The sequence below is a fragment of the Sturnira hondurensis genome, unplaced genomic scaffold, assembly GCF_014824575.4.
Source record: "Sturnira hondurensis isolate 20B ecotype Veracruz unplaced genomic scaffold, ASM1482457v3 Scaffold0021354, whole genome shotgun sequence".
Classification (NCBI taxonomy): domain Eukaryota; kingdom Metazoa; phylum Chordata; class Mammalia; order Chiroptera; family Phyllostomidae; genus Sturnira; species Sturnira hondurensis.
In genome coordinates this window covers 35,603,998-35,676,086 of record NW_028093985.1, presented here as the reverse complement: position 1 = coordinate 35,676,086, position 72,089 = coordinate 35,603,998, and the positions used below count along the sequence as shown (strand labels likewise).

At 39.5% G+C, this 72,089-nt stretch overlaps 1 protein-coding gene across 1 annotated transcript; it reads right to left on the bottom strand.

Moving 5' to 3' along the window:
- Nucleotides 1-16,806: 16,806 nt before the first annotated feature.
- Nucleotides 16,807-70,718, bottom strand: LVRN (laeverin). Its single transcript, XM_037032277.1, has 20 exons — nucleotides 69,558-70,718; nucleotides 56,278-56,420; nucleotides 53,726-53,865; nucleotides 50,233-50,359; nucleotides 46,552-46,706; nucleotides 44,894-45,007; nucleotides 40,882-41,025; nucleotides 40,276-40,341; nucleotides 40,119-40,184; nucleotides 39,529-39,701; nucleotides 37,579-37,655; nucleotides 37,119-37,258; nucleotides 34,952-35,007; nucleotides 31,971-32,124; nucleotides 29,988-30,082; nucleotides 27,442-27,549; nucleotides 26,677-26,844; nucleotides 26,107-26,244; nucleotides 21,132-21,207; nucleotides 16,807-17,571 (listed from the first exon to the last, which is right to left on the bottom strand). The coding sequence occupies exons 1-20, from the start codon at nucleotides 70,253-70,255 to the stop codon at nucleotides 17,431-17,433; spliced, it is 2,979 nt and encodes a 992-aa protein (XP_036888172.1). The 5' UTR covers nucleotides 70,256-70,718; the 3' UTR covers nucleotides 16,807-17,430.
- Nucleotides 70,719-72,089: the final 1,371 nt, after the last annotated feature.

The window sequence follows — 72,089 nt, the reverse complement described above, 5'->3', positions numbered from 1 at the left end:
AACTTATGGGCCAACCCAAGCTGTTAACAGTGGCTTTTCCAAAGGAATGGCTGTTTGGATCATGCTTCAGAAATGCCTCTCAAATAAGCAACAGCTGGTTTTAGCAAGCTCCCAGCCCATGAACATTTTGATAAGTGGCCCCAGGCCTGGCATTGGCAACAGCCAGCCTATGTTCACAGCTTGGCTTCTCCTGAAAATCTCCATCCAAAACAACTGGCAGCCATCTGCTGGTTGCTTTATAGCTCATGTAGATGAAGTTCCCAGGCAGAACACAGGTGGAGGCTTACTGTGGCCTGCACCACCTTAGAAACCCCAGAGCTTAGGCACTCAGTGGACAGCTGCAGACCACATCAGAGCAACACTTCTTGTAGCAATATTTTCCTGATATGTCTCCTAAGTCAAGAGAAACAAAAGAAAAAATAAAGAAATGAGACTACATAAAAAGTTTTTGAACAGCAAAGGAATCCACCAACAAAATGAAAAAACAAGACTTCTGCCAAGATGGAGGCATAGGTGGAAACACTGTGCCTTCTCCCACAACCAAGTTTGAATACAACAAAGGTTTGGTAAACAAAGACGCAGCCAAAGAACAGAAAATTGAACTATATAGAAGTCCAACAACACGAACGGTTCAGCGGGACCGTAAGAGGGGCGGAGCCAACAGTGGAGCAGGGTCGGGCAGGAAAGATCCCCCGACCCAGGCTCGCAGGCAGCCGGAGTAGCAGCAGATGGCAGCGCGACCCAGTGAGGGGGAGGGGCAGGCTGAGGGCGGTCACACATTCCTGCGCAGATAGACCAGCAGAGGAGTGGGCAGTGAGGCAGACCACACAGGCCCCAGCAGACAAGCCCAGTGAGTGTGCAAAGCGGTGGGCTGACCCCAGTCGCACAGTCATGTGCAGTGGGACGGATGCACAGCCCGGGTGGCGGGAGGCGGCAGACCAGACCACCATGGCTTTCCTTTGACTCCACCCCCACATACAGCGTCACAACCCAGCGACTGAGTTGCTAGTGACTGAGTTGCCCCGCCCTGGTGAACAGCTAGGATTCCACTCCTCATACGTAACAGGCATGAACAGTCCAAAATATGGCTCAAGAAGAACTCAAAACCCCAGAGCCGATAACTCTAAGCGAAAAAGAAATAGTGAACCTCTCAGATGCACAGTTCAAAATACTGGTGATCAGGATGCTCACAGAACTGGTTGATTTTAGTCACAAATTAGAGGAACATATGAAGGCTAAACTCATTGAAAGGGAAGTGCACAGGAAACCAGTAGTGATGGAAAGGAAACTGGGACTCAAATCAAGGGGGTGGACCAGAAGGAAGAACGAAACATCCCACCAGAAAAGAGTGAAGAAGTAAGAGTTCAAAAAAATGAGGAGAGGCTTAGGAACCTCCAGGACATCTTTAAATGTTACAACATCTGAATTATAGGGGTACCAGAAGGGGAAAAGAAACAGCCATGAGTGGAAAACTTATTTGAACAAATAATAAAGGAGAACTTCCCCAGTCTGGCAAAGGAAATAGACTTCCAGGAAATCCAGGAAGCTCAGAGAGTGCCAAAGAAGTTGGACCCAAGAAGGAACACACCAAGGCACATCATAATTACATTAGCCAAGACTAAAATGAAGGAGAGAATCCTAGAAGCGGCAAGGGATAAGGGGACAGTCACCTAAAAAGGAGTTCCCATCAGACTGTCAGTGGATTTCTCAAAAGAGACCTCACAGGCAAGAAGGAGCTGGAAAGAAGTATTCCAAGTCATGAAAGGCAAAGATCTACATCCAAGATTGCTCTATCCAGCAAAGCTTTCATTTAGAATGGAAGGACAGATAAAGTGCTTCTCAGATAAGGTCAAGTTCAAGGAGTTCATCATCACCAAGCCCTTATTATATGAAATGTTAAAGGGACTTATATAAGAAAAAGAAGATGAAAAATATGAACAGTGAAAGGACAGCAAACTCACAGTTATCAACAACCACACCTAAAACAAAAGCAAACCAAGAAGACAGCTAGATCAGGAGTGGAACCATAGAAATGAAGAACACATGGAGGGTTAGCAACAGGGGAGTGGGAGGAGGAGAAGGGGGGAGAAGGTACAGAAAATAGCATAGACAGTAGGTAGAAAACAGTTGGGGGGAGGGCAAGAATAGTAGGGGAAATATAGAATCTAAAGAACTTGAGACACGTGGTCATAAACTAAAGGTGGGGAATGGTGGGGGGGATGTGCAGGGTGGAGGGGAATGAAGGGGAGAATAGAACAACTGTAATGACATAATCAATAAAATATATTTTAAAAAAACAAAATGAAAAAACAACCCACTGAATGAGAGAACATATTTTCCAATAATTCATCTGACAAGAGATTAATATCCAAAATTTATTAAAAACTTATAAAACTCAACACTGAAAAACAGTCTAATTAATAAATGGGCAAGGGATCTGAACTGACACTTTCCCAAGGAAAACATACATGTGGCCAATAGACATACGAAAAGATGTTCAATATCACTAATCATCAGAGAAATGCAAATTAAAAGTACCATAGGAAAACTACAGTGGGATATAGAAAGGCTATCGCATATAAAGAAAGGCTATATGTGATAGCCTTTCTCACATCTGTCAGAATGGCTATCGTCAATAAATCAACAAACAAGTGCTGGTGAGGATGTGAAGAAGGGGAAGAATGCTGTTGCACTGTTGGTGGTAATGCAGACTGGTGCAGCCACTGAGGAAATCAGTATGGAGTTATCTCAAAAAAATTAAAAATGGAACAGGCTTATGACTCAGTGATTCCACTTCTGGGAATTTATCCGAAGAACACCAAAACATAATCATGAACAACACAGAATCAAAAGCATAGACTGAGTGCTATCAGAGGGGAGGGAATTGGGGGACTGGATGAAAAAAGGTGAAGGGATTAAGCAAAAAATTATAGATAGATAGATAGATAGATAGATATAAATGATATAGATAGACATATATGCACACACGTGTATATATACGCACACACAGACACAGATAGCCAGTGTGGTGATAGCCAGTGTGTATGGGGATTGAGGTAAATTGAGGTGGGCTAAGGTGGTATAAATGGGGATGGAAAGAAGACTCTGTTTGGGGTGAGGGCTCATGATACAATGTGCAGATGGTTGTTGAGTTGTACACTTAACCTTTATGGTTTTGTGAACCAATGTTACCCCAATAAATTCAACAGTGCACTGTTGGTGGGAATGCAGACTGATGCAGCCACTGGGGAAAACAGTAGGGAATTTTCTCAAAAAAACCTAAAGCTGGAAATGCCTTTTGATCCAGCAATTCCACTGCTGGGACCATACTCTACGAATCCCAATTCACCAATTCAAAAGAACCCGTGCACCCCAATGTTCACAGCAGCATTATTTACAGTAGCCAAGTGCTAGAAACATCCTAAGTGCCCATCAGTCAATAAGTGAATCAAAAAACTGTGATACATTTACACAATGGAATATTACACAAGAGAAAGAAAAAAGTAACTCCTACCTTCCATGGATGGGACGGGAGAGCATTATGCTAAGTGAAATAAGCCAGTTGATGAAAGACAAATACCATATGATCTCACTTATAAGTAGAACCTAATCGACAAACTAAACAAATGAGCAAAATATAACCAGAGACACTGAAATAAAGAACAAACTGACAGTGACCAGAGAGGAGCGGGGAGGGGGATAATGGGGGAAAGAAGGGAAAGGGGCAAGCAAAAGAACACGAACAGAGGATTCACGGGCATGGACAAGGGGGGGCGATTGGCTATGCGAGTTGGGGTGGGCTGGGGTGAGCAATGGGGAAAATGCAGGTCAACTGTGAATGAACAACAATAAATTTAAAAAATAAATTACCTGAAATGGGAAAAATGAATAAAACTTTGTAATTGAAAAACATTAATACATATTTTAAAGATACCTCTGAGAATAAATGTACAGTTCCCTCATAATACATACAAAGTAAATATGCCTGACAGATGGTGCAAATACCCTAATTCAGAATTAAAACAGGTTTCAAAAGAATAACCTTTAGTACTTTAAGAATGCCATGTGAAGGGTATGCTTTTAAGTGACTAAGGATCCATCAAAATGGACATTTGCCCCAGAAATTTCACATCTGTTAAATAAAATTGGTTTGCCCTCTTCTATAGTCAAAGGTGAGTTACTTGAGAAGTAAGTAAGGGGCCTTTGAAGAATGGATGTGTGGGACCTACAGAGGCTGCAGAGTAAGACGATCTGTGTAGAAGAATTTTGAAGATCGGAGAGGTACTGGTTAATGTGATATTATATCAGGAAAGGGCTTTGGAGATGGTCCATCAGTTTGCAAACACTGTTTTTTACATTATTCTAACAAAAATCCCAATATATGAAAGCAACAAAACTGGAGCCAATCTAACTGAAGTGGGGGTTTGGACCAGAGCCACGCTAGGCCTTCTCTTTACCCAAAGTCTACACTCCTACTTCCTTGGTGGCTGACAGAATCAACACCTATGGAATCCATAAAATACTTCTCAAAAGCCCCAGAGAAAACCTCTAGTGCACTGTAATGCTTTTACTTTACTACACTTTACTACTGCTGAGAAAGATGCTGAGAGATGAAGAGCTTCCTTTTTGAAATGGTGAACTACATAAAAAGCAAATAAAAATAGTTAATTGATTTTAAAACAATTCACTGAAACTATTCCAATGCATCAATAAATTCAACACCAAGTTGACATTTAGAGCATTTAGAATTTATACTGAATTAAGTTTCTGATCTTTTAAACTTTGGGTTCATTTCAATCCTTTTTATGTATATGGTTTATGAAAAACTCTAAGAACTCAGCAGTTAACTAAAGCTAGCTTTCATAAGTAGTGTAAGTATATTCTTGGGTTATATTTATATCAATAACTTCTACTTGTATCAATAAAATAGCCTTAGACGGTAGTGCCTATATAGTCTATAATTTTTAAATGCAATTATAAATTATACAAATGATGATTTGATAGCAGGAAGCTAGTTAATTTTACAGTCCCTTAAAAATCTGTCTAAATACTGTTTGCAAAGTACACACAACAATCTATTTAAATAAATTTACCTCAAGTTTCTTTGCAATACAAGTTCAAATTTAAGTCTGGGTTAAAAGTTATTCTTAGAAGGAGCTCCTACCCTTTGCATGGATGGAACTGAAGAGCATTATGCTAAGCGAAATAAGCCAGGCAGTGAGGGACAAATACCATATGATCTTACCTTTAACTGGAACCTAATCAACAAAAGAAAAAAGCAAACAAAATACAACCAGAAACATTGAAATTAAGAACAATCTAACAATAACCAGAAGGGAGGGAGGAGGGGACAGTGGGGAAAAGGGTTTTCAGGAACTACTGCAAAGGACACATGGACAAAACCAAGGGGGGAGGGCGGCTGGAATTGAGGGAGGTGGGTTTGGCTGGGGTGGGGGGAAAGTGCAGACAGCTGTAACTGAACAACAATAAAGTAATTTAAAAAAATAAGTAAATAAAAATCTTTGAAAAAAGCATTCTTAGAAAATTTTGTTTTGAATGTTTACGTCTACACGATGTACCGCCTGTTATTTCCAAGGCCTGCTTACGTGACACCTGATATTTCTGGTTCACCGATGTGTAGATGAAGCTTCTCAGCATACGACAGTATCACAACCATGTGCCAATTTAACAGGTAAGAGAAATAGGCAAAGTAAATCGGGATTCGGCAGTAAACAGGTGGGCTCTTAACTCTGGCTTCTGCCTCGGCCCTAAGCTTCTTGTTTCTCCACGTGTTGAAATCAGAACAATTATACTGACCTGAGCTGGTTATTAAGCCAGTCTCTGGATTCCAAATGCATCTTTTTACTTGGCACTACGTCCTGTAAGGACTGGGTCGCTGCCAACCACATTTCCGCTTTAGCAACAGGGCGCGCCGAGGGGCAACGGAAAACTGGAGGAGGGAGAAGGGGCTGGCTCCTTCGTACTTGCTTCCGGTTTCTACCACCACCACCTCACCAGTGACCCTTATCGCTGACTTGTGGCTGCGAGATTCCAATCCTCAGATTCCCCGCTACTGCGCCCCCAACCTCCCAGGCCCAGCCTAGTGTCCCTTCCCAGATCCTAGCGCAGAGCCAGAGCCACCTCCTCAGATGTCCGGTCCAGCACCAAGAAGCAGTTATCTGAGTTCCTGGAACATCTGCACCAGTCAAGCCATTCCCCTCCTCAAGATCTGCCCAAGCCCTTTCTCTGAGCTTTTGAGGCAGCAGCACCAGCTTCTAGATTTTAAATAACTCCATCCCTTCCCTTTGTTGACCCTGCCCTAGGAGTGCTAGCTATTTCTTACAGTTCCTATCTTGGTGTTTGCTCAGTGTTACTCTTTTGCCTTTTTCAGTTCCTTATATACCGATGCTTTATAATAAGTTCTCTTAGTTAAAAAAAAAAACAAAAATCTGGTCTGATTACTGTTTTCCTGACTGGCCCCTGACTGATTTCAGCTGACTCCCAAGAAGCAGAATCTCAAGGTGAGACTCTGATCGAACCCTGTCCTTGGACACAGCACTGACCCCTGGGTAATCAGGTAATCACCTGTGGTTGATTGCAATGAGGTGCCTACCTACCTAAGCAAGTGGCTTCTGGGACCCACTGGCTGTTGTGTTTAACCACTGTGACTGCAAGGATATGGAATGGGATAATTACAAGAAAAAAATAATCATCTCAGTGATAAAGAACCCAAGAACTTCACAGGCAGTTCTAAGATAATCTCTTAATTCTGGTAGCTACCCTGTAGAATGTGTCATCACAATGTAAGTTGAATTCACAACATTGCTAAATCTCTACAGTGAGCGTTAGGGCATTGGTTGGAAAGGAATGAGGCCCTGAGATTTGGAATGAGGACATCAGGGTGGACTAGACAAAACAGAAAGTCTTGAGCTGCCCAGTCCAAGCTTCCACATTCTAGTAACTCCAGCCTTTGCCCTTTATTCTCCAGCCCTAAGCGAGAGAACTATTTTCTGTACTCTAATTTAGGGGTCTTCTCTTGCACGTTCACTTCTCTGATAGCTGTTAAACAAATCCCTAACATTAAAATCTGTTTGGTAAAACAAACAAATAAACAAACAAAAATCATCTGGTTTCTGTTTTTCTGACTGGATCCTAAAGGATACACTGCCTTATTTTCAGGATGAGATAAAGTGACACATAGATCAGTACATCCTACATAGAGGACACTCAACACATAGTACCCGTTTCCTGCTGACCACATCTCTATTATGCTACTTTGAGTTAGGTAGGTCATAACTTCTCTCTGAACTTGAACGTCAAACTTAGGAAGAAATAATTACTCTCATCCTCCTTACTTCTCACAGGGGCTCATAAATACTTGAGCCACCATCTTGTGATAGCAATTAGGAAGGCCTGGTGCTCACTATTGGTGAGTCCAAAAAACAATGCCTGAGCCCTGGCTGGTGTGGCTCAGTGGATTGAGCACGGGCCTGTGAAGCAGGGGGTCGCTGGTTCGATTCCTGGTCAGGGCGCATGCCTGGGTTGCAGGCCAGGTCCCAAGTAGGGGACGCACGAGAGGCAACCACACATTGATGTTTCTTTTCTTTTCTTTTTTTTAAATATTTTATTTATTCATCTTTAGAGGGGAAGGGAAGGAGAGAGGAAGGAAACATCAATGTATGGTTGCTTCTGGTGCATCCCCTGCAGGGAACTGACCCCTGCTGGAAACTGGCCTGCAACCCAAGCATGTGCCCTGACTGGGAATCGAACCTGTGATCATCTGGTTCGCAGGCCCATGCTCAATCCACTGAGCTACACCAGCCAGGGCCCACACATTGATGTTTCTCTCCCACTCTTTCTCCTTCCCTTCCCCTCTCTCTAAAAATAAATAAATAAATAAAATGTTTTTAAAAAACCCCACTGCCTGAAAGAAAACATACTTATTTTCTGTTACAGGATATTCTTAGGACATTATTCTAAATGGGGCCTGAGACCCCTGGCATTACAAAGAATTATTCAAGTTCATAGGAACTGATGGGACTAACAGATTGTGTTGATCCCAACTAAAATGTACTGAGTCAGGGGCCATTCTAAATAACAGAGTAGTCACTACACTGAGGATAGAAATAAAGAAACTCCTGTGAACCCTCTGCTTTACTCCTCTGATATGTATCTATGAACCCCTAAGGTCCAGGATTCATCAAAAAGTCATCAAAATAGCCCACTTTCGGCAGTGCAGCATTGTATGTGAGAGAAAGCAAAGAGAAAGGATGCCTTTGATTTGTCCTAGTTAATATTCTGCTATTCTTTTCCATGGAAATCAAGAAAATCAGCAGGCAGTTCAGCCTAGAACAGGCAGGTGTTTATACACACATTATTTATGTACACACACATACGTATACTGGGTTATATATATACATACATATATATATATGTGGTCTTTTCTCACAAAATAAACTTTCAGCAAACAAGTTAAATATAAATATATAGAATTATTTATATTTACACTTAACTTATTTATATTTATATTTAAATATAAATAAGTTAAAATATATTTTTAAGAATATAGCATGCATAGAAAAAGTTCCTATGAAAATACTGATATTTATTTTACAAAATAGAACAGAAATATCAAGCTGGATTTTTAGAGGTATTTTATACCTCTAAATCCCATTTAGGATTTTGAAGTCACATTATAGCACCCAAGTCAAAATAATTTGCATTCATCTAGTTGATTTTTCTCCAATGAAAGAAGTAATGAAAGGACTGGCATATGTATCTAGCAAAGAGTTTTTATTAAATCAAAATAATAGTACTTAGAATATGTAACTATATAGCAAGTATTGTATACTGTACAACTTCTAGACTTGTATACCATTTATTACTTATTGAAGGAAGTGGCAGTGTATTATTTAGGCATTACTCAGTATAGTTTAAGTCAAGTTGTTGCCACAGTGACTTTTCAAGGTTATATTCATCCATGTATATATATAGGTTTTTTTCAAAAGACTGACTTCAGCACTGGCTGGTATGACTCACTGGATTGAATGCTGGCCTACAAACCAAATGGTTGCTGGTTTGATTCCCAGTTAGGGCACATGCCTGGGTTGTGGGCCAGGTCCCACTTGGGGGTGCATGAGGCAACCACAAATTGATGTTTCTCTCCCTCTCTTTTTCCCTTCCTTTCCCTCTGTCTAAAAATTAAAAAATAGAATATTTAAAAAAAATTTTAAAAGACTGACTTCAGTTTTAGGTTTTAATAACTTCCGAAACATAAATGCCACAAACTTACAAACAAATTTCTAATAAGACTTCTGGCCACGGTGGAGGTGTAGGTAGACACACTGTGCCTCCTCACACAACTAAAAGAAGGACAACAACAAATTTAAAAACAAAAAGCAACCAGAACTGACGGAAAATTAAACTGTATGGAATTAAACAACAACAACTAAGGAATTAAAGAAGAAACATTCATCCAGACCAATAGGAGGGACAGAGATAGGCAGCTGGGCAGAGAGGGCTCATGACAAGCCAGCGGCTGGTGGGCAAGGCAGTGGCTGGTGAAGTGGGCAGTCCCATATTCACATGCAGATAAACTGGGAGGAACCAATGGGGAGTGAGACAGACCATGCAGCCCAGGGCTCCAGCTTGGGGATATAAAGCCTCAAACCTCTCATTGAAAATACCTGTGGGGGTTGAGGCATCAGTGGAAGAAACTCCCAGCCCCACAGGAATGTTGATTGGAGAAACACACAGGCTCCTAGAATGTACACGAGCCCACCCATACAGGAATCAGCATCAGAAGGGCCCAATTTGCTTGTGGGAAGTGGGGGAAGTGACTGAAATCCAGCAGAGAGCAGAGCAAGTGCCATCATTCCCCCTCAAACCCCTCCCTCACAAACAGTGCCACAGCGCAATGATGTGGGTTGCCCCACCCTGGTGAACACCTAAGGTTCAACTCCTTAGTACACAACAGGTGCGCCAAGACAAAAAAAAAAAAGGCCCAAATGAAACAACAAATCAAAGCTCCAGGAAAAATCCAATTAAGCAATGAAGAGACAGCCAACTTATCAGATGCACAGATCAAAACACTGGTAATCAGAATGCACACAGAATTGGTTGAGTATGGTTGCAAGTTAGAGGAAAAAATAAAGGCTATGGTAAGTGAAATTTGGGAAAATGTACAGGGAACCAAGAGTGAAGGGGGAAAAAAATGGGACTCAAATCAATGGTGTGGACCAGAAGGAAGAAAGAAACATTCAACCAGAACAGAATGAAGAAACAAGAATTAAAAAAAAATGAGGACAGGCTTAGGAACCTCTGGGACAACTATGAATGTTCCAACATCCGAATCATAGGAGTTTCAGGAGAAGAGGAAGAGCAAGACATTAAAAACTTATTTTAACAAATAATGAGGGAGAACTTCCCCAATCTGGCAAAAGAAATAGAATTCCAGGAAGTCCAGGAAGCTCAGAGAGTCTCAGACAAGTTAGACCCAAGGAAGCACACACCAAGGAACATCATAGTTACATTGCCCAAGATTAAAGAGGAGAGAATCAGAAAAGCAGCAAGAGAAAAGGAGACAGTCACCTAAAAGGAGTTCCCATCAGACTGTCAGCTGATTTCTCAAAAGAGACCTTGCAGACAAGAAGGTGCTGGAAAGAAGTATTCCAAGTCATGAAAGGCAAAGATCTACATCCAAGATTGCTCTATCCAGCAAAGCTTTCATTTATAATGGAAGGGCAGATAAAGTGCTTCCCAGATAAGGTCAAGTTAAAGGAGTTCATCATCACCAAGCCCTTATTATATGAAATGTTAAAGGGACTTATCTAAGAAAAAGAAGATAAAAGTATGAACAGTAAAATGGCAACAAACTCACAGTTATTAACAATTGAACCAAAACCAAAAACAAAAACTCAGCAAACAACTAGACCAGGAACAGATTCATAGAAATGGAGATCACGTGGAGGTTTATCAGTGGGGGAGTTGGTGGGGAGAAAGGGGGAAAAGATACAGAGAATAAGAAGCATAAATTGGTAGGTAGAAGATAGGGTGAGGTTAAGAATAGTGTAGGAAATATAGAAGCCAAAGAAATTATATATATAACCCATGGACATGAATTAAAGAGGAGGAATGCAGGTGGGGGGGCATGTGCAGGGCAGAGGGGAATAGAGGAGAGAAATGGGACAACTTTAATAGCAAAATCAATAAAATATATTAAAAAAATAAAAACCTCTGAGCAGGCCAAACAAAAACAAGCAAACAAACAAACAAAAATTTCCAATAAACTTTACTTGAAAGTTTAATGATTTACATTTTAAATTTATGTAGCTTTCTTAATTTTGAAAAAATAAATGTTTATTTTAATTTTTTAGTCCCTTTGGTTTAAGATGGAAAATAGTGGCTAAGACAAAAAGCTTCGGCACAGCTAAAGAAAACATAAACAAAATGAAAAGGGAACCAACCATAAAAGAAAATATATTTGCCAGTGATACTTTGAAGGGTTTGATCACCAAAATATATAAAGAACTCACATGACTTCACTCCAGGAAGACAAACAACACAATTAAAAAATGGGCAAAGAACTTGAACAAACACTTCTCCAAGGAGGACATACAGAGGGCCCAGAGACAGACATATGAAAGGATGTTCAGCATCACTAGCCATCAGAGAGATGCAAATTAAAACCACAATGAGATATCACTTTAAACTGGTCAGAATGACCATCATAAACAAATCAAAAAACAGCAAGTGCTGGGGAGGTTCTGGAGAAAATGGAACTCTAGGGCACTGGTGGTGGGAATGTAGACTGGTGCAGCCACTGGGGAAAACATTATAGAATTTCCTCAGAAAACTAAAAGCGGAACTGCCTATTGACCCAGTAATTCCACTGCTGGGATTATACCCTAAGGATGCTGGATCACCAATTCAAAAGAACCTATGTACCCTTATGTTCATAGCAGCACAATTTACAATAGCCAAGTGCTGGAAACAACCTAAGTGCCCAGCAGTAAACGAATGGATTAAAATACTATGGTATATTTACACTACACAGCAGAAAGAAAGGAGCTCCTACCCTTTGCAATAGCATGGATGGAACTAGAGGGCATTATGCTAAGTGAAACAAGCCAGGGGTGAGAGACAAATGCCATAATATGATCTCACCTATAAGTGGAACCTAATCAACAAAATGAACAAACAAGCAAAATATAACCAGAGACATTGAAATAAAGAACAGACTAACAGTAACCAGAGGGGAGGGGAGAAGGGATAACAGGGTGAAAAGGGGAAAGGGTCATCAAGGAACATGTATAAAGGACACATGGACAAAGCCAAAGCAGGTAGGATCAAGGGTGGGCTGTGGGGATGGGTGGGGCAGAGGGGCAAATGGTGAGGGGGAAATGGAGACAACTGTACTTGAATAATAAAAAAATAAGAATAAATTAATTCATTTGGAACAACCTGTGTTTTCACTCTGTGCTTATTGAAATAGTTTATTGATAACTTCAGGACAGTGGATTTGGCCATTGCCAAAGTTTGAAAGAAAAAAAGATTTGAAAGAAAAATGCTTTGCAGTAAATAAAAAAAATATTTATTTTAATATATTTAATTACAAATTTATAAAGAAATTATATTTACAGTAAAATATTTTTTCTATATCATTAATATTAAGTCATTGCACATGGTGCCCCATTCACCCCTTGATGTGTATTTCCTAAAATGGAATTTTTTCCTATGTGCAAAACAACCATCAAAGTCAGAAATTTAACACCGATAAATTTCTAGTACGTAATTCTCAAACTCCATTTGAATTTTTCCAATTGTCCCAATAGTGTCCTTTATAGCAAAAGAATCCAGTTCAGAATTGTTACATTTTGTTGTCACCTATCTTTAATCGCCTTTAGTCTAAAACAAGCCTCCATCTTTCCTTGATTTTCATGACTTTGACACTTTTGAAGAGTATATTCTGGCATGTAATTCAATTTAAGTTTGTCTGATGCTTTCTCATGATTAGATTCATGTTATGCAGATTTGTCAGGGATATAACAAAAATGATGCTGTATTTTTGTCATTTCATTTTATAAAATGGAACAAATTTTTTATTTATTTCACTGTGATAATATTCACATTGAACTATTGATTAAGGTGATGTCTGCCCAGTTTTCCACTGTAAATTATTTTCCCTTTGCAATTTATCAATATTTTGAGGAAAGTTACATTGCAATTATGTATATATTCCTTTTCTCAGCAAAATTTCAATTTATTCATTACTTAGACATATAAGTATAGACTCATGAATCCATATTTTATTCCATTACTGTCTTTATTTATTACAATACTCAAAGTTTCCTGGATTTGACTAATGGGGTCTCCTTTAAGCTGGCTTTTGTGCCCTTTGATATGTCCCCATCACTCTTTGAGCAATCCCTTATCTTTTACAAAAAGATGTTCCATCTCAAAGTGTCCCTTTCCTGTCCCAGCCCTGAAATCATCCATTTTCCCAAGAGACCCTGTTTCTTTTAATTTTTTTAATTTTTATTTTTTAGGTTTTATTTATTTACTTTTAGAGAGATGGGAAGGGAGAGAGAAAGAGAGGGAGAGAAACATTGATGTGAGAGAGAAACATTCATCAGTTGCCTCTTGCACATGCCCGGACCAGGGACCAAACCCACAATCCAGGCAAATGCCGGACTGGGAATCAAACCAGCAACCATTCACTTTGTGGGATGACATCCAACCAAATGAGCCAGACTGGTCAGGTTAAAACCCTGGTTCTTTTAGCAGAACATGGCATTCAGCAGCCAGGATCCGGATACTAACTGTGCTCATTGCTATTAGCATGTGTCTGCTCTCAGCCTCTCTCGGTTGAAAAGGTAGGGTCTATATCTAATATATATCTATATCTATCTATCTATATATATATATATATATATACCCATATATATATAGTTATTACTACATATGTATATAAACAGCAAGATATGCCTACAAACACATTTACATCCGTATGTGTAACCTATCCCTATATTGAGAGGTATGAGATCTGTTCCCATCAATACTTTCAATTCTAATCTGAAAATAAAGGATTCATTCTAGTGTTTTTCCTCCTGAATATCTGCTTCTCTCTTCTTCAACAGGAAGAAACCTGGATCCTATTGCCACTTACGTATTTTCTTATTTGACTCATAACTCTGTGGTATCCAAGCTCCTATTCCTGTCTCTCCCCCACCCATGTGGATTCCCTCCTCAGGCCCTGATACTTCATGCTGGGCCACACACCCCTGGCCTAGATCTCCTCTTCCTCCACCAGGACTTGGACTCCCCATTCTCACCCTGATTGGGCTTTGACTGCTCGTGCTGGTGGCTCCCCTGCGTGGGTGTCCTTCTTACCCTGTTTGGCTCCTACCCTTCATGTCGTAAGCCCCTTCTCTGTACTGTGTGTCACACAACTCACCCTTCTTGGGCTCTGCCATACTACGCCAAGCTGCTCCCACCATGTGGACTCCCTCTTTGCCTCACACGAGCTCTTCCACTTCACTCCTGGCCACGGGCCAGCACTGCTCCCTCTTGACTCCCACTGGTATCGAATCTGACCTTGCTCTGCCTCACGTTTAGGACTGACCACTTTGTGAAAAGAACAGAAGGGTCCAAATAACTCCTAAATATGTGTATTATGAAGATTATCTTTGCTGAATTTTGTTCAATTAGAAGATCAAACTGGAGATAATACATGTATGGTTTCAAATGCTGCTGACCATGCTACACAACTGTGTTCCGGGTAGGGGAGAGGCAGTTATATTTTGTGGTGAAGCCCCTTTAGACTCGGCTTTGGACAAATTAATCCTGCTAAAGTTTGGCTGGAACAAAGACAGCATTTACTGAGGTGAACAGGAAAAGTAATCAAGTAGAGCTCCCTTTTCGATCTCACCTTATTTTCTTCTTCATCTATTCCTCAGAATAATTTGCTGTACAGATTGGCCACAGGGTTCTAAATTACAGAGGACCTCGAGTCTTCAAGACTAAAGCATTTGTTCTTTCACTTAAAGTCAACAGTGTTAAGTTACTGAATATGTCTGAGCAAAAAAGAAGCATTGAATTGTGAGGAAAACTTTAATTTCTAATTACCAAATTGAAAAAACCATGAGTACATCATACATCTTGTTAACTTTTCTTAGAATGAACTACTGTTGAGAAATGAACTAAAGAGAAGTTGTTTTATATAGTAGGGGTGCCAATAATAAGCTGGCTTATTAGTGAATAACGTATTTACACCATTTAGATAAATCTGCCTCATCATCACTCTCTGACTTATGGCTATCGCAGTAATAAGTCAGTAATTACTTCCTTTTATATCAAGTATAAGGTACAATATAATAAATGTGATTCTTGTCTGGAGTAACTGGCTTTATCCAAGCCAGAAAAAATGTGCATTATTCAAAACTTCTTTTCATATTTAGAGGAAGGACTATTAACCAAATATTTGAGCATTTGATTTTGGACAAACATTTTCAGCACTGTTTAATTACTATAAAACTAGGATAGAACGGGGCTTTAATCTTCAAATGATGGTCTGGGGATCCCCGCCAATGCATGTACTTCTCGGGAGGTTCAGGCAGTGCGTGGCATCACCCAACAGCAGGTTTCAGAGCCTGCTGGGGCCCCAGGTGTCAGCCTCCAACTGCCTTTGGGGGAATGAGAACACAGCAGGGTGGGAAGACCAAGGACAGAAGACAGGCACACCAGGCAGAGGTCCCTGGAAACAGAGAAGGAAGACAGCAGCACCCAAAGGAGAAAGGGAGGAGGTGGAAGTGAAGGAGAGGAAGAGGAGAAAGAAAAGCATTTGAGAGGACATGTGACAAGGTTATCAAAAGATGAGATTGATGATCAGAGGAAATACAGGAAATATAGACAGAATGTTTAAGAAAACATAGGAAGATATCTCATGCACAACAATTTGAAGACAAGGGGATATTTGTCTGCTTACATTTTAAATTTCTAAATTTAAAGGAAAAGCATTCTGACCTGTGCCCACGGTCAAATCTGAGTGGATTGCTTTGGCTGGTCCTCCTGGCCAAGTCTCATAGACTACCACGCCCACTCAGGGAACATCTTCTTGTGAAGTGAATATGCAAGTAAACTTTTGTAGTGCATTTTAATTTGTGGTTCCATTAAATTATATAAGAAATAGGGGGGGAAACCCTTATATCCCATTGTCTTGAGCTCATATAACATATTTAAAGGCCTTTAATTGATGTATTCCTTAGTCTTTACATTATCACTCTGAGGTAGATGGGAAATCTGTAGTTTAATCCCCGTTCTACAAAAACCAAATCAAACTTAAAACAAGGAATTAAATCATATATACACAAACTCTAGAGTAGAATGATTTGCCTCAGCTGTCCTGATTGAATCAGATGTGAGGAGACTAAGCTAATTCCTTATGTTGTGACTGATGAAAGTTTAAAGTTATCCGAACTACAAAGTAAGTTCAATTTGGCCAAATGCAACCACATTTCAAACTTAATCCCCTGAGTGCAAAACCGGAAAGATTAGGCCTTTTACTTCTAGTTTCCTTTATTTGACCATCTCCTTTTATGCTGAACATTAGCCCATAACTGCTGTTGTCTGTTGACATCATTATTTTTGCTCATCAACTTTGGCTAAAAGAGTGTCCATTCCCACAGGCAAAGAGTCTAGAGCTGCAAGGCAGAGCCCTCCTCTCCAGTCTGGCTTCCACAACAGCAAGTCTGAAGGCATTTCTTGGATCCTGCATTCCTGGGTCTTGTTGTGACATCATAAATTCAGTAGCCAGTAAAGTGTGGCACAAAACCTTACACACTCTGGGGAGAGAGAAGGGGGCAGTAGACACACTTCTTGCCTTCAGGCCACTTTGCATGGCTGATAAAATTGGTTCCTTCTTTTTAAAACTTGCTCTTCTTCAGCTCTTCTGCAGGAATATTACTCTTCCGGTTTCCATTTCTTTATGCCGATGTGTTATTTTCTCATTATTATTTTTAATATTGAACTAAATAAACTGTAGAGTATTGCAAATCAGTACTTCCTCAAAAAAGAATGTGCTCATTTAGCCCATGATTTACTATTCCACTGGCCTTCACAACAGAATAAGCAAGACGAGACTTTCTAAGGTAAAATTTTTGCAAGTTATTTAAAGTAAATTCTGTGGTTTAATAGCCCAACTTGAAGTGAAATCTCCCACATAAATACAGCAGTGTTGGCAAAATCTTCAGCAATCATGGAGCCCTAGAGCCAGCATGACAACATGGGAGGAACAGGATGCTGAGTCATAAATGTGACTGAAGTACAAATAACAAAACATGTGGCTTTCTAGTCTCACACAGTGCTGGAAGACAAAACTGTCAACAAACTACCTTATAATGTGCAAGAGAAATGCCAAAAGAGGCCACTAAATTATGTGTTTTTCCGTAGCCATGCAGCTATCCTGGCACTTTGGTTTTTGTTTTTCAGATTTTCGTTCTTTATTGTCTGTAATTTGGCATGAATTGTGAGCTTCTGGGGCTCCTCCAACATGGGACTGAAAAACTGCTGCAGCTGAAAGGACAAAGAGATGGTCAGGCAATCTAACTTCTCAATTAGACAAAACAAGACAGAGTTCATGCTAAGTTGCAACATGCTTTTGCAAAAGGCTGATGACAGCTGGAACGGGTAGAAATCTGTCAAGACCACCTACCCTGAAGAATCAGATGTAGACTGAAAGCTCCATGAAGTGGGGCTTCCATCTATTTTATTCACTGTTCTATTCCCCAAGCACCTAGTAGGTGCCCAGCAAAGATTTACTGAATGCATATTGGATATCCAACAAGATTTGTGGACAGAGATCCAGTGAGATCTTTTCCCATTTCAAAAGAAACTTTGCAACTTTCAAAGCTCAAAACTGGCACGCAACATCTGTGTCTTCGCAGATATTAACCTTTATTTAAGAATATTTAGATAGTAGATTTGTCCATTGGCTAAATTCCTTCATTGGGTCAAGCATTCAGCTATAGGAACATATGCAGTATTACATACAAGCCAGACCTCAATCGACTTATTAGTTATATTCCAAGTCTATTTCTCCGTCAGTGAACTCAGAACATGAGAGATGACAGCATACCATGCCAGCTCACAAAGTATCACTTAGACCCTAATGCACTTGAATTGACTAGTAACAGGGCTATCAAGGCTACTTACACTGTAAAACAAGAAGAAGGTTCTAGGAAAAAGTAGATTAAGGAACCAGAAAAACCTCCTACCATCTCCCACACCTGTCCACACCTGCCAAGCAGTGGGAGCCACATGCCCACAGCCCCACGTGATTGTGTGCCTGCAGTGGGTGGGAGGGGACTGAGGGTCTGTGGTGTTCTAGGTGTAGTTTCCTGTGCCCTTGAGAGCACAAGTGAGACCAGGCTCCAGCAGGGCAGAGTGTAAGGAACAGAGCGAAAGCAGCAAAGGGTGTACAGAAACTGTACTGGTGGAGAAGAGAAGAAGGGACTTGTGAGACTTTCTTTTCATCCTCTTATTAGTAATTATTTTTGATATTATCATGTGAATTAACACATTATAGTAGGACTGTTGGGCATTAAAAGGTTTTTGACAATGATTTTCATAATAGCTAACTTGTTTTTTAAATTGCAAAAATTTAATCACTGCTAAATCCACTTTTGCATTTTTTTATAAACTATCAGTGCCTATAGGCCTTTTGAACTTTGAAAACTGCTCAATTTACACAACCTTCATTCATTCATTAAACAACAAAACTGCCTTCTGTGGAAACAAAGACAAACGGATACACTTTAGAAGCCACCCACGCAACTCAGTCTTGATTCCAGGAGCTTCCCTTCCAGCATTGCTGGGTGTGCCCGGCACTCTCTTGTGCAGGAAGTCCCCATAAATCAGGTGCTGACAGCTCAGCCTCAGGCTAGCTCAGCTGAAACAAAAATAATTCCTCCAGGAATTAGAAGTTCATCCTCTCTTTCATTATAACAACTACATAACTCACTGCTTCTCTTTTTCTTGCTCTGGATCAAATTTCTGGCCTTTACAACCCACGCATTTATTTGTTTACTTGCTGGGGCAGGGGAGTTGAATTTCCTTTCTTATTTACACAAACCCTTTCTATTTTTATTAATATAGTTTCAGGTCGTGGTTAACTTGTACTCTTGCATTTTTAAAAAAATATGTAATCAGCTTTAATGCAATAAACTTTATGCACAATCAACTCTATCCACTTAAAGTGTACAAGTTGGGGTTCACTCTTTGAACATACCTGTGAAACCATAGCCACAATCAAGACACAGTCCAATTGCCGTCACCCACAAAAGTGTCTTCAGGCCCTTTCAGGAAATCTCTCCCTCTGTCCCAGGCAACCACTGATTTACCTTTTGTTATTATAGATTAGTTTGCATTTCCTGGAAAATGTCTGTATTCTTTTACTCAGCATAATTATCTTGAGATTCATCCATGTCGCTACACAAACTTGGTTCCTTTTTTAAAAATTTTATTGTGGAGCAGTATTCCATTGTGTGGCTATTACATTTTCCATGTCAATTCACCTATTGAGGGACATTTGCATGGTTTCCAGTTTTTCACTAATAAAGCAAATTATTAGCGAATAAAGCAAATTATTTGTGAATAAAGCAGCTATGAACGTTCGGGTACAAGTATTTGTGTGAACATAGGTTTTCATTTCTCTTGAGTAAAAACCTAAAAGTGAAATTGTTGGTCACATGTGTCTAATGAACATTTTAAAATATTGCCTGTTGTCTGAAGTCGTTGAACCATGTTACATTCCTGCCAGTAGGTTAAGAGGGTTCCAGTCGCTTTACATCTTTACTAACCTTCAGTATTATAAATCTTTCTAATTTTACCTATGCTCTTGGGTGTGTAAAGGTTGTATTTACATTTTACTCTTGTTTTATTTTGTGGGTGTGTGGCTTTTTGTAGACATTAGCTTTTTCTCCTCAGTTTACCTTAGTAATAGGATCCCCCTTTTCTTTCCAGAACTACCCCTCCTCCACCTCAGTGCTTGTGGTTTGGGTAGGGCTGGTTCCAAATGCGGACACGTGACCCACACTAAGCCAATCAGAGTATTTCATTCCCTCCGGACCCAGTGATTGGTGCATGTGACCCAAGTAGGCCAAACCAGAGCACTTCTCTCAGGGCTGGAACTTGAAGCTGGGTGAGAAGGGATTGCTCCTTCTACAACTGAGGGTGCTAAGGATCATAAGGCTGGAGCTATGCTGGCCTCCCTGTGGAGAACGCCTGCCTAAGAAGAACTTCAGTCCAGAATAAAGAAAAGCAAGCCCCATATAGGTTGTAAAACACAGATAAAATTAAAATATGGTCTCAGTCCTCAGGGAGCTCATTTTGATAGAGTAGATGTATTAGCACACTGTTTACGTTATAATGTTGTCAGTGCTATGATGAAAATATTGATAGGATGATTTGGGAGTATAGAGGAAGAGAGAGTATAAATCAGTTCATAAAAATTCCTGAAGTAGTGGTGAAAGCAGGGTCTTAAAGAATGATGGGGAACTGTCCAGTCAAGGACAGGGCCGGGGAGGGCACCCCAGGGGGAAGGTAGCGTGTTCCTGAAATCTAGAGAATGTGAAACAGGATAACCTTAGAAAACCTATTACGTGGTAAAGTACAGCTGGAGGGAAGCATCTGCAGGTGTGTGTCTCTCTCGCTACCCCTGATATACCTCTGATATTCAGTGGGGAGGTGGGCAAAAATGGAATCATGGAGGAAGGTGGGGGCCAGCCTATTAAGGACTTCATGTGCTAGTGAAAAGATTTTAAATTTTAAAAACTGATAAGCTACTGAAGCTTTGAGAGCAGGGCAATGTTCAGCAGCAGTGTGAAGAATGGATGGAGCAAGACCAGCCTGGGGCAGGGAGCCCGAGCCAGAATCCAAGTGAAAAGGGATGATATCCACCCCTCACAAGCAAGATAGAATTTAAAAAAACATCTAGGGCACAGTTATAATAGCACCAAGGGAAACATAGAATGTAATACATCAGATAAGCATATTATTTTTATTTTTAGCAACTCCAAATGACATAAAAAAGTGGCTTTCAAATTTTTATAATTCACAATAACTAAAGTACTCACCTCCATGATCTGTGAATCTGTACTTATGGTTCTCCCTATTATATACATTAGAGTAACCAGTGATTGAGTTCCGTACCTGCAAAACAAGAAGATGCTAATCAGGGTTGGGAAATCTGTTGCAAGACAAAGCTATACTTCCTTTGCCAGAAAAATGCTGATCAAATAGCCCCTTTTAATTTTTATCTCCAAAATCTAAGAGAAAACATGTATGAACTAGTTTGCCTTCATCTTTTAATAGAAAATCTATTAGCACTAAAAAGTATTTGTAGTTTAACACTGTTTCGTACAACAGTTTATAGTTTACTTAAGTGTTAAAAGTTCTTATTCAAAACAATAACACTGACAACTGTTTTTTATCTTTTTAAATGAAGTGGTTAAAATAGATGTCACATACCTCAAATCAAGAAAACTTATAAGGGAGTAAATAAATATGTAAATTATGCCCCTTAAAAGAACAGTAGTTAACATGGGATCAGTTTCAGAAACTCTGACTAAAATACCCTGAAAGCTCATGTAAAATTTTGTGTTTGCATATGTTTCTTTGGAGAGAGGAGCCATATTGTCCAAGATTCTCCAAATGTTGGTGATCATTCGGGGCTAAGCTCCTGGCTGTACTCTACTTAGGCTCCCTCAAACAAGTAGGGTCACTGAAACTTCCTTCTCAGTTCAGTGTCCCTGAATACCCAGGGAGAATCACCTTTTAAAAAACCACAAAGTGCTGCATTAGAGAAAACAGATACATACCTGCCCAAAGTGGTGTTCTGGCTAAAAAAGTAAATAAAGACTTTGGATGCATTAAAAAAAGAAAGAAAATTAAAATAGAGTCAATATGGACAGAACAAGAAATGGTTGACACGCCTTGAGAGTTAATATACACTATTGATTTATTTCAAAAATGTTTACTTTTTTGAGAGGTAATGTTGGCATAAAACACAAACAAGGGTGAGAGAACACAGTGCTTTTGTTCTGTTTAGGTTCCCAGCTGTATCGTAAACTGTGTCTACTTGAGCAAAGTGGAGGACAAGAGACAATCTACATATGATTCAGACAAGCAAACTTGTTTCTGTGGGGAAAGTGGGAATATTTCTTAGTTCTTCACTTTTACTGGCCAGATATAAAAAGCCTGTGAGATGACTCAAGAAACTTGGCAAAATTTGCAAAGAAACCAAATTTCCAACCTTTTAAAAAAAGAAAACTATCTAGGTTAATAAATGTGTGATTTTCTACCAGATCCAGAAGAAAAATTATCCCAAGAGGCAGGGCTCAATTTGAAGTTACCTCGGGCCACTTTTAAACTCTGAAAATGGGGAATAACATATAGTTAGAGGCATCGTTCTGGACAGTGAGTGGGATAATACATGCTGAGGCCCCTATCCGAGTCCCTGGCACACCCCATTCCTTCCTGGTCTTGAGAGCTCCAAGAAGAGATATTTTTGAAACAGAGGATCTGTTACTCTTGTGGGGAGAGTAATCTTTTTGAAATATTACTGAACAAGAATATATACTTTACAAATAGTTTATCTCCCAAGTAATCAAATGCATTCTAATTACCATAAAGACAAGAGCCAGTGGGTGTCAGCATAGTTACCCCTTTAAACATCGATAACATTCAATGCCAGCGTGGACACAGTGCTTTGGATACTCTAGTCTGTCTCGCCTTCTGCCCCTCTTCTTTCTCACATCTCCTCTCCCCTCCTCTCCCTCTCCCTGCTCTGTCTGACTTCCTGTGGCAAGCATGGGGGACCAAGGCACCCAGTCAATCCAGCGCCAGGTGGTGGGAATGGGTCCACTCCAACATCTCAACTCACCCAGTTCCCTGGTGCTCCTATTTAACCATTTCAACTCTCTGTTCCTTATTATAAAATACAACACAATGCAAATGAAAATAAGTATAGGTTTCAAGATTAGGACTTTAGGCAATATAACAATATTTGGAGGAGAAATCAAGTGTTTGGTTGAAGAAAGGGTAAGTTTTGTTTCAGACCAGCTGAGTTCGAAACTGATTATACCTTATATCATATATTTAAATAAAGCTACGGTTTTCCCCTAGGCTGTGAAGTTCACATTGATTTAAGAAAGCCAAAAGCCAGTTAACAAGGATGATCAGGGCACAAATATAATTTCTACCACATTCAATAAAAAGTCACAAAAGTCCTACTGTTCTATCTCTATTCACACATTCTTCTTCCATAGACTCTATCCACATCTGCATGTACGTACTGATTTTCCAGCAACCTGAGGGATGTCTTTACAGTCAGTGGAGCTTCCTCCATTTAGATCAGTGTTCAGAAGACCATCTTTGATTCAACAGTGAACTAATTACCCTCCCGCAACCAGTGCAGTGCCTGTACCTGGGAGTGAGGGGGCGCCTGTACTTGGAAGTGAGGAGGGCAGGACCAAGCTAAAGGTGGTCTACTCAACCAAACACTCTAAAATACATCTTCAGATTGTGCCTCCTGAGAAGATGCCTGGGCATGGTTGAAGGGAGCAGATGTTCCTGAACTGCTATTGGCAGTGCACTCAACCTCACACTTGGCCTGCCCTCTCTCCTCCTTAGTGCCCTCAGCTCCAGTCAGTGACTGCGACCAGTACCAAGTCAGTCTTTCAGTCCTCCCATGTGGAAGGTGACTTTTTCCAACTCTGCCTGTTCCAATCTCACTCGTTAGTTCCCTTTCTCCCTGTTGAATCCCCAAAGCCCTCTCCATCTCCATCTCCACATTCTAACCACTTTATATCCCTGACAACAGCTTAATCTAACTGTGCCTTGGCATAGAAAAACTAAAATATATTATTACTAGAAAGAACTTTAGGTCAGTCAAATACATGTCTTTCATTTTATAGAAGAGAAAACCAAGGCCTAAATGTTCTTAGGCAAACAATGAATAGATGTTCCAGTTCCGGTTCCAAATGAGATGTTTGAAGGACGTTCTCATCTGTCTTCCTCTTGAAACAACATATCTACTAGCAAAATAGCATATTGTTCACATTAGTCTGTGTAGTGGGTAGCAGGACTACAGATGTCAGGTGCTAGGTAAACTCTATGGAAAACTCTAGATTTCCATCTACAGGGCCTCTTGGAGCCTTCATGATGCTCACATGCACTGTGGATTTGCAAAAGTGGGGGTTAAAACAGATAGTTTCCAGACTGATTGGGCTACTGTCTTCTTGTTAAAACAGGAGGCTCATCAATGTCTTGCATGCATGATGCTCAGCGGAACGTACTGGAGAAACACTAATTTCAGTACCAACTTGCAAGTGATCAGTTACATTTTTAGCAAAGCTAAAACAAATGCTTTCTACATTTATTGGTATAAAATAAGTGGTTTGTGCTTAGTGTGAATATGGCCTGTGGCTGACAGGTAGCATAACACCTTGAGCCACTACAACAATACATGACAATCCTTAACACTTACCAGGACACACCAAGTGCCAGGAACTAGTAAATACTAAGCCTGGAAGTAACTGTGAACCTGTGTGTGCCACAGGGTCCAGCAGTACTTCCAAAAGAATGGAGAATGTGACAGCCTGTGCCGATTATAAGGCCTTCAGGCACATCATGCCATATTTCTTAAAGAGACTGTTCTCTCAACATTTGAATTACAAAATCACTACTAGGTAGTTCAGCAGAATGTTCTGGAAGAGAACAGTCAAGATCTGTAGCGGTAATGAATGACCTTGGGCAGCAAGAGTGCAGATGGCTTCACAGACCTGGCAAAACCAGGCATTTCAAACCCCAGAGTAAGCCTGGGGCTGGAGCTTTTGTTATAAGCTGCAGGGGGAGATGACAGACACCAACAGACAAGCTTGTGAGGCTGGCATCTCTGAAACCTCATGGAGCAAGGGGACCTATGGAAAAAATTCTGATTTATATCCCAAGTTCCAAAGTCCCAGTGAGAAGTAGGAGCTAGGAAGGAGGGGATTATCTTTAATGATTTTCAGCAAAAATGGAGACACCATTTACCCCAAGGTCTTAGGGATCCCAGGAAACTTAAGGAATTCATAGGCCCTTTGAAGCAATGAACCTAGAATGATGAATAACTTAAAGCAATAGGTAAAGGCAATTTTCTCAATAAGTGAGTAGCCTATGTATATTCTACTGGTGAACCAGTAAATGGTACTATACAAATAAGCTTTTATCTATACATTTTAAATTTCTGATTTAAAACCACATTATTTGGTATTGTAAAGATGATCAATAAATGTCCACAAAAAACCTATCCCATTTCATTATTTTGTTCTTTTAGAGAACTATATTCACATTCTTGAACATTTTTATTCTAAACATACTTTCTGTTTCAAAAGAACTTATGTATAAAAAGTATCTTCCAACTTTACAGGTGTTTGGACATGAACTGTTGGCTACACTGTATCTGCTAACTGTACAGTGTGTGATTATGAGGCATGTATGATTAAAAAACGTTCTAGAAAGACCAGCCATCAAAGGCATGACGTCTAATATTTGCACATCAATATATATTTTACCCAATAGATAGGTTAGCAAGCAAGGAAACTAATCTTAAATAATGAGAAATATAAAAAAGTTCAAGAATATGGAATCCAGGTATATAAAGGGAATGTGACAAATTGAACACGTGAGCAACATCCAGGCTGAAGTCATAATGGGCATTGTTGTTTCTTAATGATATGGTGATACACTTCACAAAACAGATGATATGTGTGCATACCAAAAAAATGTGACTTGCTCTGATCTGTGTTCCAAACTTTTTAGCAGACACAATGGGGAAATCGTGGTATAAAACTATCCCATGCAAATCCATTTTCATAGAGAGCCAAGACTGAGAGTAAGTGACGTCTTCTGTCACACTGACAGTTTGTGGTGAGACTGAATGCAGGAAAACATTGCCACTCTTCTAGCCTGTGCAGAGGACTTTTGTGACCTAGCCAGACTAAAGCTGTGCTTCTAGCACCAAACCCAAGACCTAAATGAAAGGGTGGTCTCACATTTCCTTCTTACCTTTCACTCACAGCTTGCCAATTGTTGACTAAAAAGTCTTTTGCGACATACCGGCCAACTTCAGATGCTGCCACAACTTCAATTATATTTGTGTCATTAAAACTGAATGGAGATGTAGAGATAGCATATTCCATAAATCTAAAAAATGTGTTTGCAAAAAATAAATATGTAAAAATCATCCAATATAAAAAGTTCATTTAAATAAATGGGATCAAAACCCTGTATAATTCTAAGCTAGTGAAGCACAGCTCTCCCTTTGGTTAATTAATTGCATTCTTCTACCAGGAAATTCTTTAATCCTTAATAATCCTTAATAAAAACATATCCTTAATCTTCATCCATGGATATGTTTTTATTGATTTCAGAAAGAGAGAAACCCCAATGTGAGAAACATCAATTAGTTGATGTGTGCCCTGCCACACATGCCGGTCACCAAACCCACAACCTAGGTATGTGTCCTGACCAGAAATCAAACCAGCAACGTTTTGGTGTCCAAGATGGTTCTCCAGTCAAGCGAACCACCCTGCCAGGGCCCATCAGGAAATTTCAAGGTAAGTTGATCATAATCACCTGTTAAGTATCCATGGGTCTTTACTGCAGCTCATTGCATAAATAAGTTGAATCTTTTCTTCTTCTTTTGTGTTATTGGCATAGATACTTAACAAAAAGTCCCATTCTTTATCACTTCCCAAGGCAATGCCATAACATAAAACCACAGTTTTAATTGGATAAGGTATTCTGTAAAGTATAACACGCAATGATAGTTCTCATAGTCATTAAGTTATATGTTTGCCTAGAACCATATATCTAGAAAAAAATTGAGATCTCAGATACAAAGATCAAAAGGAGGGATCTAAAAAGGCAACTGTGGGAACTGTCATTAGTCTTACTCTCAAGAAACGAGATCATCAAATTAGTTTAGAAATGGTTTTAAGGGAGAAGTAAATTAGAATAGTATAAACAGTAATACATGCTGATAATGTTTGGGCTTCTATCTTACTGTCACATTCCCTAAGAATCTATCTGAGGTGATATATCTCACATCTATCTGATGTGAGTTTGCAGTGAGACAGCAAACTCACAGAGGAATAAGGCACTGGCAGCAACAGACACTGGGTGATAATCACTGTATAAATCCGAATCTATTGTTAGGCATAGACCCACATTAGACAATTTTTTTTTTAAAAAAAGGATACTTGAAAAAATAGTAGGAGAGAGGGATTAACCTAGTGAAAACAAAAATAATCACTCCCAGAGTGAGAGCATAGAAAAGGTAGAGGGACTGATGGTGTTCAAACAGGACCAAAACAAGGGCAATTACAATATTACTCTTACTCGTTCTCTGGGTGGTTCATCCAGTTTTTGAACAGTTCTCGTGACAGCTGAAGACAGTCTTCAAGGCCCAAAAAACATACAGCTCCAAAAAAGTTTTCCAGTGATATTCTTGAAGGAAAAGTCAAAGAAAAACATTTTATGTTGTATTATTACACTATTTTTCTGCCTCCAAGAATATGTTTCATAAAACTATCGGTATTTGAAAACATCCTTCCAATGACATCAGGTTTGCTTTAAAAGAAGGATTTGTGGATAGCAGATGTGTTTAAGATTCAGAGAAATGTTTGCTGAGAGGCTCCCAGGCACCAAATAAGCTCCTAAGTCAGTATTTTTTTTTAAGTTAGAAATAAATTACTGCCATCCTTCGTCTCCCTCAATCACACGCAGCATGCACCCACTCCACATCTGTTATCAATTTATTTTTCCTCCTTTTTACCATTATTGCCTTGTGGATAAAAAAATGGCTTGAGATGATCTAATACTCTTAAAAACAAAGTTCTTTATATGTGGAAAGGAAAGGGAAGGGTCTATTTCTCTCCTTTAACAACATGCTTTTTCTTGCTTACGCTTCTGTTTCTTCTTCAACTCTTCCTGGCTATTGTATTTATGGCCAGGAAAAGAACAGAGGGTTTTATTTTGTTTGTATGGCTGAGGAAGTATAGGGAACCTATCTGCGTGGTATGGCAAATGTAATTCAGTCCCTGATTCAGAAAACTGATGGGGAGAGAGTCGGCACTCAGGAGCTGAGCCCACGGATCGGTTCTCCCCTGGGGAATCAGGCCTGCATTGTACCTAGGCTGCTATGAGACTTGCTTTGTGCTAAGGCTTTTTCACCCTGAATTGAGGCAGCAAATGTTTACTGCATATCTTTAAAGGAGCTTCCTAAAATCTGTGCTAAACCTCCCAAGTATGGAGTGTAACCAGTTCAACCACTTTTCCCTTTGATTTGCAAATATCCTTTCTCTTTGAAGTAATTAGCAACATTCCTTCCTTTGCTATCTATAAAAGGTAATCACCTACAGGAACCTGTGCCTAGTAAATGAGGACCATCCTCTATGTAATGTACCCAGAAAAGTAATAAAAGCCTATTCAGGCAGGGGTCGGGGACCCTCTCTCTCAATCAAAGAGTGGCCATGCTGTCCCTTTTTCTCCACAGGACTTCAGTAGTCCATGTGAATTTGTTCATTGCAGCCACAATACACAGACCCCACGAACCAGAGTCTGCATCAAGAATGGGTACACATTATGGTTCAAAATGAAGTAATTTCAAAAGACTAGAGAACAGCAATAAATCCAGATTAAGTGGTGCCTGAGATGTGTCTTCCTACACTTCCCAAGTTTGGAGTCAGAGGCAAAGAAATTCAAACTGTCTGTACATATCCAGAAAATGCAAGAGCTGAAACTTTATTGCTCCACCCTCTCATTTCAACCCAGCGTGACTCGACCTTTCCACACACAGAAGTGGAATGAATGTCCAAGGGTGGAGGCCCTCTGAGAAAGAGCTCTGGGCATTCATTTATACACACACTCCCTCTCCCCACCCACCCCAAGCTGGCTGCAGCAAGATTGCTCCAAAGAGAACTGGTTTGGGGATGCTACAAAAAGCAGGTGACTTCAGTCCAATTAACTAGTCCAACAACATGGCTAGTTAACAGGTGTGCTGCCTGACTGAGCACTCTTTCGCCTTCCTGTTTACTCACACATGCCTGCATACTCACTACCCCAGTTAGTCTTCCCTATCTTCCATCTACTTGTCCATTCAACCCTGTCCTTCCAGTCCTAGCACTGGAGTTTTCTCCTCTCTCAGAAGGATACTCAAGAGAGATAATCACATTTTGTGTACTCTGTATCTTTTGTTTGGTCTTATTTGACTAGTACTGTAAATAGAATCTCTATGCTATTGTTGATTATAAACTCCTTCCCTAAATCTTGAAGTGCAGCACACATGCACAAACCTTGGGTCCCGGGGAGACCGGCAATACCACAGCTGTATTTTGACCTCCACCCCTTTCCCAGACCATCACAACCACATGCTTACTCTCCTCACCAAACCAATGATGTGAAAATCATTTGTAACACTTGGGATCACACAAGTGATCTGATGACTGATATATTTCACTTTCAACCTCTCTCACCAAATTTGCACAATGGTAGAATTTCTGTCACCAGTAATATATAGAGGGGACTCTTTTCCCCTGTGGTCTTCCCATGCCCTTCAATTAACTGGTACTGGCTCACTTTGCTTAGCACAACCCTTCGCCAATAGTATGACACACTTACAGTTTCAACTAGTAGCCTAAGATTTGAGAATATAGAGCTATAAATTTCTGTGTATACACAAATGTGCTTTTCCAGTAAATGGGGATCCTAAACTATTATTTCCTATTAGAATACATGTAGCTCACGAATCTCAACCTGCTGTTCTAAAAGTATCACATACAAAATCCCTCAGCGAATCACAGTTATTAAGATCTTATGTAAATCTGAAAGCCTATTTATTAATATGAATCATTGTATGCAATTATCACTGTTCAGAAAATACTTACAGAGCTAAATAGTCATCTTGCAATGCTGCCACATTTTCACGAATTATAGTAGAATAAATATTCCATATTGAGATAAATCTCTTTAATAGATACTTCTATAAACAGTAAAGAAAATATACTGTTAGTCTTGGCTCACAACACCGAATTTGCACTGCATCTCTCTTTATCTGAAAAAAACATTAACAGTGACAGTTTTCTTCAAAAATGATCTTTATGTGCTAGTCATGTGTAGCTAGTTTATTTTTTTAACCTCCCTAGGTTCAGTTTGCTCATACAAAAAAATGGGGTTTACAATAATACCAATATTAAAGTTTGGGGACGATGAAACTACGTATGTAAGCACACTGCCTGGCATATCGAGTAAGTAAATATTAGCTATATTATAATTTAATATCACCCTATCCATTTCTGGTTGTCTTCAAAAATGAGAAAAATGTAAAAACTTAAAACTAACTCCTACTTTAAAACTTCCATGTACAATATATAGACTGCCAAGAAAATAAGGAAAATTAATTTATGCCTTAGATAAATATAAGCTATAAATCTGAAATAAAACTTCTTCAGTTGAACTATCAGCTGGTAAATAATAAAATTATAAACATATATTTACAAAACATCCTTAAGAATAACTAGGTGTTATTCATTGAACTTGAATACACCTATTCATTTAATAGGTGTTTACAGAATAGCCATGAGGCTATAAAGTACAGTATAGGAAATGGAGTAGCCAAAGAACTTATATGCATGACCCATGGACATGAACAATGGTGTGAGGATTGCCTGAGGGATTGGGAGGTGCTGAGTGGAGGAGGGCAAAGGGGGAATAATCTGGACAACTGTAATAGCACAATCAATAAAATTTAAAACCAGATAATTAGTTCTTACTTATTTACCTAAAACCAGTCATCAGATATTATTAATGAGACACCTCAATCCCACAAATATTGAAGTGCCTTCTATTGGTCACTGCCCCCTCACTCAAGTAAGTTTCCATCAGCACTTTGGGCAGAAGAGAAGAGAAAGTCTGGCACCCTGAGGTAGCTGTGATCTGCCCCTCAAACTGCCTAGCAACTTGCTTGGAATCTTCACCACCTGACTGACTGCCTGGTTTGTTTGTGGCCCTTAACTCTTCAGGGTGGGGGGGTGCTGCCTAACTTTGCTTTGATTTTACCTGTGCTGTCTTTTTTTATGATGACTGTTTAAAACCTAATAATGGAGCTTTTCTCCTTTTATATTATCCATTATGATGGCATGCTGTTTCTTCATTCACTAATTCTAATTTCCCTCTCTCTTTGCAACACCAACAGCAGCAGCTTTGAAACTTTTCCTTTTTCTGGAACACACCTCGCTGGTTTTAAGTGTTGGCCTTGTAAATCAGTGTTTCAATTAAGAATACAGAACTGTTAAAAGTCATCCTGTTGATTAACAATCTTTCAGGGAAAATAGTTGTTAACACATACTATTCTTTTCTGTAAGAAAAAAAGTTATACTATTTCTGTCCACTTCTCGTTTCTTAGGGTAAAGGTTAGGACACACCACTTCAATAAGAATTAAGTACCTTTCCAAGCTTCTTTTTAAAAGATATTATTTTATTTTTTTAGAAAGAAGGGAAAAGAGGGAGGAAGAGAAATATTGATTGGTTGCCTCGCCACATATCCCCAGCTGGGGACCTGGCCTGCAACCAAGGCACATGCCCTGACTAGGAACTGAACTGCCAACCTTTTGGCTTGCAGGCTGGCACTCAATCCACTGAGCCACACCAGCCAGCACTCCAAACTTCTATCATACTCATATCTTAGACCAGGTTTATGACTAAGGTGTTTTTTAAAAGAATAATCAGTCATCCCTAAAAAATGAATATATGTATGGAACTAATATAATACAGACTATTATTTCCGAAAAGGCCTATTTCACAGATGCTCTTTAGAGTATAGAAAGAGGAAAAATGAATTTTTTAAACCACATAACAAAGAATGAAATTACCTTCAATAACGGGTATATATCATAGTTGTTCACATCAGAAACAAAATTCCTGGGTAGCAGGTTCACCAAGACCGCATGCCATACTATGATTGCATCTTCTTCAGCAAGGTACTTGGTTAAATCAAGTGCTGTTTCAATCTCAATATAATTGTTTCTGTTTGGTTTAAAAACAAAAACTAAAAACCTTCACTTGCTAAGTGATTTTGCACACTCTCCAGGTTTGTTCCATGCGTCAAAGCCTGACTTCAATAAGCTATGTGAAAGCAGGAAGCTGGAAGCTTCAAAGCCTGACTTCCATAAGCTATGCAAAATCAGGAAGATGGGAACCAAGCAATGTTGACAGATCCTCCATTTCAGTTCGGCAAAGCAGTATTTCTGCATTTAGTGTGCATTCTTATGAATATAATTTCCATTCAACAAGTATTAATTAAAAGTCATTCTCTAGCTAATGCTCTGTCAGCATAAACTAGAAAATAGGACATTATGCTTTCCTACCACTGAGGAGCTTATTTCTTCAGTGAGGAACTGGGATTTACACATAAGCAGCTGCTAACAAGATGTCCTAAAAAAGCAATGAACACAATAAAGTTGCAAAGAAGGAAAACATATGCATGTGATGAAAAAATCAGCAAAGGACTCCTGGAGGAAGAATTTGAGAAGAACAATGAAGAATCGAAGTGGGTAGTGAAAAAGGGGAAGACAACTTAGGACAAAGAACTTAAAGTGGGAATTAATATGATGGACAGATCAAGCTAATTGAAAAAGAGGACTCATTTTGTGCATAGCTAGGAGGTGGAACCTAATAGGAAAGGTGGATTAAAACTGTGGAGAGCCATGAATGTCTGGATGAAGAGTTTACATGTGGTGGGAAGGTGTTTAGACATCATGAAACTGATGCCTATAAAGTGTTATTGCACTCGTGCCAAAGAGATGGAACGGAATTCAAAGGAACTAAAGGCTAGAAGCTAATGCAATAGGCCAAGCAAAAGACCATGAAAGTGTGGCTTAGTATGGACGCAGTGAAGGTAGTAAGTAAGGTGAGAATCCAAGACTGGCCCAAGAACAAATTGGTAAGAAGACATGGTGACTATTTGGGAAATGTAGAGGAGTTCAGAATATCTCTGATGTTTCAAGTTTGGGTGATGAGAAGAAGAGTGGTACCTGTGACAAGAGAAAAAATGATAGCAGGAACAATTTTGAGGCAGGAAAAAATTCAGTGTCTTGGGTGCTGAAATTAAACAACCATAGGGTAAACAGAAGACATGAAGAGAGAAATAGATATGTAGATTTAGAAGTCATCATGATATCTTCCACAATTATTGAGTACCTATATCTTCTTGGCACTGTACATGTACATAATAGAATAATCCCTAAAATAGAAAACACTTGAGTTATCCAAAGGAAAGGCTGAAGAAAATAACAGAACCATCACTGGTCTTGAGGATGCTCACTGCAGCAGGAAGAAGAGAAGTCAAATACATGAGGAGAATTGGTTTTGCATATTGGAGTCTCAGGAGGCCAAAAAAGAAGTTCCCAAGAGGATGTGGTCAACAGTGTCACAGTCATGGTAACCTTAGAGAGGAGTTTCCATAAAAGTAGTGAGCAAGGAAGTGTGTTGTGGCTCACAGAGGGAAAAAGTAGTAAAGAAATGAAAGATGAAATAAGCAGACATTCATTCAAGAAATATGACAGGCCAAAGAAAGAACACATTAGGTAACTTATCATGTATATTTTGCTTAATTTTATTGCCTGAAAATTTAAATTCTGAACATATATCAATTTACATGGCTAGGTACTTACCAACAGCTTATATTGAATAAATATGATATAAATAAAATCAATAATTTTATAATATATTAAAATACAGGTCATATCTCATTAAAATTATACCAATAGCCATCACCCTTGGGCAACATAAGTCACTTCAAAATCTCAGCTCACAGTCTATTTATTTCCAACAACTCTTTTTCTAAAATGTCAGCTACTTTATTTCCTTAACCCTCAATATTACAGAAAAATATGAACACATCTACAATCTTCCTAAATAACCCATTTTAACATTTACTAGAATTTACAGAAGCAAGCCTGAATCACTTGTAGTTTACCTAAGTTTTTATTCCTGGTTAGCACATTAAAATAATGATTCTCATACTTTTTAAAATAATCCTATAAATATTTAAACACTATTATCTTTTTTCTATTTATATCTTCTCTATTGCCTCCTTTTCAAACTTTTCCTTTAAAAAGGGTTCTTTCTAAAACATTGAATTGTCTTTGCTGATCTTTTAAGATCCTTTAAAATTTTTTCTATGATCATTTTAAATTTTATTTTACCAAGTCCAATTTAATTGAAAATATATAGGACTTGAATATAATTGACTGCCATGTTTGGACTTGAGAAAGAACATATTCTTCCTCTCAAAATATTGGAAAAAGCATTGCTTTCTATTGCTCTTTCCTGATAGGACTTTTGAATTCTGTTTTTTTTCTTTTTTATTGTGGAAAAATACATATAACCAATTTACCATTGCAACCATTTTTAAGTGTACAGTTCATTGGTATTAAATACACTCATAATGTGGGGCAACCATCAACACCATCCACCTCCTTAACTTTTTTCATTTGTAAAACTGAAACTCTGTACACATTAAATAGCACCTCCCATACCCTCTCCCCCAGCCCCTGGAGCCTCCATTCTACTTTCTGTGTTTATAATTTGACAACTCTAATGACCTCATGTAAGCAGAATCATACACTATTTGTCCTTTTGTGACTGGCTTATCTCACCTAGCATAATTCCCTCAAGTCGTTGCCTATTCTGGAAAGTTTTCTGTAATAAAATTCCACTATAACCACAGAATTTGACCCTAATCTTGATTAAGTTAGAGCCTGGATATACTAAAGAACCAACTTCATAGCGATGGAGTTCATGATAAAGTTCTCAAGGCACACTCTAAAACCATGAGAGAATATATACTCACTTAGACAAGGAAAAGGCATCATCAATCAACTGTAGTCTGTGAATAACAGGAATAGCCTACAAATTAGATCCCAATATGGGCAGAAAAATATGAGAACTTTTTTTAGGAAAAAATAATTTTCAAAAGAATAACAACATTTAAAGATCATTGCTGCTTACAGAGCACTCGCACGTGAATTGTCTCATTCAGAGAAATGATCATTAGTAAGGGTATTCCCCATAATTTATTTATTATACATCTGTTTTTGATAAATGATCCCTCTAGACATGAATCATAAGGCTTAAATACAGCAGAGAGTTTTGCCAAAATACTCCCTGAAAACAGCATGTTAAAAAAAGAAAACAGGAAGCCAAGTTTAAAAGTCCTCTCCAAAACAGAAATTACACTTTCAATTCTATTGTAATGTCCAAATTATTGTCAGTGGAATTTTTGGCCATAGGAAGCCTTCAATAAATATTATTTAGCACCATTTGGTAATACTGAAGTTTTCTTTAAATGATATATCTCTTCTCAAGATTTTACTACTTTGACACAACATCACCCACAGAGCCCTTTGAATCATGGAAAGGCAGGGGCCAATCACCGGCCTAAGTCCTGAGGCTTCTGTTTGAGCTCCGTGTTTGAGCTCCGTGTCACTGCCAGGCCACAGGACTCTGTCTCAACGTTACTGTCCTAAGGATGCACAGAACCTTCCACAGTATCCCATCAACACCTCCCAGCAGCTTTGTATATTTGGTCCTAGAAAATGTATCTTCACTACATCCTTTTCAACATCTGAGCAAGCCAAGCTTAATTCTATTTTTTTGTAGTAACCTCATTTCTTTCCTGGCAAGTAATCACTCATTTTATAGATTAATATTAATAACTGAAATATTTTTTTATTTTCTCACCAATTATGTTGTAGGAATAACTGACCTCAGTGTTTAAGTAAGTAAATCTACAGTGGTTTCAAGAAGTCATTGCCACAATGACATGACCTAGTACTCCCTTACAAATCAACAAGAATTTAGCTGCTCTGAAAAAGATGTTGAAACAAAATATTTTCAAAGCAGTTTTGTAGCTTTATTCAAAAGTGCAATGATAGTTTTTAAAAATTACCGAACATGTTCTGAATTCCTGAATTGTCAGTCCTTTGTTAAACATAACACATGCATCACTTTACTTAGTCTTTGCAATAACCCTTTAAGGTTGGTCTGTTCTACCCATTATTATACAGACAAAGAAACTGAGGCATGCCTGGCCAAATAAGAGGCCTAGGGTCACACACCTGGTAAATAATGAGCAAAAATATAAACACAAGTCTACCTGACCCAAAATCCAAGCTCTAGATCAATGTTCTTTATTGCCTCTTCTGGTGGACAAGATGCCGCATGTGCATCTCAGAGAACTTTCAAAGAGAGAGACACCTAAGCTTTCTTTTAGTTCAACACTGTACTTTTACAAAGTACAGTGTTGAACTAAGGAATTCAACACTGGAGTCTGGACTGAGACTGAGACCCTGGAGTCTCAGTGAATTGCCCAGGGTCATGGCTGGGCAACTCTGTGGACTTCTAAGCCAGCAACCATCTCCACCGGTGGAGATTTGGTCTAATTTAACCAATTAAAATCTTACTGATTGGAGATGGCCAACATTTTAACATTTACATATTAAACAATGATTTAGTTGTTTCACAACTTAAAGTGATATTGGATTATTATTGACATTTTGTGAATTAAAATCTCCCCTGAGAGAGTAAGAACATAGTTTTTATAAAGTTAACATTTTCTAGCATATAGTGCACACCTATTTTGGGCTTAGAAATTTTAAGTATATGTTTACCTACACTGTCTCTGATCCTCATAATAAATAAGAAAGATATATTACTTTCATTTTAAAGTGAAGAAATGAAAGTAGAACATTTAAGTAATTTGTCTAACATCAGTAAACTAAAGGTTAATGGGAAAATGTATTCTTAATTTTACCTAGAAAGGTAAAATTGTTGTGGAAAAGTGAGATTAATGTTCAAAAACACAATACATTCAACCCAAATCTCCCTTTTCTGGGAGTAAGAAATGAGGGGAAGGCCTCTTCCCCACCCAGGCAGGTTTATAAAAGCTCAACTCTGAAAGGCTAGAGAGTGCAATATTAATGATATTTATTTAATAAAAGGTATAAAAATAATCTTACCTTAGGATCTTTTTCAAGCTGTTGATTTAATTTCCTCCAACCTAATTTATCATAGTTAACTCTATAATATCCAGTCATATTCACATTTAAAATCACCCAGTCATGGTCAGAATCTGAAACTTGCATTTCAGGGAATAATCCTACAAAGGAATATGTGAAATGTTTAAAATGGTGCATTTAAAAAATACTTCAATATATGTCTATGTGATATCCTCTTAATTCTAAACATTAAACCCAATGAAACAAGAATTAAAGGAATTCTAATATCTATATATTGATCTTACCATATAATTATATTTTTTCACATAAATAGCTTTTGATTTGAAACTTTTCTTTAGATCTCTGTGTTCAACAAGAATAATATAATACTTTAGTTTTAAACAGGATAGTTTTTTAAAAGTTAAATATTTCAACTTTTTATAATATATATATGAAGATATTTTAAAAATGTGTTACTTACTGCTGCTTTTGTCCAGCCAGACTAAAGACTGTGTACTTCCATTTTTCATCCAAAGAATAGGTACAATCCACGTGTTACTTATTGGGGAAAAAAGTTGAAATGTAGTTAATTTTCACACACAAGAGTGTAAGCCCTGAGCCAATGTTAAATGAGATGATGAAGTAACAGACAGAACTCGAAATCTTTGGTCATTCCCTCTGGATATGGAGGGCGTTCCTCTTATGATTGTTCATTGTTGTTTTTACAAGCCAGTTTTGCTATAGCTGTTTGTTTACTCTCTCATTGTATCTTACAGATTTACTTCTTGAATTTAAGGTAGCTACTAAGGCTGTCTTGTATCTGAAACTTTAAAGGCCTGTTTATAATAAATTATAGCCACCTGGCCTTTTCAGAGGTCATTCAAATGCTGCAGACAGACCCAAATCCATCCTTGCCAAGGGAGGTGAAGAGCAATTCAAGAAGAAAAAGCTTGGTGTCCTGGCTGGTGTGGCTCAGTGAATTGAGCACTGGCCTGCGAACCAAAAGGTTGCCAGTTCGATTCCCTGTCGGGGCATATGCCTGGGTTGCAGGCCAGGTCCCCAGTGAGGGGTGATGGAGAGGCGATCAGTTGGTGTTTCTCTCCTTCTTTCTCCCTCCTTTCCCTTCTCTCTAAAAAATAAATAAATAAAATCTTTAAAATATTTAAGAAAAAAAAAAGGTTGACAAACATTTCAAAATGTTTTTCGTCATCAAGCTTTCTCCCCATCTGAAAAATGTTCAGCATGAATCAGCCAGATTATTCATATTTACTGAATGCTGACATTCTCCCCAAATTGGTGATCATGACCTGGATGAAGTAGCTGACCACAGAGAGGACACTAGTCATCTGAAGAAACATGATACTTGGTGTTTGGGCAAAATTTCCAATCTTGCTCAAAGCCTCACAAGTCTGGGTTCTCAAAGACAATAAACTGAGGGTCTGTGTTTTACATGATAGCTAAGGCACACTCTTCTCAAAGACACAGAATAGCACAGTGAGAAGAGACCTTGTGGTCTCTTGTACCTCTCCCCTGGGGTTTTGTATCTCTCCCCTGGGGTTTTGAAAAAAAGAGTAGAACAACCTGAAAATTATGGTGGTGGTATTTGAAAATCAATCACTCATTTGTGGTAATATAGCAATGAGTGGTGAGGATCAAAACTTTATGAAAAGCAGGCGAACACTATCCAACAAAGTTAGACATAGAAGGAAAGGAGAAAGAGACAAATGCTAAGCCACTTCATACTCATTGATTGTTCGTTTCATTTCATTTTTACAACAATCTCCTGGGATACATGTTATTGCATTTACTTTATTGTTAAGGCAACTGAAACACAGATTTTAAATATGGCTTACCTAAAGTCTGAATTTTGGTGAAGCCAATATTTGAATCCAGCATCTAAAGGCCATAATTCTAACAATTCTAATAATATAGGTACGGCTACACATACACACATACATGCATGTGCAGACATGCTCAGAATTATTCCTCAAGGACTAGTTACCATTAAGTACCGTTTCTAGGGAAGAGAAGACAGCCTTGCAATGGGATCTCCTTTTCTCTTAATTAGCATGAGGTCACGCACAGGTCTATCATATTGCCTGTCACCTGGAATCCTAAGTAATTCATTATTTCTGTCTGAAGGACAAAAAGAAATACGTAACACCCAAAGCTTTGAGTCACTGGTGTAGGGGAGGGACACTGCTTTGGGTCCTCACATGCAGGTCCTGGCCTGGCTCAGCACATCAGGGGCTCCACCTCACCCTAGCACCCCAGTACCATCCTGCATGGAGTCCTGTGTCACCATCCCAGAGTCACCCTGCAAAAGGGTGTGTCCCCAGCAGGGCTTAGGCTTCCTCACCCACAGGCTGGCTTCCTTTTGATCAGAACTCAAGCCCAAGAAAGGTAAAGACAGAGGAGCAAATCTACCTACTTGTGGGTTAGAAGAGTCTGATTTTTAACTTTTCCAAGAAAAAATGGCTCCTGTTTCATGATCCCAGTAGATACATTTAAGGTGATAACTGGAAAACCACTCTGGTGTGTCCAACTGTCCATTATGCTTTTTACTGTTGCTGGCAAGACAATTTTACTCTGGTCATCTATGGCCTATTTTTAAAAATCATCAGAAAAGCAGATATTTGTCATTGAAATCTTTTGAGGTAGCAATCTCCTAAAAGAAACTATACAGCTATTTTACATAGTAACTCCCAGTGGGTGATATTCTGAGCCAAATTCAGAGCTCTTTTCAATTCTATATCTGAATGGTTCTTTAGTTTGTTCATTCACTCATTCATTCATTCATTCATTCATTCACTGAACACATGTTATTAGATCTAATACATTCAGGCTCTCTTCTACACACTGGAAATACAGTGGCGAAGACTAAAGTAACAGCCCTGACCTAAAGGAGTTTCACAAACAAGGCAAATCTGTTCTCCTGTGGCAGTGCCACACATGCACGGACACCCCATCTGGGTGAACTCTACCACACGACTCAGCAGGAACACTTCAGGAAGACAATACCATTTGAAAATGCCTCCATAGATCATCTTGCTCGGCATTTGAGTAAGAAAATGTATCCAAATACGACTGTAAAAATAGAAAAGTTCTTGTTAAAATAAATCGCATCCCAAAGCAATTTATGTTTGCTGCCTTCCAGGTAACAGTTTTGCAAACTCACCTTAAGTGCACTGATAAATATACTCGCATTCAGGAAACTACAAAGCATCCGGGCCATCGATGCTCCCTAAGGAGAAAGAAACTGTCTATGAGTTGAACAAAATTAATATCTAAATACTGACACATTCCATTTAGATTAATATTATTCTGGGCGATGGTCCTGCTTGCATTGTGTACTTTAGTTGAATGTTTCAGTTATTCCAAAATATTTTAATAAAATAGTAGACTGTCACTAATGAATAGGTAAAAGGTGAGTGAATGTCCTACATATAAAGAGTTCAGTGTACACAAAATGTTTTAAATTGATATATTTCCATGGCAAGAGTAAATCTGCACCAAGCAGAAGCATTTGCCATAAAAGTAGCAAATGTTTAAGTCTATTTATAACAGTAAATAGTACTGAGCACCTAATATCGAGTTGATTAATATTTACTAGATTAAAAATATTTACTAGATAAGAATTGACTTAACCACATTTTCTAAAGCCTACCTACTGAATAAAATGAAGGTTATTTGTACCCAAAGTTTAGTCTACAACTCTTAGAATCCATTTTATGCAACTTTCTGTAAGAGTACAGAACAAAAGGAAATATATCACTGATTTTACCTTATTGTAAGTAAATGAATCAAAGAGCTCATTTATTTCATTTGTTTCTGTGAAGTTTTCCACCTTCCTGGATACAGCTCGAGACACCAGGGCGTGATCTTCTCTGAGAACATCATGTAGAATGGTAGAAAAAAACACCTCATTCTAAAAGAAAAAAATTCAGCCACATTAAGTTCTGAAGTGTCAAAGAAACACAGAATTCAATGTTCCCAAAATAGTTTCAGTGTCAGTTCAACTGACGCTGAAGGGGAAGAAAAAAACCAGTAATTGAAACGTGCTCTGTGAGCTGCACTACACCGAATGCATCAGGATTCGCGAATAATGAAAAGCTAGGATTCTTTCCTTCCCATTTGTTGCCAGTTTTCATTTCAGTTTTTTAAAAATCGATTACAAAATTAATGTAATTTCCAAGAGAGCCAGCTACAATTGCCCTAAGGAGGGTCTCTGAGGGAATTGCTTGTCTTGGTGGTTTTAATTCTCTAGCATTTTATAGAAAATTTTATTAGTGACCCCTTAAAATCAATCAATCTCTCTTGCATGGACATTTATAAACCAAAAGCATGCCATATTTATACATTTGCAAGGATGCTGATGTAATCATTTGAAACTGGAAATAAATCCCCAGACTGAATATAACAGTTTACATGTCATGCATTTAAAGAAGGCAATTTGTTATATTTTAGTGAAAAGTACAGAACTCTGTAAATGATTAGATCTCTCTGACACATGACAAGGGCCATCTCTTTCTGAAGGGAAGCTAGGAGGATAACCAAAGTGTAGGCAAGAGGGGTGTGGGATGGACGGGCCACAAAAGGGGCAGTGGAGACACTGCAGGGACAGCTCGCCATACCCTGGAGAGCTGAGAGAGCCCCTGATAGTCCACATTACGCCTCTCTTAGGGGTCCCCATGTTGGCTCTCACCCCTGCACATGGTCAAATAAACTTTAAATTTCTTTCCCACTTCCATTAGCCAATGTTCCAATCAACCCTCTCCTACTAGCGCATTGTTTTTAGATTTATTAATACCATTGATTAGGCTATTATGAAACTCTGAGAAAGCCTGCCATTTAGGGCAATGCATGTTGATAAAGAATAATGGGATTTTGTCCAACTCATTCCATTGGTCTGTTTTGGGGCCTGTACCTTTAGTAAACTACCAGATGATGCTGATATTGTAGTTCAAGGATCACACTTTGAGTAGCAAAAATTTAGAAGAGACATCTGCATAAGGCTGGTCTTAGTAAGTACAGGTTTTATTAGTTTAGCACTCAAGGTTTCTGTTTCCGCATATGGTTCTCTGGTTTCCTTACTCAATTTAATGTAATGGCTAGATTAAAAGTCTGTGATCTTTCAAAGATCCTTGAAACAAGGCCTTAAGATTTTAAAAAACAAAGCTTGTGGTCATTTTCTCGAGTGCCAGGGGCTGATGCTCTTCCAGCAAGCATCACATTCACTCAGTTTCACAAGCAATTGAGAAACGCAGACTCAGAAAAGAGTGATTAAGAAGCAATGATGAAAAAAATAACTGAATGGTACAAAAAAGCTAATCTTACCATCTAAACTACAAAAACACCACTGACATGTTTTCATGAAGTTTTCCCAGATATGACAATATCTTAGACATTTTAGTTGCATTTAGAGGTTCTGACTGATGTTAGCATATTCTCTTCAATTCAGAATATAGAGGGTAAAAATTTTAAATGGGCAGAAAACCTAATAGACACTTCTCCAAAAAAGATATACAGATGGCCAATAGATATATGAAAAGATGCTCAATGTCACTAATCATCATAGAAATGCAAATTAAAACCACAATGAGATTTAAAACCACACCTGTCAGAATGGCTATCAGCAACAAGTCAAATATTGGTGAGGCTGTGGAGAAAACGGGGACCCTCGTACACTGTTGGTGGGAAGGCAGATTGCTACAGCCTCTATGGAAAATAATACGGAGAGTCCTCAAAAAATTAAAAATGGTACTGCCTTACACTCAGAGATTTCATTTCTAGAAATATATCTGAAGGAATCCAAAAAACTAATTTGAAAGACTATGTGATGCCCTACATTCATTGCAGCATTATTTACGATAGCCAAGGTATGGAATAAACCCACGTGCTCATTAATAAATGAGTGGATAAAAAAGTAGTGGTACATCTATATACAATGGACTATTACTCAGCCATAAAAAGAATAAAATCTTACCATTTACAATAGCATGGATGAACCTAGGGGTTACTATGCTAAGTGAAATAAGTCAGTCTGAGAAAGACAAGCACTGGATGGTTTCACTTATATGTGGAATTTAAGTAACAAAACAAATGAACAAAATTGAAACCGTCTTATAGATAAGGAGATCAGATGGATAGCTGCCAAAGGGGAGGGAAGTTGGGGGCCAGTGAAAAAGGTGAAGGCTTTAAGGAGTACAAATTGGTAGTTACAAAACAGTCACAGTGATGTAAAGTACAGCATAGTGAACATAGTCAATAATATTGTGATAAATATGTATGGTGCCAGCTGGGTACTAGAAGTATTTGGGGAATACTTTGTAAAGGATATGATTGTCTAACAATAATGCTGTACACCTGAAACTAATTACAAATAGTAAACTTATTACGAATAATATTGACTGTAAACTGTAATTAAAAAATTTTAAAAAGAACCTACAGGATGAGTCTCATTCTTTTCATGGGAATGGAACTCCTTTCCTTACTGACTGTTAAGTACAGAGGTACAGAATACATGAAAAGAGCCTTTGAGGAAAACTAAGATTTACTATATGTGTATAAAGTTTATGAATATATGGATAGAGCTGTATAATGAACACACACACACTAGCTCCTTGAGGACAGAACACCCTCACATGCATTCTCTGCAGAACATGGTGGTTAAAGTCATGGGCTTACGGTAGCAGAAATGGGAATTGAATCTCACCTTAAATATTTAATAACTGAAACAATTTACTTAATGATTTGATGCCTGCTTCCTCAACTATAAGATAGAAAAAATAACAACTGCACTCAGACGATTGTTTTGAAGACTGAGTAAGATGATGCGTGTACAGAATTCACACTACTTAAGTCCTCAGTTAATGGTAAATATCATACTAGCATCATCATCCTTGTTATCAGACTAAATCCAGACAATGGGATTATAATCACAGTTCTGTCCAATCAGGAAAATGACCTTGGCAAGTCACTCAACCTTTCAATACTTCATCTTCTGACCTATGTAATGATGTCCAGTCCGGGGGAGGGACTGCAGCAGCACCACAGAGCAGCGGGACTGCAGGTGGTGGGCATTCTATAGGATGTCTGCAAAGGGCAGGGCGGGTGGCACGGAGCTGGGGCACTCAGAGGCTGCTATGTCAGCGCTTCCCAGAAACTGATTTCACAGACAGATAAAAAAGGACGTTTTTAAGTTTCTGTGGGGCCAAGGTAGGTTTGTCAACTTTTTATTCTGCCAATTTTTTAATCAACAGAAACCAAAAATCATCTATATACTATCAACATCCTTTCATTAAACAAGGGAAAAGGGACATTTTACTACCAAGATAATAAAATATAATCTTACAATCTCCTCCTAAGTGGACACATTTAGTTTGCCAGGAAGACCTGGCTAGTGGCAGTCTGCTGCTTTAACATCTAGGCTGGGCAGGAATAAAGGAAAGTAACCTAAACTCCAAAAATACCATATAAGGTAATGCAATAAATTACCAGGAAACACCTAAAAATCTTGTTTTTAAACATAATTAATGATTTGTGGAAATGCTTTTGATATCATATGACGTAGAAAAGGCATTATTCTTTTCTGTGTAATTCCCACTTTTATGAATATTTACAAAAAGCCTGGAAAAAGAAAACACATCAAAAAGGTAATATTGATCATTTCTGGTATTACAGGTAATGTGCTATTCCTTGTATTTTTCTGTATTTTACACATTTTCAACAATGAATATGCATTGCTTTTACAAATAGGAGAAACAATGATAAATAAATTTAACAGACATACTTACTCCGGGGAGCTTAGAATTGAAGTAGTTAATTACTCCGAGCTCAAAATAAGATGCAAAACCTTCGTTGAGCCAGATATTGTTCCACCAACTCATGGTGACCAAGTTTCCAAACCACTTTTGGACATGGAAGAAAAAAGAGCTTCCTTAAACTTAATTTAAGTCATATTTACTGTGATTGCATGTTAAATAAATACAGGTGTCACAGACATAATTAAACTTTATTTGCTTATCATGAAAATGGGACTCCAAAAAGCATGTTGTTTTAACATGAAGAGATATCAGTCATATATGTCTCTGAAATAATTATTTCATATTCAATGATAGAAAGCAATTTTCCTATTAAAACTGTGATGTTCAAAAATAGTGAAAGCTAGCATAGCATTTCTTAAAGCGTCCACTTTGCCCATATGTAAAACAAAGCAGAAGTTCTAAATGTTCACTTAATACCTAATTACAGCATCTTATACTCTAAATAGACTACATCAGGATTTTTCTGTAAGAAGTTATGACATTTTAAAAATATGATTTGATCTGTGCCATGTACAAATCACTTGAGTAATCATGTTCTGCAAAAATGGTTCAGCTGTGATTATTTTCTATATGAACTTAACAGAAAGCAAGTGTCAAACAGATGATGAATAGAATCAGGAAAGAAAAACACAATAGTTTCCAAAACCAACAAATCCGTACCCTGGTATTTAACCAAATTCTTATAACAGCTGTGATGTACTCATACTTAGCAGCCTGTGTTCCAAAACAATGTCTCCCTGAGGATATAATAAAAAATGGCACTTAGGGTGACTGATCAAAACTTGCGAAAGTGTGTGTTGACTGTGTAATGTGGTGTTTGTTATTCAGTCCCAGCAAACCACCCTTTCCCCCAAATTTCTTACGGATCCATACAAGATGATTTTTTTCTTGACAGACTTGTATTAATGGAGTCAAGGTCAAAAGGCATATGTGAGAATTTCCACCAAATCAGATAACTAAGCCTCTAAAATACAACATGAAAGCATGGAGTTCTACTGAAGTGAGTTTTTCCACCACCTCCTTTTGGGGATGCAGTCCAAGGGTTCATCACCATTCATCGCACGGACACCAACATGGCGCCTATATTCCTTTAACCTCTCAAAAGAAAATGTTTGTAGCAATCTACTGATGAAATGTGGGTACCTTTTAGTGACCTTTTAAAATGTACCCTATTTTGAGATGGCATGAAAACCAATAATCATAGATTTGCTTGGTTTATTTTTCCTGAAGAAGACTTTGGGGGGTTGGTTAGGGGACTAAATGATCATGGAGAAAATACAGAAAAGATTAAATAGAAATTAATTAATTAATTAATTAATTAATGTTTAAAAAGAAGACTTTGTGGAGCAAAGTTCATCTTTGGATGTAAATACCTGACCATTCAATGTACTGTAAATTCTCATCAGTATCATCTATTACCAATTGTTCAAATCCACTCGAGATCTGATCACACAGAGATCCTTATTTTTGTCATTTTCCCATTTTTTGAACAATTTTTAAAAATTTGGTATGTAGCAGGTTGGTTTTTGGTTTTGTTTTGGGTCTTTTTGGGGGTGGTGGTGCTATTTTTGGTAGAGCACCTGGAGAACATCTTCATGTGAAATGAGAAAAAACATTTTACCACGTGCCTGATGTCCGATCTCGTGGGAGACAATGTGGGAGATCACCGTCTTCTTCTCTGTTAGTCGATCATCGGGTTGCAGCAACAATAATGACTCATCGAATACCAATAGTCCCCAATTTTCCATGGCACGGTTGTCAAAAGTAGGCAAGGCAATTATATCTACGTGGATTTAAATGGAGGAAAAAATAGAGAGAAAATACAAATGAATATGAATAATCTGAGGGAAGACTGTAAAGATAAATACCAAAGACAGAAGGCAAAAAATAAATTTTAAGTATATAAAAATCAATAATTTTGATAAAGGATTTGTATCCAAAATATACAAAGATCTATTAAACATCAACAATAAACAAACAACATGATAAATTTGGCAAAAGATCAATCTAGACACTTCACTAAAGATATGTAAATGAAAAATAAGCATATGAAAAAGATGCTCAACAGCTTGTGTCACCGGGAAGTTGCAAATTGAAACAATAAGGAAACAAAAATGACAATGAGATACCTCTACACACCTGTTAGGGTGACTAAAACCCAAATGCTGGAGAGGATTTGGAACAACAGGAGCTCTCATTTGTTGCTAGTGGGAATGCAAAATGGTACAGCCACTTTGGAAAAAACTTTGGCTGTTTCTGATGAAGCTAAACATAGGCTGACCATACAGTCTAGCATTTGAGCTCCTGAGTATTTACCCAGATCAGTTGAAAATTTATGTCCATACAAAACTTGCACACAAATGTTTATTGCTTCTTTATTTGTAATTGCCAAAGATGGGAAGCAACCAAGATGTCCTTCAGTGGGTGAATGGATAAACAAACTGTGGGACATCCATACAATAGTGAATTATTCAGTGATAAGAAGAAATGATTTATCGAGCTCTGAAAGGTCATGGAGAAATCTTAAATGTGCATTATTACTAAGTGAAAGAAGCCAGTCTAAAAAAGCTACACATGGTATAATTACAACTGTACATCAGTATGGAAAAGGCAAAACTACACACGGTAAAAAGATCAGTGGTTTTCAGGGATTGGGGGAGGGTGCAGGATGAGTAGGGAGAGCACAGTGGATTTTTATGCCAGTAAAATTATTCTATATGATGTTATAATGGTGTATACATGTATTATACATTCATCAAAACTCACAGAACTGTACAATGTAAAGTGAACCTTAATGTAAATTATGGACTTTAGTTAATAATAATGCATCAGTATTGCTTTAGCAATTACAATAAATGTACCACACTAATGGAAGATGTTAATAGCAGAAACTAGAGGCAGGATAGGGGGGAGGTAGAAGAGCTATACAGGAACTCTAAAAATAAAATATATTTAAAACTAAATATTTAAGTTTCCTAGAAAACACCATAAACAAATTTGAAAGGCAAACCTCAACCTGATGTAAGTGTTTGTAGCATATGATGGGGGACCCCAGAACCCCCCTAGAATTATCTTCTTGAGGGTGGGCACTTGTAGTATAGGCTTCCCCCACTAGGTGAGTGTTCTAGGAACCCATCTGTATCAGTGTTGTTGTGAGAGGCTGTATTAGGCTTCACTAAATTTTTTTGATGACTCTTGCAATGCATTTGCCCATTTCATGATGGCTGATTTAGCAGTGTACCCACCCACACTGTGCTGAGTGTTCAGCAGTTTTTGACTCAAAACAGTATGTCCCCTGTATCCCACCCTCCCTATTTATCTGATCTTGCCCCAAGCGACTTTTTTTTTGTTTCTCCAGATTTAAAAAAGCCCACAAAGGGAAATATTTTGTCAATGTGGAAAAGGTGAAACAAAAAAACAGCAGAAACACTAAAAGACATCAAAATCAATGAGTTCCAAAACTGTTCTGAGCAGTGGAAAAAATGTCTTGATGGGTGTATTGGAGAGTAACTGAAATTTAGACATACAAGACTAGATACACAATTTAAAAAATAAATTGCAGTTTTTTGTAGTCCCCCCTCATCTATCATATCTGGACAATATTTTCTTCAGTGAAGAACCCTGACAAATAAAAAAAAATGAACAGTTCACTAAAGAAATAAAATGTAAGCAGCCACAAATCTTATTTAAAATGTTCAATTTCTCTACTTATTAAAAACAAAAGTAAAACATTATAACTTAATCTTTAAAATGTATGAGGAGCTTAATAATCAGTAGTGGTTAGCATTAGCATTAATAATTAGTTATAGGGAAACTGACACAAGATCCGCTGGCAATGGGTGTGAACTGGTACAGTCTTTCTGGAGTAATCCAGCAAATGCTTCAAAATCTTTAGAAATGTTCCTACACTTTGACCAAATCACTCAACTTTTGGAATTTATGCTAGAGCAAATAGCACAGGAATTTGTAAACATTTCCTTACAATGGTTTCCTTTAGTGTTCTGAAAGTAGCCTTCCCCCTAAAAAGTAGTCGAAGCAGTCCTAATATTCAACCACTGAGGCGTAAATAAAGTATTTTTATCAAATTAATATGTAGGTATTTCCTGTATTAAAAGTAACAATAAAAAAGAATATTTAGTTATCTGGACCATGTTGCTACCTATGAAAGAACGGGGCCAACTCCATGCGGTCGTCTTTGTCAAACATAAAGCAGCAAATTTCGAGAACAACTGAGATCCACCCTAAGACAAGCACTGGGACATGCACCAAAGTCAGCCATGGTTGTACCTGTGTGGTGGCATTGCAGGGGATTTCTCTTCTCTTTACTGTGCTTCTCCCCATTTTTGCAAATTTTCTACAATGCGATCATTTATTACTTTTATAACTAGAACAATAAAAGTTTTTAAATTTTCTTTTGCTAATAGGAGAAATATTATAATCCATGCTCCATCTGCCTGGTGAGTGTTCTATGCTGTGCCATGCTCAGTAATTTAAGTTGACTTTACACGTGGCTGATGCCAACCGTGTGCAGTAAAGAGTGCACCCAGGTCCTTACACAGCCTCCATAGATAATGCTCTATTATCTTGTGGCAAACTTAGTTGCCTTAGCCTAGGTTCCCTATTCTTCTAACCTTTTTTTCTCCACCCATTCCCATCCCACCTACTGACCCACATCAGAGGATCAACATACATTTACATGATACTCTCACATTAGAGAGAAAACACTGAACAACTTTCTGAACTGAACAGTTCACATAATTTCAAGGACATACTGTATAGATCTACAAGGAATAAATGTTTACATATTTCCTCCAGGAGCATATCATACTCACACATGATTCCAATTTTATATAACAAAACTTCACAGATGGAACCCTTAAGTCCTAATCGAATGACTCGCAGCTAAGGAATATTTTTTAAAAAAACAACAAAACCTTACTAAAGGGAACTGGAGTAACTCACGCAGGCCTGCCACAAGGACCCAGAACACTGCATTGCACACTTGCAGACGACAGTCAGGACAGGATGCAGGAGAGAAGGCAGGGCCTGGAGGGTGTGAGGCTGAGGATGCTGGCGGGGACCCGGGAGGGATCTGAAGCCTGCAAGCTTTCTGAGTACCTGCTGAGCACATGGCACCACACAGAGAAAGAGCAGACAGGCCTTTATGTGTTCAGAGGGGGATGCAACTAACCCCAAAATAGCATCTAAATGGTGACAATGGGTCATTGGGGGCCCGTCTGGATACACTTGACCTCAACTCAGAGTTCTCATAATGGAAATCAACCTCATTGGAAGGAAAGACAACTTGCCTGTTTTTGGAAGAGGGTAACTAATATTAAATAAGTCTTCCAGAAAAGAGAAGATGGGACCTGTGATGTTCAAAGCGAAGTCGGCATTTCCATTAGCGATGGCATCTTTCCGGGCCCAGATGCGTATCTACATCAAAACAATTAAGCAGTGATTAGGAAAAGCAGTGATTGATATTGGAAAATGAAGTCTGCTTGCTCCAACTCCCTGATACTCTAGACCCAAAGTCATACTTTTTCAAATGAAGCTACATAACCAAATGTTAAAATGGATATACATGTTAAGAGAGCCCAAAAGGCTCTTCACTAAGTCGTGAACAGTAGCTCCCCAGAAAGTGTGTTATTTCGTCTTTTGCAATAATGTGTATAACTATTTCAATCCAAAAGCACTGTGTCTACCCTCACAGAAAATGTAGATTCTATGTTAGAATAAATGGGCACCTTGGGCTTTTACTTCCCTGTTCTGGACATATTTCCAATAATCCAAAACAGAACTGTGCAGTTAGTGAGGGTTATATAGTAAGGTACATATTGAACAATTTTGAATCATGCCAATTTAAAATGATTTGTTAATGAAAACATTAATAGTGCCCTTATTTTCAAAATTAGGAATACAGCTAATTTGCCTAATGTTAAAAAGTTCATCAAAAGTCTTATGTTTTTACAGTTGTTGAAGCAAGTAAATTACACTCTCTGCTTATGATGCTTCCACGTTAGTAGGTGAAAAGAAATTCCTGAAATGTTTTGTTAGTTTAAAGTAACCACATTGTTGTTTGGGCACTTGGAAGTTATTTGCGTGATGTTGTTGACTACTGTAATTTGCTGTTGTTTTAACATTCTTTATTATTTTAATATAAAATTATTTTATACCCCCACACAATGCCATCTAAACATTTTTAATGGAGTTGTTAGTATTAATGCTAAGAAACGTGTATGAAACTCAATAACCCTGGGATGAAATTAGAGGGGGGTGGGGAATTAAAATAATTGTCCTGATGTAAGGACAGTTAATCTGAGAACGAGCTCTTCTCAAAACATTATAGAAATGCTAAGGAAATGAAAAACGGCACAGCATTTGTATATTGTTGCGCTTCAAGAACACATTCACCGTACTTTAATTTCTGCTAGAAAAATTTTGTCTTGAAGTATGTGAATTTTGAATTATGTGAAGTTATCAGGAATGCTCCTCTCTCACAAAATGCAACCACCAGCTTTTGAAGTCTCCTGCCTTGATCCCTTCACTTCCTCCAACCTTCCTCTTGCTGCAAAGGTCTCCTTACCCTGGGAAAGAGGGGCCCAGCTCCCAGCCTTGTACCAACAAGCTTACCCTCCAGAACTTGAGTTCTAATTTCTGAGGTTACAGGAAGACTGCTGAACCAAAGCCCACACTACTGAGTGGAAAGAATAGGCTCCTTGCCCCACATTCAAGATCATAAGTGTATTTTAATTCATTTGATTATTTGGAAAATAAGGGCAATAACAAAGTCTGTGTGTCAGTTTTCAATTTATAAAGCTCCTCCCATAAACTACTATTCTATAAGCAAAAATGCAGGCAAATAATGGACATTTCAAGCTGTGTGGAAGGGATGGGTGGCCTACTAGGGCAGCGAGGAGTATTTGGAAGATGCAGCTATAAAGTTCCTTCAAAACCACACCCAGTCCAAGAGCACATTCTTGTGGCCCTCCCAGCTAACCTCAACATCTAAAAGAAAGGAATATATATATACCTAAGCTCATGCATGCTAAATTCTACTCAAAATATGTTATTTTCAAACTTAGTTTTGTATTTCCTATGTTTATCCTCATGCCACACATTAATGGTATTCTCACTAAATTTTATCTTACTTAATGAGCAATTTATATATAGTCTGGATGTTATTCCAAAAGTACATTCTAGTTCCCCTGTAGAGTATTTGGTGGACTCCTTCATTTTGTAGAGCTGAGCTTTAGCCAAACGCAACATGCCACTGATAAACTCACCCCAAATCTCAGTTTTCTGGCTAACAACACTACTTTCTTAGGTATCTTCCATTGTGTCTTTGCTTCTACAACAGCTGGCTTTCTTTTCAGGGTGGTCTTTCACTGAGAAACATATTTGATCCTTTTGTAAGAATTGTTCATATGCAGTAGCATTGAGAGCAAGCCAGTTGAGACGGGGATGCTGACAGACCACCGTGGGTCACTCATGAGCTCTGGGGCCCACTCCTTCATGCCACACATGGCGCATGTGCTTTCAAACTGTGCCTGAGTATGTTTATCAACACACAGGGTCTGGCAGAAGGCCTGCTTGAGTGCGATTGGTAGGATGATAATATAAATTAAAACAATTCATAGTTTCAATTTGAACATTTCACCTAAAATGTAACATGGTGTGCTTGAGTGTGATATTGTTGTGTTACAAAATTACATGCTTATGATTTTGTAATAAAATGCATTATTTGTGCTGGACCCTGTATATGTCATGAATGTTTGAGTTGGTCAGTGTTACCTCTGTGAATATCAAGGACTTACTAGTGATTCTCCAATGAGGAAAAGCAGGCCGGAGCCAACAGCTGAGGAAGATAACAAGCCATTGTTTGCATCCAGCACAGTATTTTTAATTCATCATTAGGCCGGGAGTACAGGAGGAGTAACTTTGAGTGAGTCTCCCCCTGATGGCAGACTTGGTTCATCCACAGCTTCCTTGCCTCCACAAGTAGGAGACAAACGAGGAGCCTAGAAGGTCTTGGGCACAAGAGAGAGCCTCAGCCAGCTGTGGAGCCTAATCTCCCTCTGCCCTGTGAAGTCGATCTGACTAGATAGAACTGGGACTATGGCAGTGGCCTTCCTTACCTCCACGCTCTAGCATAGGGAGTGAGCCAGTGTACAAAGTACTTGCGCAATAATCTGGGTATTTTCTTAAAGGATTATTACGTAATGAGGATATAATTGGGTGTAAACTAGGTATTTCAGGACAGAGCACCTACTTTATGCAACTCTGGGGAGGAACCCAGTAGCCCTGCTTCTCGGTTAGGGATGGTATTTAAGCTGCACCATTTCAGCCACAGCCCTTGTTCCCTGATGGTGTCTGTTTTTGTTGTTTGGTGCTCGTGCCACACTAGTTCCTGGACATTTTGAGAGGCACCCAGCTTCCAGGCTTCATTAACATTGTAGGCAAGGTAAACAACAGGTAGACCTGAGCTGCAAGGTGCAAGAACATCAGCTTTCCCTGTTCTCTCTGTCTTCTGAAAGGCAGTAACAGCCTGGGAAGAGGGGGCTGAGAACCTGCCTTGAGTGGGCCTTCCATGGAAACCCCTCTGCAAAGCTACCACAGCAGCTGTTGTATCTCATTCCTCAAAGCCACACGAAGAGCTTTAAAGAGGCTTGGAAAAGTTGGAGTGAGAACCAGGAGATGATGACAGGATAGGTAGCCATAACCCCTCAATGCAGAAAGAGTGAATGAACAATCTGCATTCGGTATAAATGCATGCTCACCTGGAGAATCTTCCTTACTCACCTCCTTGCCCCTTTCAGTTCTGTTGACGTGGTCATAGTCACATAGAACAAATGCAGCTAAGTAAGTGGGCATGCGGGGTGTGGTGTAAAAGGTGGTAACGGTCCATTTGTTTCCATTCACATCTTCTTTTTCAGACTGACCTGGAGAAATTAATTTGAGTCCAAATCACTCTAAACCTAAGCAATAATATCTACCTTTAAATGAATTTGTCAAGTTGATTGTCACCTGGCTACTTCTTCTCAGCTCCTCCCCACAGCCTAGCAGTTTGTATTTCTCTGCCCCTAAGGTATCAAAATCACATGAGGAAGATCTAAAGATAGCATGTTCCTGAATTAGCATGTTGAAGACTATCCTCTTGACCAAGGGCCACACCCATGAGCACTGTAACTTAGGCCCATGATCTGTCTCCTTTCTTTTCCACCCACTTCCACCATTTCCCAGGCTGGCACATTTCTCAGAATGCTTAATCTAGAGCTTCCCAGGCCCATGGTAGGTCAACAATGTACAATTCTGCCCATCTCAGGTTTCCATTAGGTCTTCAGTGGAGTCAGGCTGGGGTCTTTAACCTGAAATCACAAATTCAAATGCGTGGGAAGGCCAGGTAAATACCCGGGGTGAAAAGGGCCAAAGTACACTCACAGGGGCTGGCGGGTCCTGGCAGACTAGGGAACACAGGCTTGGTCTGCAGGTGGCAGCCTCTTTTCAGCTGTAACTATGGCTATCATGTAAGGCCTGCAGGTCCAGTGTTGGTAGATATTTTAACTTTTCAAGGAAGTAAGAATTTTGATTTTATGAGAAATCTCTGAATTTTTAAAAGTTAGATACTAATTCAATCAAAAGAAGAGAGTCATGCAAGCCAAAGAAAACGCATCTTTGCACCAGATTTAGACTAGGACCACTAGCTCATTGTCACCCACGATCAGTAGTTGAAGCCCAAACTAATGCACACACAGGCTGCCAATGTAGAAGAAAGGCATGATGTCTCCAGCTTCTAATACAAAAAGAAACAGGATTCAAGATATGGGAACAACCTAAATGTCCTTCAATAGGCGATTGGATAAAGAAGATGAGGTACAGAGTGATATGATGGAGTGTTACTCAGACATAAAATGTGACAAAATAGTGCCATTTGAGAAAACATAGATGGGTCTTGAGAATATCATGCTAAGTGAAATAAGTCAGACAAGAAAGGACAAGAACCATATGATTTTACTCATATGTGGGATATAAAACAGAAAACAACAAACAAAACAAACAAACTCATAGACGCAGGCAACAGTGTGGTGGTTACTAGAGAGAAACCAGGTATGGAAAGGAGGAATAGGGTAAAGGGGGTCAAATATATGGTGACAAAAGGGGAACTAGATGATGTATTATAAAACTATATATGTTACTGACCAATATTACCCCACTAAATTTAATTTGAAAGAAGATACAGGATTTATCATCTCGAAGATGTGGGTATTGCCACATACCCTAGGTGACTGCTCTCCCTAATTGTAAGACATTATCAACACATTGCCTAGAAGAGTTATTGATTTAAAAGCTATTACAGCCCTGCTGGTGTGGCTCAGTGGACTGAGCATCAGACTGTGAAGCAAAGAGTCACTTATTTGATTCCCAGTCAGGGTACATGCCTGGGTTGCTGGCCAGGTCCCCAGTGGGGGATACACAAAAGGCAACCATCAATGTCTCTTTCCCTCTCTTTCTCTCTCCCTTCCCCACTTTCTAAAAATAAAATATTTTTAAAAGCTATTATAGACTTAAATATAGATCTGTTCAGAATATATTCAGCCATATAATATGAAAAATAAAAATATTTATTGAAGAAGATAAAAGATACAAGAAACACTGTACACAGGACAATGATGCCTTAGTCCCCTACAAGGTAGACACCCTGGGACCTCACACAGTTCTCCCAATGGCCACCAGCTGCCCTATTGTATTTGCCTGAATCTTATCAACAGTCTTGAAATCTCTTCCCTTTCAAAGGTGATTTCAGTTTTGGGAAAAGCCAGAAGTCGCATGGCATCAAATCTGGGCTGTCAGGGGGCTCAGTCACCTGGGTGATTGATGTTTTGCCAAAAAACTCTGCATGAGATGTGATGCATGAGCAGGCAGTATCGTGATGAGCTGCCAATCACCAGTTGCCCATAGCTGCGGCCTTCTGAATCATCCTTGTAGTTTCCACGGAGGAATGTTCAAGCTTGACAAAAAATTTAATGCAGATTTGTTGCTCTACTTGCTCAGCCATTTTGAATATGCCAGCCACACAGTACACATGCTCACTCAACAGCATCCATCTACTGCCTCCACTGACTAGTACAGTGCAGTGATCGTTTTTCATGTATGTGCATTCCAGTCCACTCTCCTTGGCTGTCAGGTTATACCGATGTCGTGCCAACCATTCTTGTTATATTAACTATGGCTGGAATTTTTCTGGACAGACTTCATATACACACATATGAAATTATTATTATATACACATACATATATACATATGTGTGTATGTGTGTGTATATAAAAATAGGATGACAGAAAACATTACTCACCTAGCTTTGGCATGTTGGAAAGAGCCACATATCTTGGATGATGAATAACTGTAATATTAAACGTTGCCTTCAGAGCTGGTTCATCAAAACAAGGGAAAACGTTCCTGGCAAATGTGGGTTCCATCTGAGATGCTAACAGGGCCCTGAAATACATTTTGGGGAAAAATTGATTTATTTTTATCTCAAACCAATGGAAGAAAAAAATACTGAGGGATTATGGCTTATAATTATATGCAGGAAGGAGCTAGAATGATTTCCCCTCATCTTGCCTGCTGCCCTCCTCATAACACACACATACTCCAATTTGCACAAGACTTAAAATACAACGGGACTATTTAATTTTCAACCACAAAATACTATTTACTTAATCACATCATACACCTTTGAAACCTTTTACGAACAAAATAGAAACAGATATAACCAACATGCAATAGCAGGCCTTTAAAACCATGTATTTTTAAAAATAAGACTACTACTTTGGGAATGGTCAATTGCTTTTATCTTCCAACAAAATGCAAATCAGCTGAAGAATGTCTACATTTTCATCTTTTGCTCACACATTCTCTCTTCTTCCTGGTTGAAAAATTACAAAATGTTTTACTTTTTACACTGTTGGGGGGGTAAAAAAAATGGGTAAATGCCAGTGAACAAAACAACTTGTATTCTACTTCTTGAATTGCCTTACATATAAGTAGATTTATCAAATCCCTGCTTCTCCCTCCCCCAACCTCCATGGAAAAATACGAAGAGTGACATCCCACTGTGCACTGGTGATTTACAGGGGAAAGTTAGGGACAAGAGTAGCCTGAGCAAACAAGGGGATGGTCAGGTTCACCCTCTGTAAAAACTGTCTGAGTCTGACAAGGGGTGGGTCCTAGCAAACAACTTTTTCCTCAAAATAAATCTGCAGTCTCACTATCCCCTTCTCCAAGACTCCCTGACCTGGGAACCTGCTTTTAGATGACTACATGAAGGCTAAATTCCTTTTGCCTCCTCAGGCCCTGGGACTTAATCTCTCTGATGCATTTACTCCTGCTTCAGGCCCAGTTCTTAAACAAAGAAATAGGTTTCATTCAACAAAGAGATCTTTAGAGAGCACAGACCCTCCATTACCTATCACCGTGGACCCCCGCTCTGCCATGGCAAGGCCCCTTCTCTGAGAAACTCACACAGCCTTGGGAAAGACACACGGAAGGTTGGCGGTTGGCATGTTCAAACACTTCTCTCAGTCAGCTAATTGGATGTGTTCATGCCCTATGACAAAAATACGATTTTCAACAGCCTGCTTTGGCCCGTTTGCTTTTCCCACTTTATTATGCTCTGGCTCGCGTGGACTGGGGTCAGGCCTTCAACTCTGACTCCAGCGACTGCGGCTGCGAGAGTGCGCTCCACCTCCTACCGAGGGAGCAGTCCTGACCAAGTCACATGTTCATGCTGAGCCTCAGCTCCCCTGTCTGAAAAGGAATGACACCACCTATCTTTGATTGTTGTTTGAGCTTTTGTATCATTAGTAAGTAAACTTACCAGCAAATGACCTTTGAACTGTTTTATATGCTTTCCAATCTCATAAATCGTTCTTGATATAAATGAACTACAGAAAAATTCAGTGAGGAGTAAGTTCTAGGGTAGAGGTGGAAGGCTGGAAATCACTAACTGTGAATGCACTTTAAAAGGTTCCAGAGGTCACAGTTGACCACAAGCTGAATATGAACCATATCTGTCTTCCCAATACATTTTAAATGACCAGAAGTTATGGGTTAAGTATTTTCCTTCTCTATCATTTACAATGCTTGGCAAAAATGTGGGTTCATAGCAATTGAATAAGTATGTTCTCAGCTTTGGAGGTACTATAAAATAAAGCAGTTTGATATTAGCATACACAAAGACTACAAACATTTTTGCAGAGTCTGTTATATTGGCATTTGTTTGTTTTGTAGTAGTGGTTGCTATCTTTAAAAGGGATGGGATAAAGTAGAGAAAATTCAAGCAACTGAAAACCCAGTGGAAAGAATATCAAGTGGGGAATTCAGCGACCCGAGTTCCTGCTCAGGGTCTGGAGTGCAAGCACAGTGATGAAACTATGGGAAAGTTGTTTAAACTCTGGGCATCTGTTTCCATAAAATGTACAGATGGGACTACATGATCTCTAGCTTCAGGGGGTCTCTGAGTTCTCTGAAACTGTGGGACATTTTGTACCAACAGAGATATATTAGCACGAAAAGGTATAATGTAGAGTGAAAAAAAGCACACCCATTATATAATACATGTTTACATATATGGAAGGCCAACAAATGTCTAATGGTTGTATAGCAGAACTATAGAAAATAAAGCTTGATAACATCTTCTCTGTTGCCATGACTTCACAAAACATATAAATCTGAAGGAGGTTCAAGGTCGGGAGGAGGGGAAAAATCAGACTCTTTCAGGAAATGGGAAACTTTTATGCCCATCAAAACGCATTACAGGTTCAAAAAGGCTGAGAGACACCAGCTTACAGTCACCACTTTAACAAATCAAACATCAAGCAAGTGCCTTTCAATTTCATGATACAGGTCTCCAGAGAAGTGAATTTAAAGAAATCCACTTGGATTTTACTCAACTATTTCCCTCCCTGGTTTTATACAAACAAACAAAATGGGAAAAATCCCTACAATACAGAGTCTTTCTGGCTCTCAATACCGACTACAAAGGTCAGAGCCAACCAGCAACACATCCGATCCAGTTATGCCACATCTGGGGACCGAAGACTGGTGTTTAGTTCCCTTCTTGGGACTCAAGCAATCCTGCAAAGACACCCTGACCTCAGAAAATAGAACCATCCACCACCCTCTCCTGCATTGCAACCTCACTGAAACATGCTATTATGATGCCCATGTAGTCTGGGTTTAGACTGCTTAGCTGGTGGGGAGTTAATTTGGGGGAATTTGTCTGCAAACAGCTCAGTACTGCAAAGCCACTTTCTTTCCTATCCTCTCATACAGCCAGAGACTTATGGACTCACCACTTTCTTGTGCTGGAAGAGGGTCTTAGTGGTCAAGACAACTTGATGCCTTTGGGGATAAATTCACTACCATATGAAAAATATTCACTCAGTAAAGTATTCCATTCCAAATTATTTTATGAACTCTGTATGCCTACAGCTCTAGTTTACAAGTGCCAAATAACATAGCTGGTGAAAGATTAAACAAGACTCTTTGCAGAGTTGTCCCCAATTTCTTTTTTACATGACACACTCAGAAATCAAAATATTTAGTAAAGACAGATGTTATGCCACTGGACTGTGGTTCAAGGATTGGCCCATGAATCATGTTTGTTTATTACTTGTGTAATAAGATCCGAAAACTGAAGTTTCCACCAGGCAATGAAACAAAATAGATGTAAAATTCCAAAGAAAAGTGCCAAACCATGTTATGAAGATTTTCAAAGTAAACAGTCTTGAGAACCTGTGGGCTCCTCTTGGATTTCTCAGCTCCACCAAGGACAGAAAAGAACTGTCAGAAAATGGAGACCCAAAAGATTAGAGAGGAGATTTCTTGAGGGGCAGGTGGCTGTTATTTTGCCAAGCCCTCCTGCTTTCAGGTAGTTGAAAGGAGGTGCAGCCCTGTAACCCTGTGCTGAGGGGACAAGATTCCTCAGAGAGCAGTAGATGTGTTTTCCAAGACTGAGACTTAGAGGCCGGTGCCCATCTGAGTCTGCCTTGGCACCCATGTCAGTCCCAGACAAAGCGTGTGTGAGTGCTCCTTGGACGAGCTGTGGGCCCTGAGACACAAAATGACAACGTGAGCCACTTTGGAAACTGTCTTGGCTTCTGTCCAATAGAGCTACTGGAGGAGCTTGGAGATGCACTACTCAATGTCTAAGGGCTGAGGAAGGAGTCACAAGTGACCATCAGAACAGAAAAGTAAGAAACACATCAAAGAGAATCAAGGGAATTGTAGGAGAGAGAAAACCAGTGAGAAAACTCTGAAGAGTCCAGGAAAATAACATCTCAAGGGAATAAGTCATCTACTGGACCCAAGTGAGATTAAATGACAAAAGTAATAGATTAAGGAAAAACTTCCCTGTGTGTCACCCCTCCCTGTCTCCCCCAGTCCCACTGGACCAGGTGAGGTTGAGACTGCAGCTCTCAGGATGGAAAGGGTGGACTAGAAACATTGAGGTGAAGAAATGGAAGGACTACCTACAACCTTACCACAGGTTTTCATCTTAAACCAGCCCACGCTTGGAGAAGTCGGGGTGCACAGGCAAAGATGGAGATTTGACAGTAAATTAAGTTCAAAGTATCAGGCAGGACTGGATTTTCTAATTCCTGCATCTGGACAATATTTGTGACTTAGTGACCATAGATCATCTACCACCTAAGAAAGAGCAGAAAATTATAGGCCACTGGAGTATTCATGCAGAAGCAGGAAAGATTTCCCTGGACACTACTTGTGAAAGGACAGTAGAGCAAGCACAGCAATCTTTATTACTGATCCGTGAGCTGTGCTTTTTCAATATGCTGGTTACACTGGTTTTCAAAGATGCAGGATCTAAATCTGTGATGAGCAAAACCATCTCCCAGAGAAAACTGCTTAGCTACACGAAGTGTTTGGGTTCAACACTCTATAGGATAATGAAATGACTTCTTTTTTCTGTGACACCCACAATATCATGTGCCTGGCACTTGAGTTCACTGAACTTGTTTTGAGATTTCTCAATATTTTTCTAATATTACTCAAATTTCTCTCTTATGTGTCATATCCTGAGGTCTGTGTCAGATTTTCTAGCATAAACAGTGACTGGAAGGAAGTCTTTCAATTTGCTGAATACTCTTTCTACACCTGCACAAATTGATTGATTTTGATCATGCTGTTTTCACCTTAATTTGTCCAAAATAAAGATCCCAATTTTCTCTAGCCATTTGACACTAGCAAGCTGCTCCTGCTCCTTTGCTCCTGATGGGGACAGTTTGGAGGTGGGGGCTCACACTCTTTCCAGAACTCTCCTCCATGGGACTTTGACTGATCTCATACCCTGGCTTGGTATCCTTCCATTCCCAGTCATACTTCCCCATTCTCCAGTTGGGTTTTCCTGGGAACATGTCCTAAGAAATTACTTTCACAAGAAAATTTGTCTCAGGGTCACACCCTGTGATAAGAAGGAGACTGAGCCCTGGCTGGTGTAGCTCAGTGGATTGAGCGCGGGCCTGTGAACCACACAATCGCGGTTCGATTCCCAGTCAGGGTACATGCCTGGGTTGCGGGCCAGTTCCCGGCAGGGGACACGCAAGAGGCAACCATACATTCATATTTCTCTCCTTCCCTTCCCCTCTAAACATAAACAAATAAAATCTAAAACAAAAAAAAGGAGACTGAAAAGTAAAGACACTTGTTTTATCCATTCATCCTTCGCTTACTCCTCCCAGTTTTTCTCTCCACATTGGAAAGGCTTTATCTTCCTCTCCCTACTATAAAGCAACTGCTCTTATTAAAAACTGATGGGACACAAAAGCTGATTCAGCATTCAAAAATCAATTAATATAATACACCATATTACTAGAAAATAGAAGAAAAATCACATGATCATACATCAACTGATGCAGAAAAAGTGTTGGAAAAAACCAATATCCATTCATCATGAAAAAAAAACTTCTCAGAAATAGTATACAGGGGAGAGTCTTCAACTTGATAAGGAATATATACCAAAACTTACACCTAATATCATACATATCAGTGAAAGGCTAAAAATTTTCTTCTAAGATTAGGAAAAAGGCAAGAGTATCCATTCTATTACACATAGTGCTGGAAGTTTGAGCAAGCACACTAAGGCAAGAAAAGAAACAAATGGCTTATGGATTGGAATGGAAGAAATAAAACTCTCCATTGCAGAGAAGATGATGTTCTACGTAGGAAATTGCAAGGAATCTACACACACACACTCACACACACACACACACACACACACATACTACAACCTACTAGATCTATTAAACCAGGTCATCAAGTCATAGAACACAAGAGACACATATAAAACTCACTACTTCTAATAGCAACAAACACATGAAAACTAAAATTAAAAATACATGATCACTTAAACTCACTGAAGTAAAATAAAATACTTAAATGTAAATCTAACAAAACAGATATAGGGTAGTATGCTAAAAATGTTGATGAAATAAATCATAGATATTAAATGGATAGATATTCTGGATTCATGAATTAAAAAATTCAACATAGTAAAGAAAGTCAGGAAAAGAGTGGACAAAGTAGGAACAAAGAGTATGGGCAACAAATAGAAAACAGTAATGAGTATGGTAGATATCAACTCAACTATATCAATATCAATATTGCAAATGAAAGCAAGGACTTCACTGCAGAACTGATGGACGTTACAAGGATAAAGAGCATTCTATGTAATAATCTGTGCCCACAACTGGATAATCTAGATGAACTGGACTAATTCCTGGGAAGAAGTGATTTGTCAAAGTTTACACAAGGAAAGAATAGACAATCTGAAAAGGCCTGTATCTATTAAAGAAATTGAATCAGTAATTAGTCATTATTATCAAACAATTACTGATAATTAATAATCTTACAAAACAAAAACACCAGTCCCAGATTGGTTTACTGGTGAATTCTATGAAACATTTAAGGAATAAATAATATCAATTCTCTGGTGTCTCTTTCAGATGATAGAAGTGGACAGAATATACATACTTTTCCTTATTCTATGAATCCAGCATTACCTTAATACCAGAGCCAGACAAAGACATTACTAGAAAATGAAACTGTAGACCAATATCTCTCATGAACAAAGGTGTAAAAATCCTCAACAAAAATATTAGCAAATTTAGTTTAACAATATATAAAAATAAGTATGCACCACAGCCAAGAGGGATTTATCCCAGGTGTGCAAGACTGGTTCAACATTTGAAAATCAATTAATGCAATCCAACACATCAACAAACTAAATAAGAAAAATCACATCATCATATCAATAGATGCAAAAACATTTTGCCAAAATTCAAAAACCATTTATGATAAAAGTTTCAGTAAAATAGAAATAGACAAAAATAAATAGATTGATAGAACAGAATAAAGAACCCAGAAATAGACCCATATAAATACAGTCAGCTGATCTTTGACAAAGGAACAAAGGCAATACAATGGAGGAAATATAACCTCTCCAACAAATGTTGCTGGAACTACTAGATATCCACATGCAAAAAAAAGTGAATACAGACACAGACCTTACCCCCTTAACAAAAATTAATTCATAATGGGTCATAGATATAAATGTAAAGTGAAAAACTCTCAAACTCCTATAAGGTAAGATAGAAAAGAAAACCTAAATAACCTTGGGTATAGTGATGTCTTTTTGGATACTACACCAAAGACATGATCCATGAAAGAAACATATGATAGGGTGGACTTCATTAAAATGATAAACTTCTGCCCTGCAAAAGACAATATAAAGAGAATGAGAAGACAAGCTACAGACTAGGAGAAAATATTTGCAAAGGACATATCTCATAAAGGACTGCTATTCGAAATAATACGAAGGACTCTTAAAATGCTACATTAAGAAAACAAGCAACTCAATTAAAAATGAGCCAAAGACCTCAACAGACACCTCACCAAAGAAACAGATGGCAGATAAGCATATGAAAAGATGCTCCACATTCCATGCCATCAGGGAAATGGAAATTAAAACAACAATGGGGTACCGCCACACAACTATTAGAATGGCCAAAATCTGGACCACTTACACCAAATGCTAGTAAGGATGTGGAGCAATGGGAACTCTCATCCATTGCTGGAATGTGAAGTACTTTAGCCACTTTGGAAGACAGTTTGGTGATTACGGTTACAAAACTAAACATACTCTTATCATACAATCCAGTAATTCTGCTCCTAGGTACTTACCTAAAGGTAAATGTATGTCTACATTTACCTAGTAATTCTGCTCCTAGGTACTTACCTAAAGGTAAATGTATGTCTACACAAAAACATTCATACAGAATTTATAGTAGCTTCCCCATAACTGCCAAAAATTGGAAGCAATCAAGATCGCAAGCAACCATTTAGTAAGTGAATGAATAAACAAATCGTGGAATATTTTGCAGTGCTAAAAAGAAATGAGCTATCAAGCCATGAAAAAGATAAATATTAATTGCATATCGCCAAGTGAAAGAAGCCAATCTGAAATGGCTATATATTGAATATATAATATATATAATGGATTCCAACTATATGACATTCTAGAGAAGACAAAACTATGGACACAATAAAAAGACCAGTGGTTGGGGAGGTGATACATAGGCAGATTACAGGATTTTGGGGGAGTGAATACACTCAATATGCTTTTACAGTAATGAACATATGTCATTATACATTTGTTCAAACTTATACAATGTACAACACTGACAGGAAAGCCCAAGGTAAACTATGGACTTTGGGTGATTATGTTGTGTCAATATAGGTTCATTTCTGGTATAAGAAAAAAACCCTCTCTGGTGAGTGATAGTGACAGTGGGAGAAGCCATACATGAGTGGGGACAGAGGCCTTATGGGAAATCTCTACATTTCCCTCTCAATTTTGCTGTTTAGCAATAGCAGGTATTAAGGTTTTAACAAACCTTAAATTACTCTAAACAAAACAGGGTCCTAAAAAAAGAGTTCTTAGACATGACACTGCAAGCATGACATATAAAAAATTGATAAACTGGACTTTATTAAAGTTAAAAACTTTGGTCTCCGAAAAACATTGTTCACAAACTGAAAGGACCAACTAACCACAGGCTGAGAGAACATATTTATAAACCATATCTCTCACAACAGACTCAGATGTAAGATGTATAAAGAACTCCTGGAACTCAACAGTAATAAAACAATTCGATGAGAAAATGGGTAAAAGAGATGAAGAACCACTTCACTGAAAGTAAGTAATGTCCAGATGGCAAATAAGCATAAAAAGATGTTCGACATCATTAGCCATCAGAGAAATGCAAATTAAAATTGCAATGAGATATCATCATATGCTTACCAGGACAGCTAAAAAACACAGTGGTAATACCTAATGGTGAGCATGATAAAGAGAGACTGTCATTCATACATTGCTGGTGGGACTGTAAAATGGCATAGATATTTTGGAAAACAGGCATTTTCTTAAAAACAAAACATGCAACTACCATACAACCCAGCAACTGCACTCCTGAGCCTTTATTTCAGAAAAATAAAAACTCACAATCACACAAAAACTTACAAACAATGGCTCATAGAAATTTTACTTATAATGGCTAAAAACTGGAACCCAAAATGTTCCTTATTAAACAACTCCCCACTCCCCCAGTGCTTAAGCAACCACAATTCTACTTCCTGTCTCTATGAATTTGACTCCCCTAAGTAACTTACATAATGTCCTCAAGGTTCATCTGTGTTATAGCATATTTCAGAATTTTCTTCCTTTTAAAGGCTGAATCATATACTCCATGTATGTACATACCACATTTTGTTTGCCCATTCATCCATCAGTGGACACGTGGGTTGCTTCCACTGTGTCTCAATGCTACTAACATGAGTGTGATGACCTGGAATTTTTGAGGGTGTGCTCCAGGAATCCACATGTTTAATAAGCTCCTCTGATGGTTCTGATGTGCATTAAAAGTCTGTAAACCACTGCTGTAATGCAGGATTTTTCAAAGTATTGATGGAGAAAGATTTGTGGTAGCCCTCCTTTACACTATCATAGAGATTTGACTTACACATGAGAAAGACAGTCCTTTTCCAATTTTATGAATTTTTTTCATTAGGTCAAGAGAAAGTCTTAGCTTAGTGTTATTTATCTTAAATATCTAATTCTAATTTTCCTTTTTAATAAAGAGAGCAGCCCTCAGATTCAGAGCCTTCAAATCCTTCAGTAGGCAATAATACTACTCCTCATCAGCATGCTTTTGTTGTATTAGTCTGTGCCATTACAGTTGATAAATTGCAAATGGTTTCCAATTTCTGACAATGGTTTTGACTTGCTTTTCAATAAATGCATTTAATATTTTTGTTTAAATCAAGTAACTTTTTTAGCAAATAATATGACTAGGGATTGTAAATAGGATACTACCTGAGATAATGGTATGCTAATAATAGATGACATTTGGGAAATATTGCATTGAGGAACATCAACACTTCGTTCTTGCTCTCAACTTTCTACACATTGAAGGAGGGAACCAGACACTGACACACACAGAAGCACATGTCCAAGGATCCAGGAGAGGGCTTCTATATGGCGGAAATGTGATGACCCCTGCTGAGTGGAAGAAGGCCAAGAACAGATGGGAAACATACCCAGAAAACTCTGAAAGTAGAAAATCATAACTTAAACATTAGAAATGGGAGACAGTGATGCTCTTTGAAAATCATTTTCTGGAATGATTTTCTGGAATGATTTCTGGAATCATTTTCAGAAAATGATTTTCTTTCTTGTTTCCCCTAGTGTTGAGTAAAATTATTTAAGAACATTAGCCTGTCCAGACTGTGATAAAAAGTCACCAAAGAGGTAAATGTGTTCTGACTGCTGCATCTGAAACCATAGTCAACCTAAGAAGAATGAGAAATCAGTGGGCAGTTTCTTCCTACATGGGAATCCTCTTCTTAAACTCATATGGAATTTGGCAGATTCCGTGTTTAGATAACAAGAGAATGCGCCCAACAATAATAGTGATAGCAACTACTGCTACACATATTGTCAGTCACTGCCTCCCTCTTTCTCATTTAATTCTCACAGCACTCTAATGGTTGACACTTATTGTGTGTATTCCATGAACAAACTCAGAGAGGTAGAGAGACTGGCTCAGGCACGTGGCTCAAGTTCAAACTCAGGCCCGTTGGGTTTCTAAAATTTGTCTCACCACGTCATCACTCTGTCCAACTTCTTTGTGGCCTTGGCTTCAAGTCAGTCCTTTTCCTTTTCTGAATCATTTTGATTGGGTAAACAAAAAGTCTTGGTTTGGTATTATTTATCTCAAACATCTAATTCTAATTTTCCTTTTTAACAAAGAGAGAGCCACTCAGATGTTTCTTTTCCTTGTGGCTTCAGAAGCGGAGACCCTGAAGAACAATTTTGAGGCAACAGCTCCTTTAAGAGGCCATAAGGAGCTCCACCTTGCTCTGTGAACATCTGCAAAACTTTATTACGATTTCTGCCTGTTTGAATTTTAACATTCTCAAAATATGGTTTCTGGTTACCACTAGAGTTGGCAGCACAATAGAAAAAGGGACCTTTCCGTGTTTGCTAGAGCAGTTTATCTGAGCTCCATCAAAACTTCCCCTTGGGGAAGAAGAAAGAGGTGGGTGAACAGATGATTTATTTACTGACAGCAGGAAACACTGCCAGGTATGTATGCACAGAGTGGGGTTTTTTCCCTCTGAAAAATCGTGCACCCTCAACTACACAGTTATTTCAAAAGGTTTCCAGTGCTCATAGTCCAGTTAAACGTCACCCTAATATGAACCTTTTCAGAAACAATTTTTTCAAGCATTGATGCATTTTTGAAAGAGAAAAACCAGGCATACTGTCCTTAAAAACAAAAGTTACAGATTACACATCCACTAAGGCAGCTTATTAAACTTATTTTAAAACCCCTGAAGTTTTCAAAATAGCACAGGAGATGATTTAGGGGGTAATTTAGTGGGTTTCTTTCTCATAGAGAACATCTGAGAACATTTTCTCTAATAATAAAGGGTAAAGTACATGCAATTGTGGAAACCGCGAATGCTCCACCAGTGTGTGAGCGAAGGAGATCTCAGAAAGAAAGGAAGAGAGAGAGAGAGAGAGAGAGAGAGAGAGAAAGAGAGAAAGAGAAAGAAAGAAAGAAAGAAAGAAAGAAAGAAAGAAAGAAAGAAAGAAAGAAAGAAAGAAAGAGAGAGAGAAAGAAAGAAAAATTAAGAAAGAAAGAACCCCTTAAATGTGGAATTTAATGAACAAAATAAACTGAGGAACAAAATAAAAACAGGTATGAATACATGGAACAGACTGACAGCTATCAGAGTGAAGGGGGTTGGGGGGACTGGGTGAAAAAAGGTGAAGGGATTAAGCAAAAACAAACAGACAAAAAAACATATATACATAACACATAGACACAGACAGCAGTGTGGCGATGGCCAGAGAGAAGGGAGGACGTGGAGGGCTAGGTGGAGGTGGGCAAAGGGAGGGGGTGCAATGGGGACCAAAAGAGACTTTGCTTGGGGTGACAGGCGCCTGATGCCAAATCTAGATGATGTTTAATTGAGCTGTACGCTTGAAACTTGTATGGTTTTGCGAACCCTTGTCACCCCATACACACAATTGAAAAAAAGAAAAGACCGTTTTGGGTATCTTCCACCGTCCTTAACCATTTATCCCCCATTCTCACCGGAGGTCAAGCAATGTGGTCGCAGACGGTGGCAAGAGGCAATTATTGAACTGGAAATATTCCGTATGGGAGACATTGTCTCAAATGAATATAAAAAGAACATATGTACACTCCGTGAGCTTGCGAACTCAGAGGGGCGGTCTGTCATTACTTTTATTTATTTTTCCAGCAGAAGAATCCCAAAAGCACCGGCATGGAGGACACTCGCCAGAGCTGTTCAAAGAGCTGGGTGGGGCAAGGGATGCGGCTGTTCACCAGCAAAACCAGATGCGGGCCCCAGGCAGGGAGTGGGAGGAGATGAATTAAAGGGGATTCCGAAGGTTTGGAGAACTGAGAGCAAACAACCCCGAGGAGAGTCTATTTGTTATTAGACCAGCAGTTACGGAGCTCAGAGGGGGGAAAAAAGAGGCAGAGTAGGGAGCTGAGCGCGGAGGGGCGCCAGGGGAGAGAGCAGCCGGAAGGTCAAGGGTGCAATGGCCCTGCGCTTCTCCAACTTTATGCCCGGAAATCACCTGGGGACCTCGATAAAATGCAACTTCTGATCCTTCAACCCCCCAAGAATTACAGCTGTTGAGAGTCCGCGGACCAAACGTTGAATACCAAGGGTTTTGTTTACTGCAGTGAAGAAATTGAGGGTTAGAGGAAAAGGAGACTTTCTGAAGATAACCACGAACTTCTAAGGGTAGCAGCGACTTTAAAAGGGACACCAGAGAAATGAACTGGATGGGCAGGGATGGGAATAAAAGTGGCCACGGTCTCAGAGCCTTTATTCCAAGCAGGATCTCTGGAAGCAAGGGGAGGACAGAGGCGCTCTTCCCCTGACTGGAGACACTCGCACTTGGAAGCAGGTGGGCAGCTAAACAGACGGACGCGGGGACCGGCTCGCCCTTACCTGCGCTCACCCTGGTCCGTGTAGACATTGAGGAAGAGTCCCTCCCTAGTGTTCTCGTACACCAGGCCCGAAAAGCTGAGCTGCAGCTCATAGAGGCTCCCGGGCTGCAGGGCTTCACGGAGTTCCAGCACCAGGTACTGCATGTCCAATGCGTACCACACGTTGTCCACCGGCACGTGGCCAACGGTGGCGTCTGCAGTGCCCGAGGACAGAGGACCCTGCACCTCGGCTCTGTCACAGTCCAGGTAGAGGCTGTGCAGCAGCAGCAGCGCGGTAGCCACAGTGCAGCGCAGAGTGATGTTCACGTGGCCAGTGAAGTGCCGAGCTGGAGGTGAGAGCTCATGGGGCCGCAGCCGGGGCCACAGCTCCAGCTCGTAGTGCAGTGGCACTAGCCAGGACGGCAAGCGCAGCTGGTTCCAAGGCCCCAAGGGTCTCCACTTGTCCGGTGTGACCGCCACCGCAGGCTCACGAGTGGGGCCAGGCTTCTGGGTGGGCAGCAACACCCCCTGCTCACTCCACAGAGAAGGCCCTGCGTCCGGGACCCCTCGGTTGTGAAGTTCCGATGGTGCGACGCGCGCGCAGTGGCCATACAGGGCAGAGAGCACAGCCAACGCCAGCAGGAGCGCGGCTGCCAGCCCCGCCAGCAACAGAGCTACTGCGCGGCTCACGTAGAAGCCAGAGCTGGAACGGGGTCCCATGGCTGGGACCCCTGGCGGGGATGAGGTGAGAGCTGGGAGACAGTGGCGATGGCTCAGGACCCCGGGCTGAGTGCTCAGGGGTGGGACCCCCCCTCTCCTGTACCGTCCCTCCTCCCGGAGGAGCTGGGAGAGAGAGGGCGTTTGGGATCACAGCTTCCCCCTCCCACCTAATCAGATCCAGGTTCCTGCCTACCCACCCCTCCCGCAAGAGCCCCGGGGAAGAGGCGGACCCCGCGAAGTCACGCGTGCGCCCCTTCGGGTTTGAAGGGAAAGACCGCGCAGAGGAAGCTTCCAGAATCGGTGCCAGGGGGAACAATCTAAACAAACTCGAATTTGGACACCTCCGGCAGTGATCTTTGGATTCGTGGAATTTGTTGGGTGCAGTCCAGGTGTAGTTGGGAGAGAAACACAAAGCACCTTCAGGTCGTTGTCTGCAGCGATGAGCTGACGGCAGCCCACCTGTTGGCTACCACCAGATATTCGTACGCTAGGGGCTCTGGGTTGGGGGGTGGGGTGCTTAAGAACTTGAACTTCTGGCAGCACTTTTGAAATGACCCCTCGAAGGACAACTGCGCGGTCAGAAGTGACTTCCCGAGTGTAATCTTTGGCGGGAAATTCGCCTCCTGAATAAGCTCGGGACTCGCGCAGCACAGGCTGTAAGTGCTAGGTTGGAAGCAGGGTCTGGGGTCCTGGAGCCTTCTCCTAAGGAGTGCTGGAGGAGGGGGCGACAAAAACCCAAGAGCGCAGCGCCTGCTTCTTCCCGGGAAAGGAGAGAGGAGAACCGCTATAGCTCCGGACCGGACGGAGCGAGGAGCCGCCAGTTGGCTCTGCAAATGCCCAGACCTGGGTGTCCAGTTCCGGATCCCGGTCTGGTTCTCCGCTCCCCTGCCCGGGGAAAGGGGATTTCTGCTCTCAAAACCAGCCTTTTCAAGAAAAGAGAATAAAACAATCTAACAGCCAGCCTTTCCACTCGGAAACAACCGAGCTGGAACATGTCTCCCAGGCGGTGCCCTAGTCGATGAGGCCTTAGGCTTGGGGGCATCTGTTTGCAATTTAGTGATGCTCTGGGGAGCGTCCCGGGCCTGTGAGCGAAGTTCCGAGTCTGCACGCACTCTCTGCTGAATTGGGAATGGGTTTCGAGTACTAAGGAGGCGCTGCGGAAGAGGGAGGAGAGGGTGGTTAAAGATCCGGTTGCTGGCTGAAGATTTATTTGAGTGTATCCCATCGTTAGACTCCTCCGGTTATTTCAGCCCAAAAGGAATTTTACCGTCACAGCCACAGAACTGTCTTGGCTTTGTTTCTTGGAACTGTTATCTCTCTTCCAATGAGAAAACCCTCCCACATTAGAGGAGACGGGGTAAACCCAGGTGATTCTTTGGGAAATGTGATCTTCCCCCGCTCCTGAAATTTAAATTAATCACGTTAAGGGCGACAACAAAACACACACAAACTTTCCAGAACAAGGTGGTGAAGGGAAACTTGACGGTTCACACAGATGGTTGCGCTATAATCTGTGGACTGGTCTCCTGATTCCAGGTTTGATTTGCTTTCTTCAGAAACAAAACAATCATGTTTTAAAATAATTATGAGCACATGCATCACTCCCAGAAGATCCTGAGTAGAGCTGGGTAGAGACGCTTTTTCTATTTCTCTCTGCAAAATCTGTCTTAAGTCAGGCTGCCAGAATTGTGAGTTACTGAGCTAGCAGGGGCCCCTGGATTTAGGCCATTGTCAGATGGGACTGTCACAGATGTGGTGCTAATTAATTATTGTCCTTATGACCCCCCTGGGCAATTTCATGAAGGGTTTTGAAGAATTCCAGACTCCCAAGGAA

Excerpts from the sequence above, each read along its gene's own strand:
- LVRN (XM_037032277.1), bottom strand. The coding sequence starts at position 70,255 with ATGGGACCCCGTTCCAGCTCTGGCTTCTACGTGAGCCGCGCAGTAGCT. Across the intron at positions 50,360-53,725 it reads GAACTGAAAGGGGCAAGGAG|ATACGCATCTGGGCCCGGAA; the intron begins GTGAGTAAGGAA and ends GTTTTGATGTAG. Across the intron at positions 26,845-27,441 it reads ATGAACCACCCAGAGAACGA|AATACCTTATCCAATTAAAA; the intron begins GTAAGAGTAATA and ends TATACTTTACAG.